The 71,548-nt window shown below is 47.9% G+C and overlaps 1 protein-coding gene across 4 annotated transcripts; it reads left to right on the top strand.

Annotated features, from left to right (window-relative positions):
- The first annotated feature begins 30,045 nt into the window (after positions 1 to 30,045).
- IL21R (interleukin 21 receptor) lies at positions 30,046 to 65,427 on the top strand. 4 transcript variants are annotated; one of them, XM_036066175.2, is made up of 9 exons: positions 30,046 to 30,665; positions 51,761 to 51,825; positions 54,237 to 54,339; positions 56,577 to 56,776; positions 59,600 to 59,745; positions 60,788 to 60,965; positions 61,245 to 61,344; positions 62,273 to 62,357; positions 64,056 to 65,427. In XM_036066175.2, exons 2-9 carry the CDS (start codon positions 51,777 to 51,779, stop codon positions 64,821 to 64,823), a joined length of 1,629 nt encoding a protein of 542 aa, XP_035922068.1. In that variant the 5' UTR covers positions 30,046 to 30,665; positions 51,761 to 51,776; the 3' UTR covers positions 64,824 to 65,427. The 4 variants fall into 4 exon arrangements, with proteins under 4 accessions (XP_035922068.1, XP_035922073.1, XP_077930792.1 ...); XM_036066180.2 differs by lacking the exon at positions 30,046 to 30,665 and adding an exon at positions 30,698 to 31,412; XM_078074666.1 differs by lacking the exon at positions 30,046 to 30,665 and adding an exon at positions 33,886 to 36,316.
- The last annotated feature ends 6,121 nt before the right edge of the window (positions 65,428 to 71,548 follow it).

Here is a 71,548-nt window from a genome sequence, read left to right as displayed (position 1 = left end):
GTACCCCCCAAAATTTCCCCTAGCTGCACCCACTTCAGATGCTCAGAGGTGGCCTATGGGGAGGGAGAGTGAACCAGTGACCGTGGGCATGTTGGCTTACCTCCTCTGGGTCTCAGTTGTCCCATATGTACAAGGAGGTTAAAAATAGCAAGTACCTCCTAGGGTCATCTGAGGATTAAATGAGTGAAGACCTGTACTGTACTTAGTGCTGGCTCATTTAAGAAGTCTGTTAAACAGGATGCTTTGGCTGGCTTAACCAAGAAGTGCGTGAGATCCCTAAAACCACTGCACATGCTATTTCCTTTGCTTGGAAAGAACTCCTTTCTACCCCTCACTCCCTCCATTACGTTTCCGCTGAGATGCTGCCTCCTCCAGGAAGTCCTCCAGCTCCCCAGACCTTGGTAAGGTGCCCTCTCCTCTGGGCTCCTCGGCATCTGTGCTTCCCCATCAGCACAGGAAGGGATGGCCTGAGACACCCCCGGGTGCCCCGGGTCCATCACAGGGCGGGTGCTGAGTTAATGAAAGGACAAAGCAGAACACCCATTAAAGGATGAGCAAGCAGTTTTGTTCTCGTCCTTGGCCCATCTAACTGGGACATCTGGCCTGCCCTGGGCGCCAGGGTTCTGGGTCCGTCCTCCATGTGTCCCTAGAAAGAGAAGGTTGTGGATCAGTGACGTGTGCCAAGGCCGGTTCACACCAGCTCCTGAGGGTAGATTGTGTGCATCTCCTCTCAGCTCTGCACTTGGTGGCATCAGGTTGGTAGCTTGAAATTGGCCGTTGTGGACGTATGCCCGCCCCAGAGAGCAGCAAACACCGCATACCAGGCTTTTGGTTTTTGCTTCTGGGTGCTTGGCTTAGCAGCCCACTGCCAGCTGGGATTTGGCAGGCCAAGAGCATGCTTGTTTTGATCTGCCCAGGACATGCTTCTCCTCCCTTCCCCCCTACCGCCCAGTTTTGTGCACGGAGCTCCTTCTGCCTGGGCCAATCTTCCCACGGCGAACCACAGCTCCCGCGTGGCCCTTGACCTTTTTGTAGGACAAACCCTGGGCTTACTCCTCTCCCTCTTTCCCTGCCTCACTGCACCCAGCCCAGCGTGCAAGCTACAGCTGTCAGTAAATGCTTGTTGATTGACTGATAGACTGTTTTGGGTAAACATTTCTGCGAGTTTGACCTTTCCTCCATGTCAACGCGGGGAAACCACAGCCGCCTGAACTTTCAGTAAAGAGGAGCCTCTTTGAGGAAGGGAGTCTTTGCAGAAACTCACTGAAGCTGCCTGGAAGCCTAGTCATTGCTGCCCTTCCTCCCTGTGTGTGCAGCCTCTTGGAAGACCTAGGTGGCTCTGGGGCATGGCTCCCTCGGCTGTAAGACCGGGAGGGGGGAGGAGGAGGTTCGGGACTTTGGGGCAGAGGCTCTTGATGGGGCAGGAGGCTCTGAGAGGCCTGGGGCAAGGGGGCGCTTGCATACGCATACCAGCACACGTGGGGTTGTGCATAGGTCTGCAAATGCACATGGCATTTGTCACTTGGGTCACGGTCTGGTTTCAGATGGAGGCTCGGGGATCCTCGGAACACAGAGGGTGCTGAAAACTGTCCCCTGCACTCCAGTCACCTCTTGCCAATATCCAGGTTGTGCTCACACGCGTGCAAGTGTGCATCGGGGGCCTCCTCAGGCATCAGACTCAGCTCTGCACCTGACCTACAGTGAACACTTGACTGCTAGGACCTATAGGATGTGACCGTTGTACGTGTCTTTCTATGCACCCATGTGCCCCCGCTTAACTACATGCACCGAGGGCGTAGCAGCTCTGCTTTCTTCCCTGCGATCTCCCCAGGACGGTGTCTGGCACATAGTAGGTGCTCAATAAGTGTTTGCTCAGATGCAAGTGTGCACAGGTACACATACATACGCTGGCGCTTGCACGACAATGTGCGTGCACTTGCACACGTGTGAACTTGGATGAACGGCGGTGTTGCACGCTTTCTATGCAGGTGTGCAAACGGGGACGTGCACGCTTGTGTGTGAACGTGTTTGGAGAGCGTGCGTGAGCCAGCAGGGGACATCCTCGCTGGCCCACGTGAGCACGCATGAGAAACCTCATGCTAGTGGGAATCTATGCTTCTGAGCACGCGTTGTGTGTGCACGTGAGTGAGTGAGCCAGGGTGTGCTTTCAGATGCACAGGCGCGGATGCGGGATATGTTCATACAGGGTCACGCACGGACGTTTGTAATAAAGATCACCGTGTGGTGGTTAACAGCTCCGGCTCCGGAACCCAACCAGCCAGGTGGGAATTCCGGTTTCATGTCCTCCTATCTGCACAACAACAGACACATAACTTAAATTCTTTGTGCCTCTGTTTCTTTATCTGTGAGGCGGGGGTACTAATAGCAGCTGCTTCCTAGAGCTGGTTTGGGGACTCAGTAAGGGACCAACACCTGGCACACAGCAGTGCTCAGTCATGCCCCCTGCTGTTGTTTTATTTGTGTGTTGCACACACCTGTATGTGCACATCCGTGTCCCCAACACGCCCCCTGCCCTGGCCCTAGAGAAAGAAGGACCCTCTCTGCCGGGCACCAAGAGTCACCTGTGAGTTACTGGGAAATAAGCAGGCTCACGGGCTCAGACGCCCGGAGGTGGGGGGCATTGCAGCCCCCATCCCCTCAACCGTCCTTCTTCCCCACTCACTAAGGAGGACCTGGGCTCTCCTTGGTCACCTGACTCCAGCTCCCCAGCCTGGGACAGGCCAGTCTTTGCCAGGCCTGCTCTCTGGGGTCTGGAGAGGCAGAAATGAGATGATGGGTGATGAGCTCACTTCAAAGAATAGGCAGTCCCAGGATGTGTCCACCGTCAGTCCCTTTGGCGGCCAAATTCCCATAAATACCTGTAGAACAGAAAGAGCCTCGTGCCTTTGAAGCGTCTAAAATGAGCTATAATGTGCACAAAGGCAACGTGGCTCCTAGGAAGGCGAGCGATTCAAGAGGATGGGGCTCCGGGAGGGGCTGGAGGACAGGGAGGACCCCGAGGTGAATTCCCTCGCATCGTGTTTCTTGAGTATCAGCACTGTTCGAGGCGCTGGGAGCTATGACACAGGTCCCTGCCCGTGTGGAGCGTGAGGTCAAGTATAGAAGCACCGATAACACACGACGAGGGAAGCAGGAGCCCGGAGGAGAGACAACTCACCCAGATTGGGGGCATCACAGAAAGCTTCCTGTAGGAGGTGGCCATCTCCATTGACATCTGAAGGACCAGGACAGACAGCCAAGAGGTGCACACGGTGTGACGTGGGGTGGCACTGGGTGGGGTGGGGAATGGAGGGGAAAGAGCTGTAGGGGGAGCTCAGGGAGGGCCTGGCCCAGGAGGGGACATTTTGAACACAGGCTGAATGAAGAAAGGGAGCCATGCAGGTACCTGGAAGGGTGAGGGGAAAGGGGCGTGTTCTAGGTGGAGGGAACCGTGCAACAGAAGAAAAAGGGGCAGGTCAGTGGGCTGCAGGGGAGAGCACGAGCGTGGGTTCTGAGGGGGTGGGGGCCGGGAGGGACTCGCTGGCCACAGTGAGGACTCCGGGTTTATTCTAGAATGATAGGGAGGTTTAGAGGTTTTGTTTTAAAACGCTCCACTGCAGCGAGGAGAACGGGATGCTTTCAGAGGCCCAGAGATGGAAGTGGGGAATTGTCAGCCTGCCGTAATCCTCCAGGTGAAGGATGCTGGGGGCCATGGCACCGTGGATTCTGAGCAAGCTTTGAAGGCAGAACGGGCAGGCTTCCTAAGGGTGGGAAGGATGAGCCAGCGCTGTGGCCGTGCTGGGGACCCAGCCTCTCTGGCCCGAACCCACAGGCTCATCACCGTGACCTCTGCTGTGTGCTGAGCCCCTGCTCTGCCAGGCACAGTGACCTCACTGCATCCCTTGTGCAGTGGGTCTCCCCAGCCGCATTCAGCAGGTGGGGGTGCAGAGACTCAGAGGGGAAGGGCCTCGCCCAGGGTCAGGCAGCCCTAAGGGTTGGAGTCGTGCACCCCTCCACCACAACACCAAACCAGGGTCCAGGGACCAACGGCCATCACAACTGGGAAGAGGTGCTGTTGGCATCTAATGCGTGGAGCCCCAGATGCTTATTCAACATCCTCCCACGCGCACAGGAAGGGAAATGACCTGTGCCAAGGAGACAGTGGGAGCAGGCAGAGGTGGTGGCCATTTTCCCCGTGACAGAGGCTGATTCCTGGAAAACTGAACATGACATCCTTGTGGCTTTTCTTCTCCTTTTCAATCAGCCCAAGCATCTGAGTCAAGACCCCTCCTCTGCAGAGGGTCTCCAAGGGCCAGACATGTCCCCAGCCCAGTAACCTGCCGAGAACCTTCCATGGCTTCCACCGCCCATGGGGTGGGGTCCTGGTCCTGCTCCTCTGCAAGGAAGCTCCTCCGAGCTCTGGACACCACTGGCCCCTCCAGGCTATAGCCTCACCACTTCCCTCTTGCTGCAGCCTCCTCTGCCCGGTCCACCCACACCAGGGGGTCACTCTTTCCCCGAATAGGCCGTAAGATCACACCCCCAAGTCTCTGGCTCACCAGCGGCGGACTTGAGGCTTTGTTGGTTCTCTCCAGGCTATGCTTCCTTCCTCTTTCAGTCTGTTTTTATCACGATGATTTCCTTTCTTTTACTTTCTTCTATGTTTATCTTGCTGCTCTTTTTTTTTTTTTTTTTTTATCTTGCTGCTCTTTTTCTCACTTCTTGAGAGGGGTGTTCAGAACATTCCTTTTTCGTTTTTCTTCTTTCCTAATTTATAGATTCTAAGGCTACAAATTTTCCTCTAAGTATTATTTTAGCTGCACCCATAAGTTTTGATATGTACTTTTAATGTCGTTCAGTTCAAAATTTTTTCTAACTTTTCCACTCTGGCTTCTCTCGTTGTCCCTTAGGTTATTTAAAAGTGTATTTCTTGGTCTCACCAGTCATGTTTGTTTTTTTTTTTACTTTTTTTTTTTTTAAGATTTTGTTTATTTATTTGAGGGAGAGAGACAGAGGGAAAGCACAGAGGGAGACAGCAGACTCCTCAGTGAGTGGAGAGCCCGACGTGGGGCTTGATCCCAGGACCCTGAGATCATGACCTGAGCTGAAGGAAGACGCTTAACCAACTGAACCACCCAGGTGCCCCAAACCCAGTGATGTTTTTGAAAAACTTTGGAATGGCCACTTCTGTCTTTCCAATGTGAAGAACTGCTCTTCATCCTTCCAAGTCCAGTTTGAGTGATCCCTCATCTGTGAAGCCTTCCCTGGACACTCCCTCCACACCACTTCAGACATATAATTAGTAGTTGCTTCCTGTCTGCTCCCATGGCTCTTTGTACAGACCATCATTGTCACACTGGCAGGCACACAGTGGTGTATCTGTCAAGACCTTTTTGGTTTCAAGTGAAAGAAAACTAATCCAAACAGGCTGAAACCAAAAGGGAACTTTTTCCTCATTTCACTAAAAAGTCTGGCTTTCAGGCACAACTGGATCAAGGGGTCCTGATGCCTGATGATTCAATTCATGTCATGAGTCACTTCCTGTATGTTGATTCTATTCCATCCTGAGGCAAGTTCTTCCACTGTGGCATGAGATATATAAAGTAGCTTCAGATGGCATATCCTCTCTGCTCCGAGTCCAGTCTTTGCCCCAATCATCCCATCCAAAGTTCTCATTGGTTCTGACTGGATTAATTCACGTGGCCTGCAGAATATAGTGGATTGGCTTCTGGCAGGGTCATGTGCTGCCCTGGGGAAGAAACTGAGCATGGAGGAGGGGTGACATCCCAGAAAAAAATCAGGATACAACTACCAGGATACAATTCTAGCATTTCCAATGTTGGAAAGCCCAAAATGAGGCAATGTTCCTATTCCTAACAACAACAACTAAAAGTCACTCTTACACTTGCCACATGCCATTATCCCAAGTGCCTTATTTTTAGTCCTGTGTATCCCTTCCCCACTGGACTTGGGACCTTCAACAGTAAAGAGAAGTTCTGTTCTATTTACTGAGAAAGATCGGAGGACACAGCGGAGAGAGGGGGGATGAGCAACTCCTCCTCGACCATCATCAGCCCAGCCTCTGGACCTCGGAGGCTGGCACCCCGAGGCCAGGCCTTCGGCCCCAGAATCCCCCCAGAGGGAGCTCAGCGGAGGCCCCCGATGTGTGCAGTCACTCTCTGTCTTAGTCAGCTCGGGCTGCTATAACAAAACACCACAGACATTGTGGCTTCAACAACAGACATTTCTTTCTCACAGTGCGGAAGGCAGGAAAGTCCAAGGCGAGGTGCTGGCTGATTCAGTTCCTGGTGAGAACCCGCTCCCTCACTTATAGACAGCCACTTTCTTGCTGTGTCTTCACACGTTATTTCCTCCAAGCTCCCCAGCGTCTCTTCTAATAAGGACACTAATCCAGTTCTCAATGACTTCCTTAGTGGCCCCATCTCCAAATACAGTTACACCTGGGTGAGGGCTTCAACGTAGGAATTTTCGGCGGGACACGAACGTTCAGTCCATAGGGCTCACCTTCCAGGGTAAACCCTCCCACATCTTTCCAGAAATCAGAGTCACACGGACACTCAGCATGAAAGGAGCCTTCATGGCCCTGTGGTCCAACCACACGCTCAATCAATCCAACCATATACCCACATCAACAGGTGGCCAAGCCTTGGTTTGCATACCACCAGAGACAGGAAGCTCACTATCCCTCAGTGAGACAACTCTGACTGCACTGGTCTGAACCTAAAGGTCGCTCTCAAGTCTCCCATCCTGGATCTTCTCTTCTTTACGCTAAATACCTCAGCTCGCTCATGGTTTGCAGTCCCTCTCCACGCTCCCTCCCCCTGTCTTCTTGGTTCCCTCTTCTGAATATATCCCAGTTTGCCAACATTCTTAAAATGAGGGCCCGGGGCACCTGGATGGCTCAGTTGGTTAAGCGTCCAAGCTCTTGGTTTGGGCTCAGGTCATGGTCTCAGGGTCATGGGATCGAGCCCCACGTTGGGCACCATGCTCAGCAGGGAGTCTGCTTGGGGTTCTTTCCCTCTCCCTCTGCCACTCCTCTTGCTTGAACGCTCTCTCTCTCTCTTTCTAAAATAAATAAATCTTTTTTAAAAAAAAATGAAGGCCCAGAACTGGACATAGGCTGCTGGTGTGGCCATTGCAGTGAGGATAACCTCCTTTGTTCTAGGCATCACACCTCTATGAAGGCAGCCCTAGGGAGCTTCAAGTTTCTTTGGGCCGTGACCACACTCTTGAGTCTGAGAAAAGCTCCCAAGCACATGTTACTTCAGTGATTTTAATCCTCATACCTGTGAAATTGACCATTTGACCTAAAGTAAAGCCACGACCCTCATCCTAGGTCAGTGTGTTTGGAAGGACCCCTACTCACAACTCCATAGATTTTTAATGCCTTCCCTCCTTGCTGTACCCTTCTCCCCAGCACACAGGTGCATTGTGACCTTCCTTTTGTTAATTTCCAAAATGGAATAGCTTTATTATTGTTCTCAGATTCCAGAAGTAATATATCACTTAAAAAATCAATACAGAAAAGTACAAAAAAATTAGAAATAAAAACACCCATGACCTAGAAGTAACCCCGTTAACACTTGGAGCCAGACTGTCCACGTTCCAATCCTGCCTCCAATTACTATGATCTACGCTCGTTGGCAAGTTGCTTAATCTCTTGCCCCTCTGTCTCCTCTGATCTAAAACGTGGATATTGAAACGTGGTCATGATAGCTTTACACAGTGCCTGTGAGATGGTAAGCTCCTTAAAAATGTAAACAATTCTGTTATCTTTGTTATGAATAATTGTATTCGCCAGGGCCCTGTTTCTCTGGAGAGTCCTGACTAATACAGATAAATCTGTCTTAGTCTGCTCAGGCTGCCACAACCAAATACCCTAGACTGGTGGCTCACACAGCAGAAATTTATGTCCTTGGAGTTCCAGAGGCTGGGCATCTCAGATCACAGACTCCCATGGTCAGTCTCCCGTGAAGGCCCTCTTCCTTCTTGCTGAGTCTGCACGTGGTGGAAAGAGAAAACCCTGGTGTCTCTTCTGGTTCTTAGAAGACCATGGTCTTATTGGATCAAGCCTCTAACTTTATGATTTTATTTAACTTTACCTCCGAAAGGCCCTGTCTCCAGATAGTATCACATTGGGAGTTAGGGCTTCAACACGTATTTTGGGGGATGGCGGTGGGGGACCCAGTTCTGTCTGTAGCAGTAATATTAGTTTATGTAGAGACTATTGGCTTTGCATGGAATGACCCTGCTCCGCACTGCCTTCTTTTTGTGACAGCCACAGAGGTGAGCTGGCATTTCCCCGAAGGCTCTCTCCCTCTGGCCACAGGGACTGGTCCAGGGATTGCCAGGTAACTCATGCTGAGCCACCATTGACCACAGATCCATGTGCAGACTGGCTCGAGAGGCAATCCAAGTCAACCCAATAATCCCCTGGGATTTTTCTGGCCGGAGTCCGTGGGAAGCACTGTTTTCCACTCCCACTGCCGAGCTGATGAGCTGGGAGTTCTGTTGAGCCCCTGTGGCAACCCAGAGCAGCTCCACCTTCTCTGCAGTAAATTCCCACTTTTGCTAAGCTTGCTTGATTTGGTTTTCTGGGACTGCAGCTGAAATAATCATGTTGGTCATGGGCACTGAGTAATAAAATGTGTTTACTTTATTTTCTGGGATATGACAGCGATTTTTAGTTGCCTGCCCAGGATCGGTTCTATCCTTCTTCCTTGGTAACAGACCCTGACGGCTGTCTAGCCATTGGTCAGGATTATATCTACATCGCTACCCACCTCTGTGTCTACACCCGCATGCGTATCTAATTCTGCGTCTGCAATTATGAGTTCAGATGTGGGTTCAGTTGCACATACAGAGTCTCAAGTTGGCAGTGACCTAAATAAGAGAGGTTCCTCTCCCATGTCACAGTGTAGAGGTAGGTGCCCAGGGCTGAGTCACCCAGGGACCTACGCTCGCTGCTCTGTCCTCCCTAGGATTTGCCTTTGTCTGCATTGTCCAACATGCCCACCACCATGCCTGTGTTCCGGGCAGCAGGAAAATGTACTTTACCTATTTGATTTATTTTATCTTATTATTTTATTTTACTATTATTTAGTGGCTTTAAACAACCATTTTTGCCACAGTCATCATGGATTCTATGGGTCAAGCATTTGGACAGGATGCAGCAAGGATGGTTTATCTCTGCTCTATGGTGTCCCGGACCTCAGCTGGGGAGATTGGAAGGCTGGGGGTGAGTTAACAGCTGGAGGCTGGAATCATCTGATGGTTCATTCACCTGCTTGCCTGGCACCTGGGTGGAGGCGACTGCAAGACCAGGACAGCTGAGCAGCGAACCTGCCATGACTTCTCTGAGTGGCTTGGGCTTCCTCACAATATGGCTGCCTCAGGGCATGGACATATTGCATGGCAGCTCAGGACACCCAGCAGGGGTTCTGGTGTGTTTGTTTGTTTGTTGTGAGAGGGGGAGAGGGTCCGAGAGAGAAGGAGAGAGAGAATCTTAAGCAGGCTCCACACCCAGCACGGGGCCAACGCAGAGCTGGATCTCACAACCCTGACATCATGACCTGAGCCAAAATCAAGAGTCAAACATTTAACCTACTGAGCCACCCAGGTACCCCTGTTTGTTTTTAAACTTAAAAATATTTTAAAGTATAAAGCACCTCCTTATAAAGGTATGACTCCGAAACTGTACACGGCACTTCTACTCCCATGCCCTGATTTTCTTACTTGATGTATTACACCTTTTGATTTTAAATAATAAGGGCTATCTATTTCTACTGTCACCAGTGTTTGTGGACAAATTATCCATTTTTAATATCTGCAGAGTATTCCATTTTATGGATGTTTTATAAATTATTAATTCAACCCTCTTTTCTGGTTCATTTCGACTTTGTCAGTATTTCTCATTGTATTTGGCATAACTTGCTTCACCAGTTTGGGTATACAAATAAACTGCTTTCTCTTTTTGAGAGTCATTCAAGCTCCTTGTGTGGTTGGAAGTCGCATTCAGATGCTGCCACAGAGGCCAGCTCTGGTGGCTGAAATCCTTCAGGGTTTATTTTCCTATGTAATGTGAAGCCTGGAGGCAAGAAGCTGCCGACATGGGTGCATGGCCTGTGATATTAGGGCCAAGTTCTCTGTGATTCTCTTGGTCTTTTCTTTTGGTCCCCAAACAGCTGCTTGAGCTCCAGCCATCACATCTACACTTTAGGCAAGAAAAAGGAAGAAAGGAAATAGGGGCAGGGCCAAAGGGTGCTCTCAGGAGTTCTGTCTGAACACTCCCATCACTAGCTGCAAGGGAGGCTGGGAAGTGGTCTGTTAGCTGGGTATGTCGATGTCCAGAATTATACCTCACTTCCGATCTGAGGACGAAGGGCAGGATGGAAGATTGGAGCCAACTGGTGGTCGCTGCCATTTGTTTTGTAGTAGGTATTGGAGCCTCACGCTTATCCTGTAAGCTCTACATACTGAGGCATTCCTCCTGCAAATACCATCAACCCTCTGCCCAAGGGTTTATTTTTGGCTGCGGGTGCACATGGCTGGCTATCTGGAAGTGCCAGAGTTATGCCCCTGGAAGTGGCCCTCTACTCATGACAGTTGGGGTCTGAGGTCTTAGTGAAGAAATACCCCCAGTTTCCTTGTTCCGTATGTGGGACAATTTGGAAGAATGTTCTACACTGTCTCCCAGAGTCCTTGGTGGGATTATTAGGCTCCAGTCGCCTACAGCAGTAATCTCCTCTTTAAAGCACCCTTATTGGCTTCCTTCCCTGTCCTGCCTCACTTCCCTCCTCCCCTACAAGTGTTACTGAGATCACCTTCCAAATCCACTACTTGCACTTAAATCCTTATCTTATAAATTGTTTCTGGGGAACCCAACCAAGACACCCCTCATCCTCAAACAGCAGTCAGTGTAATCAATGGCTGGGGGATCTGATCAGCTCATCAGGGAGCTTAATTTGGGGACTAGATTTACAAAATCCTAAGACATTCTTACTGTCTTTTTGAATAACACAGCTACTGGTCCAGAGCCTGATACAAACCAGAGTCTTTAAAGTAGGATGATCATATCCCTTCTGTGTTATTCATAACTGAGGATACTATTTATTCATTTTCCTTTATATTCAGCCATTGCTCTTGAAATGAACCCACTGTATCAAGATAACTGAGTGAAAAGGGGGTTCCCAATCTCAGCCACATGTGGTCCTGTCATGACGCTCTAGATGTTGCTTTCCTTTCAGGTGACTTCCTAGGGAAATACCTCCTGCCCTGCTTTGGCTGTGACCCTTAGCAGACCGTTTGATCCATCCGAGGAGCCCCAGTATGTTGGAGCTCAAAAGGGAATGGATGAGGAAGGAGGGGTCTGAAAGAAATTTTAAAAGACCTAAATCAGTGGAGAGCTAGTCCATGTGCATGAATTGGAAGACACGGTATTTTTAAAATAGCAAATCTCCCCAAATTGATCTGTAGATTCAGCACAATCCTTGTCAAATTCTTAGCAGGTATTTTCACAGAAATTAATAAGCTAATCCTAAAATTTTTATGGAAATGCAAAAGACCCAGAATAGCCAAAACAATTCTAGAAAAGCAGAACAAAGTTCGATGACTTTCATTTCCCGATTTCAAAACTTACTATGAAGCTATAATTAAGACAATGTGGTACTGGCTTATGGATAGAATTAAAGCAATGAAACAAAACAGAGAGTCCAGAAATAAACCCACATATTTAGAGTCAATTAATTTTCAAAATAAGTGCCAAGGTAATTCAGTGGGGGAGAGGATAATCTTTTCAACATATCACGCTGGGACAATTGGATAGCCACAAGCAAAAAGATAAGTTTAGATCATTATCTCACACCATACACAAAAATTAGCTCAAAATAAATCATATTCTGAACATAAGAACTAAAACAATAAAACTGATAGAAGAAAACATAAAAGAGATCTTTGATATCTCGAGTTAGGCATGGTGTTCTTAGATATGACACCAGAAGTGCAATTCACACACACACACACACACACACACACACGCACACACACACAGATTGGTAAATTAGACTTCAATAAACTTAAAATGTAGGGAACTCCAACAATTAGTCTTTCCACTGAAGCAACCATTAAGCTGGCAAAAGCAGTCAGAATCAACTTCTTTGGCACTCTGGAATCTGATCAAAGCCATACGGCAACCAGGGGAGTGCTTAATGAAGATGGAAACTACTAATCTTCAGTAAAAAAAAAAAAAAAAGTGTTGTAGCATTTTTGCTCATCTGTCTGCCATCTCTCATTCCCCAAATCAGTGGTGGATGTGGAACAGTAGCTACATTTTTGGTGCCACTTGCTGGTATCAGAAAGGGCAATGCAGATCTAGTTTTCAAAAAATTATAGTTGTGCATTTTGACCTGTCTGGTAGTTTCCTGAGGTATCAGCTCAGGCATTTGTTTTGTCCCCACTGAAATTCTCTCAGGACTGGAGCTGCTTCCTAGACGGTAGCTGTAGAAATAATTTAAAGACATATACTACCCAACTGGAGCATGGGATGATGGACAGAGCAAACAGCGGATTGACAAAAAACCTGGAAAGGAGGAGACTGAGGAGGAAAACACAAGGTCTTTGAAGGGCTTCCACATATATGAGGGAATCTGGAGTGTAATGCATATGCCCAGGGCTGAATGAATGAAAAGAAAAAAAAATCCAAGAAGACCCTAGGTTTATACCCCTGGCTGATCTTTGAGCTCTTCACAAACAGGTTAAAAGCTAAGACAGAGTTGTAGTCAGCTTGCCTAAATATTAAGAAACGTCCCGGCTCAGAGCCAATCTATAAAGATTGAGAAAATGTTTTTGTTCTGTTTTCATTTTGGCTCCAGGTATTTATGGACATCTCTATCAGATCACTGGCTGACTGCTGAGATAATGGAACAGAGACTTCAATGAACATACATGACAAGGAATACAGTATTTGCAAAAATAGATCAGAAAAGTCACTAAACAAATGGCTGGCTGTGTCTCACAGCAAGCAACAAAATCAGTCCCTGCTGGGGCAGAAGGGCAGGGGAAAATCTGATTTCCAGAGTAATCACATTATAATATTCAAAATGTCCAGTTTTCAACAAAAACATATAAGGCATACAAAGAAATAGGAATGCATGGTGCATTCACAAGGGAAGAAAAAAAATAAAGAAATTGACAGAACTGTCTCTAAGGAAGTCCATGCATTGGACTTACTAGACAAAGATTTTAAGCCAGTTGTCTTAAATATACTCAAAGAGCTAAAGAAAACCATGGATGAAGAACTAAGGAAAACCAGAATGATGCATGAACAAATAGAGAATATCAATAAAGAGACAGAAATTATATAAAAGAATCAGGGGGGCGGAGCAAGATGGCGGAGGAGTAGGAGACCTGGCTTTCCTCTCCTCTCAGGAATTCAGCTGGATAGGGATCAAACCATTCTGAACACCTACAAACTCAACAGGAGATCGAAGAAAAGAAGAGCAACAACTCTCTGAACAGAAAAGCGACCACTTTCTGGAAGGTAGGACGTGCGGAGAAGTGAATCCGAGGCGATATTCGGGAGGATAGACGGCGGGGGAGGGGCCTCCGTCGGCCGCTTCTGGCAAGTGACAGAGCCACAGAGCACAAAGTCGGAACTTTTAGAAGTCTGCTCCGCTGAGGGACGTCACTCTGGTGGCGAAGTGGGGGGTGGAACCCTCGCGGGACAGTGTGGTCTCAGGACCCTCGGGGTCACAGAAAGACCGGGGGTGCCTGAGTGCAGCAGAGCTCCCAGGTATCGGAGCGGGGAAGCCGGCTGCAGAGACGGAGCCCAGGCGCGGGCTCTCAGCTCGGGGTTGCTATAAACCGTGATCCGCGGCACAGTCGGGCCACTGCTCCTCCAGCAGGGACCCAACAAGCGGCAGATCCGGGGAGACTCACCTTCTTCCCCCGGGAGGAGAGGTGCGGGAGCGCACCGCGGGGATCTGCTGGGTTTGGAGACTCCACCCGGGGTCGGGTGCCAGATAGAAAGGCGCGGTCACAGGCCGGGTGAGCGCGGAGTGTGGCCGGAGACCGGGGAGACGGGAGTGACTGACGGCTTTTCTCTGGGGGCTCGCTGAGGAGCGGGACCCCGAGTTCTCGGCTCCGCCGGGACGGAGACTGGGAGGCCGCCATTTTCACTCTCCGCCTCCAAAGCTGTACGGAAAGCTTGCAGGGAACAAAAGCTCCGGAGAGCAAACCCGAGCGGATTACTTAGCCCGGACCGGCAAGGGCGGGGCAATTCCGCGTCCGGCAAAGACATTTGGGAACCACGGCAACAGGCCCCTCCCCCAGAAGATCAGCGAGAACAGCCGGCCAAGACCAAGTTTACCGATCAATGAGAACGGCAGAACTCCAGCGCTAGGGGAATACTGCACATAGAATTCATGGCTTTTTTACCATGATTCTTTAGTCTTTCAAAGTTAATTATTTTTTTTAACTGCCTTTTTTTTTTTCTTTTTTCTTTTTTTTTGAATTTTTCTTTTTCCCTTTTTCAACCAACATCTTATCAATCCCTTTTTTAAAAAAAAAAACATTTTTATTCTTCATTTTTAAAGTCATATTCTATCCCTTCATAGTAGTTACCCATATTTTTGGCATATATATATAAGTTGTTCTCTCTTTAAAATCTTGAGATAGTTTCTTCTAACAGATCAAAATATACTCTAAATCTCTAGTGTATGGTTTTTTTCTACTCCCCTGCCTGATCACATTCTCTCCCTTTTTTCTTTCTTTCTTTTTTTTTAATCCTCTTCTTTCTTTTTTCAAACAACTTATCAAATCCTTTTTTAAAATTTTTTATAATTTCCATCTTTACAGTCATATTCCATCCCTTCATCATATCAACCCTTATTTTTGTACATATATAAGTTTTTCCTTCTTTAAAATTTTGGGAGGGACTTTCTTTTAACAGACCAAAATACACACAAAATCTAATGTGTGGCACTGATCTATAAACCAGCCTGATCATATTTGATCACATTCTGTTTTTGTTTCGTTTTTTTTTTTGTTCTGCTTTTGTTTGTTTTTATCTTTATCTTTATCTTTTTCTTTTTTCTTTTTTTCTTTCTTTTTCTTTTTTCTCTCTTTCCCTTTCTTTTCCCACTGCTTCAGGTCTTTTCTGATTTGTTTAGAGTATATTTTCTGGGGACGTTGTTACCCTGCTAGCATTTTGTTCTCTCATTAATCTATTCTCCTCTGCACAAAATGACAAGACGGAAAAAATCACCTCAACAAAAAGAACAAGAGGTAGTACCGACTGCCAGGGACCTACTCAATAAGGACATTAGTACGGTGTCAGATCTAGAGTTCAGAATCATCACTTTAAAGATACTAGCTGGGCTTGAAAAAAGCATGGAAGTTATTAGAGAAACCCTTTCTGGAGAAGTAAAAGAACTAAAATCTAACCAAGTAGAAATCAAAAAGGCTATTAATGAGGTGCAATCAAATATGGGGGTGCTAACTGCTAGGATAAATGAAACAGAAGAAAGAATCAGTGAGATAGAAGACCAAATGATGGAAAATAAAGAAGCTGAGAAAAAGAGAGATAAACAACTACTGGATCACGAGGGCAGGATTCGAGAGATAAACGATACCATAAGACGAAACAACATTAGAATAATTGGGATCCCAGAAGAAGAAGAAAGAGAGAGAGGGGCAGAAGGTATAATGGAGCAAATTATAGCAGAGAACTTCCCTAATTTGGGGAAGGAAACAGGCATCAAAATCCAGGAAGCACAGAGAACCCCTCTCAAAATCAATAAAAATAGGTCAACACCCCGACATCTAATAGTAAAACTTACGAGTCTCAGAGACAAAGAGAAAATCCTGAAAGCAGCTCGGGAGAAGAGATATGTAACCTACAATGGTAGAAACATTAGATTGGCAACAGACTTATCCACAGAGACCTGGCAGGCCAGAAAGGACTGGCAGGACATATTCAGAGCACTAAATGAGAAAAATATGCAGCCAAGAATACTATATCCAGCTAGGCTGTCATTGAAAATTGAAGGAGAGATAAAAAGCTTCCAGGACAAACAAAAACTAAAGGAATTTGCAAACACGAAACCAGCCCTACAAGAAATCTTGAAAGGGGTCCTCTAAGCAAAGAGAGAGCCTAAAAGCAACATAGACCAGAAAGGAACACAGACAATATACAGTAACAGTCACTTTACAGGCAATACAATGGCACTAAATTCCTATCTTTCAATAGTTACCCTGAATGTAAATGGGCTAAATGCCCCAATCAAAAGACACAGGCTATCAGATTGGATTAAAAAACAAGACCCATTGATATGCTGTCTGCAAGAGACTCATTTTAGACCCAAAGACACCCCCAGATTTAAAGTGAGGGGGTGGAAAACCATTTACCATGCTAATGGACACCAAAAGAAAGCTGGGGTGGCAATCCTTATATCAGACAAATTAGATTTTAAACCGAAGACTGTAATAAGAGATGAGGAAGGACACTATATCATACTTAAAGGGTCTATCCAACAAGAAGATCTAACAATTGTAAATATCTATGCCCCTAACATGGGAGCAGCCAATTATATAAGGCAATTAATAACAAAAGCAAAGAAACACATTGACAACAATACAATAATAGTGCGGGACTTTAACACCCCCCTCACTGAAATGGACAGATCGTCTAAGCAAAAGATCAGCAAGGAAATAAAGACTTTAAATGACACACTGGACCAAATGGACTTCACAGACATATTCAGAACATTCCATCCCAAAGCAACGGAATACACATTCTTCTCTAGTGCCCATGGAACATTCTCCAGAATAGATCACATCCTAGGTCATAAATCAGGTCTCAACTGGTACCAGAAGATTGGGATCATCCCCTGCATATTTTCAGACCACAATGCTTTGAAACTAGAACTCCATCACAAGAGGAAAGTCGGAAAGAACTCAAATACATGGAGGCTAAAGAGCATCCTACTGAAGAATGAATGGGTCAACCAGGAAATTAAAGAAGAATTTAAAAAATTCATGGAAACCAATGAAAATGAAAACACAACTATTCAAAATCTTTGGGATACAGCAAAGGCAGTCCTAAGAGGAAAGTATATAGCAATACAAGCCTTTCTCAAGAAACAAGAAAGGTCTCAAGTACACAACCTAACCCTACACCTAAAGGAGCTGGAGAAAGAACAGCAAATAAAGCCTAAACCCAGCAGGAGAAGAGAAATAATAAAGATCAGAGCAGAAATCAATGAAATAGATACCAAAAGAACAGTAGAACAGATCAACGAAACTAGGAGCTGGTTCTTTGAAAGAATTAACAAGATTGATAAACCCCTGGCCAGACTTATCAAAAAGAAAAGAGAAATGACCCAAATCAACAAAATCCTGAATGAAAGAGGAGAAATCACAACCAACACCAAAGAAATACAAACAATTATAAGAACATATTATGAGCAACTCTATGCCAGCAAATTGGATAACCTGGAAGTAATGGATGCATTCCTAGAGATGTATCAACTACCAAAACTGAACCAGGAAGAAATAGAAAACCTGAACAGACCTATAACCACTGAGGAAATAGAAGCAGTCATCAAAAATCTCCCAAAACACAAAAGCCAGGGCCAGATGGCTTCCCAGGGGAATTCTACCAAACATTTCAAGAAGAATTAATACCTATCCTTCTGAAACTGTTCCAAAAAATAGAAATGGAAGGAAAACTTCCAAACTCATTTTATGAGGCCAGCATTACCTTGATCCCAAAACCAGACGAAGACCCCATCAAAAAGGAGAATTACAGACCAATATCCCTGATGAACATGGATGCAAAAATTCTCACCAAAATACTAGCCAATAGGATCCAACAGTACATTAAAAGGATTATTCACCACGGCCAAGTGGGATTTATCCCTGGGCTGCAAGGTTGGTTCAACATCCGCAAATCAATCAACGTGATACAATACATTAACAAAAGAAAGAACAAGAATCATATGATCCTCTCAACAGATGCAGAAAAAGCATTTGACAAAGTACAGCATCCTTTCTTGATCAAAACTCTTCAGAGTATAGGGATAGAGGGTACATACCTCAATATCATAAAAGCCATCTATGAAAAACCTACAGCGAATATCATTCTCAATGGGGAAAAACTGAGAGCTTTCCCCCTAAGGTCAGGAACGCGGCAGGGATGTCCACTATCACCACTGCTATTCAACATAGTATTGGAAGTCCTAGCCACAGCAATCAGACAACAAAAAGAAATCAAAGGCATCCAAATTGGCAAAGAAGAAGTCAAACTCTCACTCTTTGCAGATGATATGATACTTTATGTGGAAAATCCCAAAGACTCCACCCCAAAACTGCTAGAACTCATACAGGAATTCAGTCAAGTGGCAGGATATAAAATCAATGCACAGAAGTCAGTGGCATTCCTATACACCAACAACAAGTCAGAAGAAAGAGAAATTAAGGAGTCGATCCCATTTACAATTGCACCCAAAACCATAAGATACCTAGGAATAAATCTAACCAAAGAGGCAAAGGATCTGTACTCAGAAAACTATAAAATACTCATGAAAGAAATTGAGGAAGACACAAAGAAATGGAAAAACGTTCCATGCTCATGGATTGGAAGAACAAATATTGTGAAGATGTCAATCCTACCTAGAGCAATCTACACATTCAATGCAATCCCCATCAAAATACCATCCACTTTCTTCAAAGAAATGGAACAAATAATCCTAAAATTTGTATGGAACCAGAAAAGACCCCGCATAGCCAGAGGAATGTTGAAAAAGAAAAGCAAAGCTGGCGGCATCACAATTCCAGACTTCCAGCTCTACTACAAAGCTGTCATCATCAAGACAGTATGGTACTGGCACAAAAACAGACACATAGATCAATGGAACAGAAATGGACCCTCAACTATATGGTCAACTAATCTTTGACAAAGCAGGAAAGAATGTCCAATGGAAAAAAGACAGTCTCTTCAACAAATGGTGTTGGGAAAATTGGACAGCCACATGCAGAAGAATGAAACTGGACCATTTCCTTACACCACACACAAAAATAGACTCCAAATGGTTGAAAGACCTCAATGTGAGACAGGAGTCCATCAAAATCCTAAAGGAGAACACAGGCAGCAACCTCTTCGACCTCGGCCGCAGCAACTTCTTCCTAGAAACATCGCCAAAGGCAAGGGAAGCAAGGGCAAAAATGAACTATTGGGACTTCATCAAGATAAAAAGCTTTTGCAAAGCAAAGGAAACAGTCAACAAAACCAAAAGACAACTGACAGAATGGGAGAAGATATTTGCAAATGACATATCAGATAAAGGGCTAGTATCCAAAATCTATAAAGAACTCATCAAACTCAACACCAAAAGAACAAAGAATCCAATCAAAAAATGGGCAGAAGACATGAACAGACATTTTTCCAAAGAAGACATCCAAACGGCCAACAGACACATAAAAAAGTGTTCAATATCGCTCGGCATCAGGGAAATCCAAATCAAAACCTCAATGAGATACCACCTCACACCAGTCAGAATGGCTAAAATTAACAAGTCAGGAAATGACAGATGTTGGCGGGGATGTGGAGAAAGGGGAACCCTCCTACACTGTTGGTGGGAATGCAAGCTGGTGCAGCCACTCTGGAAAACAGTATGGAGGTTCCTCAAAAAGTTGAAAATAGAGCTACCATATGATCCAGCAATTGCACTACTGGGTATTTACCCCAAAGATACAAAAGTAGGGACCCGAAAGGGTACGTGCACCCCGATGTTTATAGCAGCAATGTCCACAATAGCCAAACTGTGGAAAGAGCCAAGATGTCCATCAACAGATGAATGGATAAAGAAGAGGTGGTATATATATACAATGGAATATTATGCAGCCATCAAAAGGAATGAGATCTTGCCATTTGCAACGACGTGGATGGAACTGGAGGGTATTATGCTGAGCGAAATAAGTCAAACAGAGAAAGACATGTATCATATGACCTCACTGATATGAGGAATTCTTAATCTCAGGAAACAAACTGAGGGTTGCTGGAGTGGGGGGTGGGGTGGGAGGGATGGGGTGACTGGGTGATGGACACTGGGGAGGGTATGTGTTCTGGTAAGCGCTGTGAATTGTGCAAGACTGTTGAATCTCAGATCTGTACCTCTGAAACAAATAATGCAATATATGTTAAGAAAGAAAAAAAGAAGAAGAAGAAGGTAGCAGGAGGGGAAGAATGAAGGGGGGGAAATCGGAGGGGGAGAAGAACCATGAGAGACGATGGACTCTGAAAAACAAACTGAGGGTTCTAGAGGGGAGGGGGGTGGGAGGATGGGTTAGCCTGGTGATGGGTATTGAGGAGAGCACATTCTGCATGGAGCACTGGGTGTTATGCACAAACAATGAATCATGGAACACTATATCTAAAATTAATGATGTAATGTATGGGGATTAACATAACAATAAAAAAATTAAAAAAAAAAGAAATTATAGAAAAGAATCAAATAGAAATTCTGCAGCTGAAAAGTAAATATTGAAATAAAAAATTTACCATAGGAGTTCAACATCGGATTTAATGCAGGCAGTTGAAAGAATCAATGACTGGAAGATAATAAATGGAAATTACCCAATTGGAAGTGCATAAAGCAAAAAGAGTGGAGAAAAATTAACAGAACCTAAGGGACTTGTGGGATCCTATTAAGTATGTCAACATATGCATTATGAGAGTCTCAGAAGCAGAGAAGGGGCCAGAAAAAAAATATTTGAAGAAATAATGGCCAAAAACTTCCCAAATGTGATGAAAAACATGAATCTACACATCTACATAGCTAAGCAAACTTCAACTGGGATGAACGCAAGAAAGTATACATCAAAACACATACAATCAAACTCTTGAAAGACAAAGAGAATCTTGAAAGCAGAAGAGAAAAGTGACTCATCCCATATAAGGGATCCTCAAAAAGATTAATAGCCAATTTCTCATGAGAAACCATAGAAGCCAGGAAACAGCGGGATGCCATAATTAAAGAGCTGAAAGAAAAACTGTCAACCAAGAATTCTATATCTGGCAAAACTATCTTTCCAAAATGAAGAAGAAATTAAAACATTCCAAGATAAGCAAGAGTTGAGGGAGTTTATTGCTAGTAGATCTGTCCTATGATAAATGCTAATGGAGTGTTTCAGGCTGAAACAAAAGAATGCTAGAAAGTAACTCAAAGCCATATGAATAAGTAAAGAATACCAGTAAAGGTAAATCACAAATAAGTGTAAAATCCAGTATTATTATATTTTTGGTTTGTAACTCTCCTTTTTGTTTCCCACGAGACTTAAAAGATACATGCATATGTAATAATTTTAAATCAATGTTAATGGGCACATAATATATAACAATGTAATTTGTGACAACATAAAAGGGTGGGAGATAGAGCTGTATAGGAGCAGAGTTTTTGTATTCTATTGAATAGATTAGTATCTATTCAAAGTAGATTATTGGTATCAATTCAAAGTAGATTATTATAAATTTTGTATTATAATTGTAATCCCCCAGAGAAACCACTGAGAAAATAGCTAAAATATATACAGAAAGGAAATGAGGAGGGACTCAAAATGGCATATTAGGGAAAAAAATCAAACACACACACAAAAAAACAGTAATAGAAGAACTGAGAAATAAAAAAAGATATGACATATAAAACAATAACAAAATGGCAGAAGTAAGTCTTTCCTTATCAGTAACTACTTTAAATGTAAGTGAATTAAATGCATAGATCAAAACACAGAGACTGACAGAATGGATAAAAAACATGGTCCAACTTTATGTCCTCTACAGGAGACTCACTTTATATCCAAAGACACAAATAGGATGATAGTGAAGGGATGAAAGAAGATATTCCATGCAAATAGTAACCAGAAGAAAGCTGGAATGAACATAATAATATCAGTAAAATAGGCTTTAAGTCAAATTTTTATGAGAGACAAGGACATTATATGTTGATAAAAGTGTCAATTTATCAAGAAGATATAATAATTATAAATATATATGCACTAACCAACAGTCCCAAAATAAATAAAGCAAATGTTCACAGAACTGAATGGGAAAATACAGTTTACAGTAATACTTGAAGACTTCAGTACCCCACTTTCAATACTAGATAGAACATCTAGACAGAAAGATAATAAGGAAACAGAGGATTTGAACAACACTACACACCAACTAGACCACACATTTATAGAACATGCCATCCAACCACAGTGCACATGAAACATCCTCCGTGATAGACCATATGTTAGGCCACAAAACATGTCTCAATAAATTTTAAAAGATTGCATTTATACTAAGTATCTTCTCCAACCACAATGGAATGAAGCTTGATATCAATAACGGAAGGAAAACTGGGAATTTCACAAATACGTGAAAATTAGACAACACGCTCTTAAACAACCAATGAACAAAAGAAGAAATAATAAGGGAAATTAGAAAATATTTAAGGATGAATGAAAATGAAAACACAACATATAGGGGCGCCTGGGTGGCTCAGTCGGTTAAGTGGCTGCCTTCAGCTCAGGTCATGATCCCAGGGTCCTGGGATCGAGTCCCACATCGGGCTCCCTGCTCAGTGGGGGGTCTGTTTCTCCCTCTCCGTCTGCCTGCCTCTCTGCTTACTTGTGCTCTCTCTCTATCTCTCTGTCAAATAAATAAATAAAATCTTAAAAAAAAAAAATGAAAATGAAAACACAACATACCAAAATGTATGGGATGCTGTGAAAACAGAGCTAAGAGGAAATTTGTAACTGTACATGCCTTCATTAAAAAATAAGAAAGACTACAAATCAGTAACCTAACTGTACACCTTAAGGAACTAGAAAAAGAAGAGCAAATTAAACCCAATGCTAGCTGAAGGAAGGAAATAACAAAGATTAGGGTGAGACAAATGAAATTAAAAATAGAAGAACAATAGAGAGAATCAACACACCAAGAGTTATTTCTTGAAAAAAATCAAAATTGGCAATCCTTTGGCTGGACTAAGCAAAATCAAAAGAAAGAGAGAGAAGAAAGAAATTCAACTCAGTGAAATGGAAGTAATGGGGATATTACTACCAATCTTACAGAAATAAAAAGGATTATAAGAGAATACTATAAACAATTGTATGCCAACAAATTAGATAACCTAGATGAAATAGACAAACACCTAGAAAGACAAAATTACCAAAACTGACTCAAGAAGAAATAGAAAAATCTAAACAGATATATAAGAAGTAGAGAATTGAATCAGTAGTCAAAAGCTTCCTAATGACAATGACAAAAGTCTAGAGTCAGATGGCTTCACTGGTAAGTTCTACCCAACATTTAAAGGAGAATTAACTCCAATCCTTCTCAAACTCTTACCCAAAATAGATGAGGAGGGAACATTTCTTAAATCATTCTGTGATACCAGAACTAGATAAAGACACTGGAAGAAAAGAAAACTATGGATCATACCAAAAAATGAAACAAATAAAATTAATTTAAATAGGAAAGAAAGGAAGGAAGAAAGAAAGAAGAAAAAAGAAAGAAAGAAAGAAAAAGAAAGAAAGAAAGAAGTGAAAGAGGAAGAAGGCAGGCAGGCAGGAAGGAAGGAAGGGAGGAAGGGAGGGAGGAAGGGAGGAAGGGAGGAAGGGAGGGAGGGAGGGGGGATGAACAAACACTATGGACAAATATTCTTTATGAATATAAATGCAGATTTCTCAACAAAATATTAGCAAACTGAATCCTACTGCATGTTAAAAGGATTATATACCATGACCAAACAGGATTTATCCCAGGTATGCAAGGGAGGTTCAACATAAGAAAATGAACCAATGTATCACACCACACTAAAAAAATTAAGGGAAAAAAACGCATGATCATCTCAACTGATGCAGAAAAAGCACTTGACAAAATTCAACACCTTTTGTGATAAAAACACTCTGCAAACTAGGAATAAAAGAGACATCCCTCAACATGATTGTTGTTATATATGAAAAAACCAGAGCTAACATCACACTCAATAGATGAAAGACTGAAATCTTTCCTCCTAAGATCAGAGCAAGGATGCCCACTTGTACCACTGCTATTTAACATTGTACTGAAGGTTTTAGTCAGAGCAATTCAGCAAGAAAAAGAAATTGGAAAGGAGGAAGTAAAACTACCTCTATTTATGAACAACATAATACTATATCTAGAAAATACTTAAGGATCCACAAAGAAATTATTAGGGCTAATAAACTAATGAAGCAAAAGTCCAGGGTGCAAGATCAACTACAAAAATTAGCTGTGTTTCTTTACACTAGAGCAATATGAAAAGGAAATTAAGAAAACAATTCCATATGCAATGCCATAAAAAAGAATAAGATAGTTGGGAATAGATTTAACCAAGGAGGTGAAACACGTACACACTGGAAACTATGAAACGTTGCTGAAAGAAATTAAGGATCTAAATAAATGAAAGAACATCCCATGTTCATGGAAGAATTAACATTGTTAAGATGGCAATATTCCTCAAAGCGACTTATGGATTCAATGACATCCCTATCAAAATCCCAAAAGCCTTTGGTTTGCTCAGAAATGGAAAAGTTGATCCTAAAATTCATATGGAATTATAAAGGACCCAGAACACCTGAAACGGTCTTTTAAAAGAACAACAAAGTTGGAGGACTCAAACTCCCGATTTCAAAACTTAGTGCAAATCTACAGTAATCAAAACAGTGTGATACTGACATAGGGTAGAAATAGAGATAAGGGCGCCTGGATGGCTCAGTTGGTTAAGCAGCCAACTCTTAATTTCAGCTCAGGTCATGATCTCAGGGTCCTGGGATTGAGCCCCATGTCAGGCTCTGTGCTCAGAGGGGAGTCGGCTTAAGGATTCTCCCTCTCTCTCTCTCCCTCTGCCCCTCCCCCCCACTGACGCACCTGCACTCTCTCTCTCTCAAATAAATAATCTTAAAAAAAAAAAAAAAGAAATATCAATGGAATTGAATTGAGAGTCCAGAAATAAATCTATGCATAGATGGTCAATGATTTTTGACAAAGATGCCAAGACAATTCAATGGCGGAAAGAACAGTCTCATCGGCAAATGATATTGGGACAACAGACTATCTACACACAAAAGAATTAATTTGGACCCTTATCTCACATCATATACAAAAATTAATATAAAATGTATCATAGACCTAAATATAAGAGCTAACACAATAAAACTCTTTGAAAAAGACACAGGGGTAAATCTTCATGACCTTAGATTTAGTGATGGATTCTAGTATGATGCTGAAGCATGAGCAGCAAAAGAAAAAGGACATAAATTGTACTTCATAAAAATTAAAAACTTTTGTGCACCAAAGGACATTATCAGGAAAGTGAAAAGGTAAACCACAGAATGAGAGAAAATATTTGCAAATTATGTATCTGATAAGGGTCAGTATCTAGAATATATAAAGAGCTCTTATAACTCAACAACAAAATGACAACCAACCTGTCTTTGTCCATTCAGGGTGCTATAACACAATACAGTTGATTAGGGGGCATATAAACAAAAAAACAATTGATTTCACATAGTTCTGAAGACTGAGAAGACCAAGATCAGCAGATTGATGTCTGGTGAGAGCCCGCTTCCTGGTTCATAGACCACCTCGTCCTCACATGGTCAAAGAGTTCAGTTATCTCTCTGGGGTCTCTTTTAAGAGTACTAATCCCATTCGTGAGGGCTCTGCTCTTATGACCTAATCATCTCTCAGAGTCCCCACCTCCATTACCATCACGTTAAAGTTTAGAATTTCAACATATGATGGGGTGTGTGTGACCCAAATATTCAGCCTATAGCACAACACAATTTAAAAATGGGCAAAGGACAGGGTGCATGGGTGGCTCAGTGGGTTGATTCTTGATTTCAGCTCAGGTCGTGATCTCAGGGTCATGAGATGGAGCCCTGCATCTGGCTCTGTGCTGAGTGTGGGAGCCTGCTTAAGATTCTCTCTCCCTCTCCTTCTGCCCCTCCCCCCCCACTCACATGTGCTCTTTCTCTGTCTCTAAAAAAAATAAAAATTAAAAAAATGGGCAAATAACTTGAATAGACATTTCCCCAAAAGAATATACAAATGACTACCAAGTAGATGAACAGATGTTCAGCATAATTAGCTATTAAGGAAATGCAAAGCAAAACCACAATGAGATACCACCTCATACCCACTAGGATGTCTATAGTAAAAAAAAAAAAAAAAAAAAAAAGGAAAAAAGTGTTACCAAGGATGTAGAAAAATTTAAATTTTCATACACTGCTGGTGACAATATAAAATGGTGCAGCTGCTTTGGAAAACAGACCATCAGCTCTCAATGAATTACACATAGAATTATCAGAAGACCCAGCAATCCAATCCTGGTTATATACCCCAAAGATCTGAAAATGCATGTCTGCACAAAGATTTGCATGGAGATGTCCAATGCAGTATTACTTATGATAAAGACAAAGTGAACATAATCCAAATATCCATCAGCTGATGAATGGATAAACCAAATGTGGCATATCAATCGGATACATTGTTGCAATATTATTACATTACATTACATTACATTACAATAATATTATTGCAGTGGAATGTTATTCAGCAACACATATGAATGAAGTGCACACTACAACATGGGTGAATCTCAAATACGTTACACTAAATAAAAGACACCAGACACAAAAGGCCACACACACGATTCAATTTATATGAAATACCCAGAAAAGGAAAAGGAAATCAGTACCGACAGAAAGATTAGTTGGGCCAGGAGGGGGAATGGGATTGATTACAAATGGACACAAGGGATCTGTCTGGAAATGTTCTAAAACTGGGTCGTGGCAAGGGTGGTGGAACAACTCACTAAAAACCATTGACTTGTGCACGTTCAGCGGCTGCCATTTATGCTATGCAAATTACACCTTTAATAACGCCGTTAAAATAAAAATAAAAAAGAGGAAATGAGTTGAAGGAGGGGTTCTTTCAATTATTTTTTTCCCAGTAGGTCTTTGGCTGAAATGCAAATTTAACCACTTCCTCCCCATTGACCAGCTCTGAATACTAGTGGGGGCTGGGGGGTGCCGAGAGATCTTATCACACCCTCCTTCCGGGACCTTGGGGGCCACGCCTGCGAGCCATGCCCAGACCCAAAGAGCCCCCTGAAGGGACCCTTCTCTCAACACAGATCTGTTTCTGAGGGGACTCATGGTCACCCCCATGGACATGGCAGCTCTTTAGTTTCTACCTCCAAAAGCATTTACTTTTTGGCTCCTGCTGTCCCCCAACCACTCCCCAAGTTAGGGCCTGAGCACTCTCTTGAAAATGTACATTGGATTAAGCCACTCCTCTGATGAAAACCTCAGATGATTTCCAATATCCCTGGGAACCAAATCTAGCTTCCTTGCTGTCCTGTGGGGTCCCACACGGTGTGTGTGCACGCGCCTCCTTGTATTCCTTTGCTTGGTCGCTCTGTTCCACCGTACCACGTCCAGGGTCCTGGACCCAGCCCCCTTCCTTCCTGCCTCGGTGCCTTTGTACTTACACTGCTTTCTGCCTAAAATGTTTCCACGATGGCTAGGTCCTTTCTGTCATCCAGCGTGCCCTACATGTTCCTGCCTTGACCTCTCATCGGTTTTCTAGGACACTTAGTACCCTTTGCAATTCGTTTGTCCATTACTTCTTTTTGTCTGTCTCTCTCCATCAGAATACAGGCCGCCCGAGGGCTGTCACTTGTGTATATTTCTGTGGGGTACCCCCAGTACATAGCCAAGGGCTTGCTCAGTATTGGTGGGCAGAAGGCAGGGAGGGGAGAGTGGCTGGCCTGCTGGGCGGGTGGATAGAAGGGTGGATGAGTGGATAGGTAGGGGAATGGGTGGGTGGAGGGAATGGTAAGGAGGCAGGCAGGCACGTGGGAGGGAGGCAGGAGGGATCGAATATCCTCAGGTTAACATACATCCAAAAGCAGTGTGGTGAGCGATCAAGAATATGTGCTCGGGAGCTCAAAGTCTGAGTTCAAATCCCAACTCTGCCACTCACCAGCTGTGTGACCTTGGACAAGTCATTTGCCCTCTCTGAGCCTTACTTTCCTTCTCCGTAAAATAGGGATGAGGACGATGATGAGGTTTTTTAAAAAGATTTATTTATTTAGCTAGGCAGAGGGAGAGGGCAAGAGAATCTCAAGCAGACTCCGTGCTTAGCACCCAATGTGGGACTCCATCCTATGACCCTGAGATCATGACCTGAGCCAAAACCAAAAGTCAGATGCTTAACCGACTGCGCCACCCAGGAGCTCCCAGTGATGAGTTTTAAGCAAGATGATGTATCTTTAAAGGCCTTAAAAACCCTGGGACAGGGGCGCCCAGCTGGCTTAGTTGGTGGAGCATGAGGCTCTTGATCTCAGGGTTGCGGGTTTGAGCCCCATGTTGGGTGTAGAGATTACTTAAAAAATAAAATAAAATTTTTTAAAAAAGAAAACAATCCTGACACAGAGTAATCTCTCGGCAAATATTAGCTCCATCGTACTTTTCCTTTTCTTGATCGTTTAGCCACTCAGATTCCTCTGCACGGTATCATAAAACTTACCCTGAAGATCAAGAGAAAGAAAAGACAAACAAAAGCTGGCTTCCTCCCAACATTGGTTCTCCAGAGAACATGAGATATTTCAGCAGTGGGGAAGAGAATTTCTATAGGGCAAACATCCTTCAAACCAGCCACAGGGGAATTTGTACCCAGTTCCTCAAAAACAGCTAGAAAAAAGAAAAAAATAGAAGAAATAAGTAGCAAGATGCTTTCTCTTTTTCTTTGGAGCGGTCATGTGGGTTAGCTGCAAATTGCTTCCCAAAAATGAGTCAGCTGGGGAGAGATGGCATGTGCATTTGAGCCAGCCTGTGTCATCCCAACAGCACAAAGTAGCCGCCAGGCCCCTTGGTAACATTTTGTCCTGGTTTGGACCCATTTTCACAGCCTGGTGCAGGCTTAGGAATGAGATACACCCAGGATCAAATCTCCACATGTCACTTCTTAGCTTGAAGTCACTTCTTAGCCTCTTAGTGATATTTCACTTCTCTGAGCCTTGTTTTCTCCATCTGTAAAATGGGAATAGTCTTGTTTGCCTCACAGGGTTTGTGGGATAAAATGAGATCTGTAGGTGCCTAAAAAATGCAAGATCATAACAGTAGTGATGGTAGTTAACTTCTCTTACTCTCTCTCTGAGCCTGCTGGGCATGAGTTCGCTGAATTTTCTCTCCTGATTTCTTAAACATCTGCTGGAGAGAGACATCTGACCCTTTCATGGGCCCCTCTGGCTTGTGAGCAAGATGAAAACTCTCTTGAGAGTGTCTTTTCTCATGTGCTCATAATGGCTGCCCTCTCCCCTTGGCTAGGCATCCCCGCTTGACAGATGGGCAAAAAGAGGCATTCAGAGAGCTGACGGGAGGTGCCGGAGGGACTGTCTTCTCAAGGGCATGGACACAGGGTCTTGCTCCCTGCAGTCCTGGAGCAGGAAGCTAGATTCAAAGGAAATGAGGTCAGAGGAGTCTGGGAGGGGGTTCCGAACTCAGACCCCTCCTGGGGCAGGCAGGCAGTGTGCCTGCGTGAAGCGTGGGACCTTGGCGGGCCTCTGCCCTGGGCCCTCCGTCTTCTCTCTGAGCTGAGAGTTGGACCCTGAGGACTGCCGGGGCCCCCCTGGGTCCACTTACACTACCCCTGCACCCCTCTGAGCCTTGGCATGCACATCTGCGGGAAGCGGTGGCTCGCAGGCCCTGCCTGCCTCTCTCTCCTTGGTCATGACCTTGAGGCCTGGGGGGATGATGTCAGCCATCCGCAAGAGGCCATATCACCCAGATGGCCCCAAATGTCTTCCTAGCGGGTGACCTTTAGTGATCGGAGGGCTCTGCCCTGGGGCCCGGCCCCCTCCCACAGCTTTCTCACTCGGACGGGGAGGGGCCAGCGGCTGTGTGGGCGGGGCCTGCGGGGAGCTGCTCACCACATCCTCCTCTTCCTCCATACCCTGCACACGCGGCCGCGGGGCAGCCACACTCTGACAGACCCACTGGTGCCTCTCTGCCGAGTGACCCACGGGCTCGGGGTCCGACTGTTTGCCGGCTCCTCCCCGAGCGTGACTGACAGCCACACGGCCGTCTGTCTGCCTGCCTGCCTGTCTGTCTCTCTGGGTGTCTGCCTGGCTGGCCACCTGCTGGTTGGCTTGACTTCCCCTGTCTGTCTGTCTGTCTGTCTGCCTGCCTGCCTGCCTGCCTGACCAGCCCTTGTGGCCGTGTGTCCCCTCCCTGGCGCAGCCGAATGGTCCCTTACCCCAGCCTCTGCCTTCTGTCCGTGCGTGGCCTCGCTGGGATGTGACCAACCGTTGCCATCCCACCCCCCACCCCCCCAGCTGGCTCCCTCTGTGTGGCCCGCCTGCCTGGAGCCCGGCTGCCATCCATTGGGGTGACAGGTCGTATGCTTGTCTGGCGGGTGACTGGGGCAGGCTGTGGGTCCCCACCCCCTAGCCCTGCTGGTTCCTTCTCTCATCCCCCACCCCCACGCTGAGCCTAGCTGCTGCCCCCTGGTAGCCCACTGGATTGCCCCGAGCACACAGAAGGGATTTCTGAGGGAGAAGCTGGAACAGCAGGTAACTCGGCTCCAGCCACTGTTCTCCGCGGGGGCCTGGCCCCTTCTCTGCCCGAGGTGGGAGGACACGGAGGGGTTTCGCGCCCTTAGCATAGCTGGGACAGTGAGACGAGCAGAGCTGGGGCTGGGGTCTCCTGTTCAGCCCAGCGCAGGATGACCGCAGGATCCTTCTGTGGGTCTGCACGGGGCCTGGAGGCAGGGCCATGGCTGAGAGACCCCCTGAGCTGTCTGTGGAAACCAGCCTCCAAAAGGCAGGGGGTGGGGAAAGAAAGCTGGTCCCAGACCAGACCCAATGCCTCAGTCACCGTGGTTCTGGGCAGCTGAGCAGGGCAGAGTGGGCAGGGGTGAGACGATGAGATGGTGTGGCACTTCTAGGGGGCCCAGTTTTAGGGGGAGGGGCAGAGATTTTGTGCCCGGTCCCATGTGTTAGCTTCTTTATGTCATCTAACTCCTCAAAACGGGTTGGTGTACCCATTTCACGGAGGAAAGAATGGGGGCCGGCTCTGAGAGGTAGAGTGATTTTCCCAAGGTGACTCACCAGTGCGTAGCAGGGTGGGCAGGCGACTCGGAGGCTGGCCCTGTCCTCCACACTGTCTCTTCCTCACAAAAGCCCAGGGGATGGGCCCACGGAGGAGAGGGGAGCAAGGGGTCAGGGGGAGGCTGAGCCTGGAAGCATGGGTTGAATTTTGACGTGTGGAAAGGAGGGGAAGGAAGGAGCCGGCAGACACTTTCCTGGCAGAGCAGCTGGGTGAGTAAAGGCCTCCGGTGGGAACATTGGACCCGTGGAAGGAATGGCCAGTGCTGCCCAGTGGGAGCAGCGGACCCAGGGCAGGGGGCATTACAAAGTCAGGGGCTGCTCCTGGGAAGACATCTGCATTCCCCTGGGGGAAAGCGTGGGGGTTTTAGAAGCACATGGTGGAGTGGGGAAAACCTGGCGGGTTCAAAAGTCAGCCATGCGACTCCCTAGCTGGGGGACATGGGCAAGTCTCTGGGCTTCATCCAGCCTCGTGGAGGCTCAGTTTTCTCATCTCTAAAATGGGGATGAAGGCAGTTCCATCCTCATGGGGCTAGTTGTGACGATTGGAAGGCATAAAAATATGAAAGTTGGAGGCCTCCCACGAAGGCAGCTTGTAACCACAAGGAACCTGGAGCCCATGGCGAGAAGGGCCAGTCTCCAAGAGCGGAAGAGGGTGCACGGACACATTCGAGAATCTGCAGTCCTCCCTCCTGCAGCCTCCATGGTTCTGGTCCTCCCCGCACCAGGGCTCAGCATGCTGCTGACACCTGAGGGTCTCCCACCATCCTTACAACATCAGCTGAGGCTGGGGGCCTCATTCAGCCCATTTCACAGATGAGGAGATTGAGGATCCCAGATCACCTGTGGCCACGACATGCAGAGCTGGGTTTGGACCCCCAGTCAGCTTGATGGCAGGGCCATACCCGCTGGGCAGGGTAGCATAAAAGCAAGACTCACCGTCTTGAGGGCCATTACCTGCTTCCCGTGGTGGCCTCAGCAGAGTTCTACCCACTCCACACCTGGCAGGGTGTCTGGATCCTCACCACCCCACAGGGGAGGGAACTAAGAGCGCTCATGTTAGGAGAACCAAATCCAGGGCCAGGAGAGGTGGGGTGAACAAGACAAAGGCTGAGCCCTGGACTCCCACCTGCCCAGTGAGGGGTGGGGGTGAGGGTTGGAGACCATAGGCTTGTGGGCAGTGGGTGGGGGCAGATGGAGGACGTGGAAGGGGGGAAGACCACTTCTCTCTCCCTGGCGCCTGATAAATGAATGAATGAAAGGAAGGAGGCATCCGTGATTCCAGGGAGGAGAGCCTGTGCCTTGGGAATCCCCACAGGCAGGAACGATGGCTGGGAGGTCTCTGTGGTCGGGTGTGGGGCGTGGGACCCGGCGTACCAACACACGGCCGATGGCGATTTGGGGCTTTGGAGTCAGCCAGGACGGGATGGAGACCCAGCTCCACCCCATGGTACCTGTGTGACCTTGAGTAAGCCACGCAAGCTCCCTGAGCCTCGCTTTCCCCGTCTGTAACATCCATTTCGGGTGTGTTGGGAGGTTTTATTCTACCCGTGTTTTGGGGGGAACCTGCTGTGCAGCAGGTGCTGTCCCAGGTCCTGGGGATTCAGTGGCGCAGACAGACAGGGCCAGCGCCATGAGGAGGGGAAGCAGGCTTAGCCCTGGCTCACAATTACGGTTTACATGAAGTGTTGTTGGTAACGGTTGTCTTGTTATTTGCTAGAACACAGGGCATGGTGTCTGGGTCACCCTAAGCCCTCAGAAAATGATAGCCCATATGGTGATTCTGTTCTCTCTTTCACAGCTGGGGAAACTGAGGCTCAGAGAAGGGTAGGGTTTTCAGGGTCACCCAGGGAGTCTGTCACAAGCAGAGGGAAAGCAGCTGTGAAGACAGGAGGAAAAAACACTTCAAAGGAGGAGGGTCTTCTGCCCCCCCAGCCCCTTCCTCCCCTGTCTTTGCCCTCTAGTACACCCTGAAATGTGGGGGTGGGGCCGGGGGGAGCAGAGAGGGGCCCCACCCCCACCCATGGCTCACAGGTGTGACCGCCCCCACCCTTGCCCTGGCGCCTGGCCAAAGGGACTTTTTACGACAGCTCATATGCAAGATCTGAGTAAACCTGGAACTTCTGAAACATCCTGAGAATATTCCCCAGGGTGCAGGCAGGGGCCCCGCTGATGCCCCCCAGTGGCTGGGACACTTGCAGCCTGCTGGTCCCCCTCACCCAGCCCCCAGGAGGGGTCCGGCCACCCGAATGGTCCCCAGGGCAAGCACACCAACCTGGCTCCCTGCTCAGGCCCTGGAGCTTCCTCACTGTGTGACCGTAGGCAAGGCGCTGGGCCCCTCTGGGCTTCTCCTTTCCTCATCTGCCAAGAGGGCTTCAGCATGTAGATTGGGACCAGGGCCTGCAGAGCTTCTCCAGTATGAATCCATAACACTCCACCCACTTTGGCCAGGCTGGTGGGGTCCTGCTGGGTGGGGGAGGGGGAATAGAGGGCAGGCCGCCAGCCCTGTCCCAACCCCCCACCTCGGGGCCAGGGCCGCAAGCATCCCTTCTTTCTCTGCCTTCCAACCAGCCCGTCCTGGTCTGGGGGAGAGGGGGCTGGAGGGAGGGGTGGCTAGAGGAGCTGAGAGGGGGTGCACAGTCTGGGCGAGGTTGCCCAGCACGGTGGAGATTGCAGGACGGGTAAAGAATGCACAGGCAGGGGGCAGTTGCTGGGAGCAGGGCATGCTTCTTGGCTAGGGGAGGTTGCACAGGCTGGGAGAAATCCCAGTAGGGAAGGCTTGTTTGGGCCAGGAGAGGCTTCGTGGACAAGGATCCCAGCCCGCCTGGGAGGGAGCGACAGATAGACAGGGGTCACAGGCTGAGGTTGGGCTAGGACCTTCCCCTCATGTTCAGCTCCTACTGACTAAGCTATGACCCCAGGGTCCTGGCACACCTGACCTCAGACACCCACAACCCAGTCCTTGCCACTGGCAAAATAAAAAACACATGTAAGAAGCAAGTAATGTTCCCCACACACCTGCAGTGTGCCTGCCTCTCACCCCCTCGGCCAGGCCAGGGCACTGCCCCATTCTATAGGCAACGAAAACTGAGACCCAAACAAAAGGAGAGGTATGCCTAAGGGTCCACTATGGGTTAGTGAGAGAGCCTCCTTTCTGGTCGAGGGCTACCAATCTGATTCTTCCTCAGCCTGAGCGCTCTGCTTGGCTAAGTTTCTGTGCGACCCTGGGGAACCCACTGTCCCTCTCTGAAAGTTCCTTGTTACTAATCTGTTAATAGTAGGCACGATTGCTCAGACCCTGGGAGCTGAAGGTGTTGCTTGGGGTGGAGGGAAGTTCCTGGGCACTGTGTGTGATGGAGCTGATGGGGAAACTGAGGTCTCTCGGGGCCGCCTGCGGGCCTGCTCCGTGTATGACTGGACACAGCAATTTTTTTTTAAGATTTTATTTATTTATTTATTTATTTATTTATTTATTTAGAGAACAAGCAGTGGGGAGGGGTAGAGGGGGAGAGAGAGAGAGAGAGAAGCAAACTCCCTGCTGAGCAGGGAGCCCGATGTGGAGCTCGATCCCAGGACCCTGGGACCATGACCTGAGCCGAAGGCAGACGCTTAACCGACTGAGCCACCCAGGTGACCCAGGACACAGCAATTCTTAGCCTTGTTTGTTCATTCACCACTCCCCCAGCTACTTGTTGAGGACCTACAGTGCTCCAGGGCCCACTCCACACACTAGGGACACTTTCTTTTGTGAACGAAACTGACAAATTTCCCAGCCTCTGGGAGCTTATGCTCCATGATGGAGACAGGTCATAAACAAAAACAGAAACGCTTACTAAACTAATTCTAATGTCACAACTGCGAGAAAGGAAACAAAGAGATGTGTGGCCCAGAGAATCGCAGGGGACACGTGGTGATTGCCTCTTTGAGGAGGCGACGTAAACGTTGAAACCAGGGGATGAGAAAGCAAAGAAGCATGAGGAAAAATGTTCTAGACCGAGGGAATGGCATGTGTAAAGGCCCTGCGGTGGAGGGGGAAAGATGGAGCCCTGGAACTTTTATCCTTATCAAGTAGGTCAAGATCCTCAGTGCACCAAATTTAAGAGAGAGGAGTCAAAAAGAGTAACATCGACTTTTGGAGTGTATAGTCTGCATGGGTTTTAACGTTGAGGGTAGACTTCAAAATCCATTATGATCGAAAGCATTCCCTTTCATTTAGTCACTCATGTAACAGGAGCTTTGAGCATCTACTGGGTGTCAGGTGCTGGTTAGTCACTGGCGATTCAGCAGTAACCAAGAGACACACAGTCCCCGCTGGGCCGTTGCTCAGAATGTCACTGAAAACACCCTGAGCAGTGTGCTCTGGTGGAAGGCTGGACCCGAGGAAAGAGTGACTCATACTCTTTGGAGAGGTTGAAGACTGACAGAGGAGACGTCATTCGAACTGGATTTTGAAGACTGAGTGGGAGGCTGGCAGTCCACCGCAGACCGTAGAGAGTTCTGGTGGCTGAAAGAGCACGTGCTAAGGTGTGGAAGCGGGGTGAATGGGGATGTTGGGGAAGCTGTCAGGCAACTGGTATACCCGGAGTCCAGGATGGATACTGGGGGTCAGAGGGAATTTTGGGGGGCAGATCCTGAAATGTCTTGAATGCCAGGCTAAGGAATTTGGGGTCTTCTCTGAAGGGCAATGGGGAGCCACAGAATGACCCGGCTGCAATGAGGACTGGGTTGGAGGTGCCCCAGCTGGATGCTGGAGAGATCAGGAAAGAGAACAGCAGGAGGGCAGGTGGGCAGAAGTCCCTGAAGACCAGGGATAAACGGAGCCCTTTCTTCTGGGTTCCCTTTCGGGAAGTCCCTCAGTCTTGACAGTTCCCCTTCTGGCGACCTATTGGCTCCTGTTTCTGGCATGGCTGGGGAGTCCCTCTTCACCCACCTCATTTCTTCTTGGTCCCTGTGGGAAACGGGTCATTTTGCTTTTACTGCACTCCAGCCTTACCTTTCACTTTCAAGCCCCAATCCCCGCCCAAGCCCCAGTGGAGATGATGATTGACCTGAGACACTCAGCAATCCTGTTCCTGAATCATGCGTGAGGGAAAGAAGACACGGGGGGTAACCAAAGCGTGAGTTCTTTCCAGTTTGGGGTGGTTGTAAATAATGCTGTTCTGAACGCCTCTGCACACATCTGCTTGTGTACAGATGTACATGTTTCTCTTCGATCCATAGCCTGGAAGTGGGATTCTGTTCAGCAGAAGTGTTTCAAAGTGGTCATATCAAATTGCATGCACACCAGAACACTGAGTAGAGATTGAGAGTTTGGGTTACTCTGCATCCTTTACCAGCACTGAATTGTCTGTCTTTTTCATTTTAGCCTTTCTGAGTTGATGTATCGTGGTATCACACAGAGAGTAAATTTGCATTTTCTTGATGAGTCATGTTTTAAGCACCTCTTACTATGCTTATTGGCCATTTGGATATCTTCTTTGGTGAAATGTCTCTTTAAGGTTTTGGTCCATTTTTTCTTTTTTTTTTTTTAATATGTTATTTATTTATTTGACAGAGAGAGACAAAGGGAGAGAAGGAACACAAGCAGGGGGAGTGGGAGAGAGAGAAGCAGGCTCCCCCTTGAGCAGGGAGCCCGATGCGGGGCTCGATCCCCGGACCCTGAGATCATGACCTGAGCCGAAAGCAGATGCTTAACGACTGAGCCACCCAGGCTCCCCTGGTCCATTTTTTCAAAATTGAGTTTTGTGTTGTTTATTGTTGTTTTGTAGGAGCTCCTTATATATGCTGGATACAGATATATATATATATATATATATGTTATATATATTACAGATATGTATCTATTATATGTATAACATATATTTTATAATTTTATATATATTACATATATTATATACAACTATATAAAATATAAGGATTATATATAGTTATATAAAAGAAACATACAGATATAGATTTATAGAAACAGATATAATCTCTTCCCATTTCAGTTTCTTTTCCATCCTCTTTTTTTTTTTTTTTTAAGATTTTATTTATTTATTTGAGAGAGAGAGAGTGAGAGAGAGAAAGAGCACAAGAGGGGGGAGCGGGAGAGGGAGAAGCAGACTCCCTGCTGAGCAGGGAGCCCGATGCGGGACTCGATCCCGGGACTCCAGGATCATGACCTGAGCCGAAGGCAGTCGCTTAACCAACTGAGCCACCCAGGCGCCCAGTTTCTTTTCCATCCTCTTAATGAAATCTTCTGGTGGACAAAAATTCTTATTTTTAATGAGGTTCAATCTATCAGTCTTTTTCTTTACAGCTCAAGCTTTCTATGTGCTATTTAGGAAGTGTTGTCTGCCCTAAGGTCATGAAAATATTATTATCTGTTTTCTTCTAGAAGCTTTATTGTCTTACCCCTGACATTAGGTCTACAAAATATCTGGTTTGTTTGTATGCATGATGTGAAGTGGCAGGTCAAGATTTATTTTTTCCCATATAAATATCCAATTAATCTACCATCATTTTTTTTAAATCATGCTTTCCCCATGACTTTGCAGTAGTGCCTTTGTTGAAAATCAAGTGACGATAAATGTGAGTCTATTTCTGACCTCAGTTCTTTTCCATTGGTCAGTTTATTTTTCCTTGCAACAATGCCATATTATTTGTCTAAACTCTTCTTAGTTCTTTGCATTTCTATACAAATTTTCACACTAGCTTGTCAATTTCCACCAAAGGAAATCTTGCTGGGGTTTTTCTTGAAACTTGAGATTTCGTTGAAACTTTAGTTCTATTTGGGGAGAACAGACATCTTTAAAATATGAAATTTTCTGATTCATGAACATGTATGTCCCTCTATTTATCTGTCTCTTTAAAAATTTATCTTACTAATATCTTGTAGCTTTCTGTGTAGAGGTCCCGAGTAGAATTCATTAGAGTATTTGATTTTTTTATGCTAATGCAAATTGTATAATTTTTAAGTTTTCATGTTTGTTCTTGGTATATAGAAATACAATAGATTTTCTTCACACTTCACTAACTTTGTTAACACACTTTTTCAAGCTGGAGTTCCAGATATAGGAAGAAATAGCTGCCAAACCCAGTTCACTTCAACTGACCACCAGTTGGGGACTTCCTACCTTTGCTTTTATAATGTTTGCCGACCGCTTCATCTGCTAATCTCATGAGTGCAAGGCAGAGCATCCCAGCCGGGGACTTCATAAACTAGTACATATTTTTTCCCCTTTTAACAAGTTTTGCAGGGACAATACAGAATAGTACAGTATTGTTAAGTGTATGCACATTGTTGTACAGCCAATCTCTGAAACTTTTTCACGACTGAAATTGCATACCCATTGAACAACTCCCCATTACCCCCCTCCCTCCATCCCCCGAAAACCACCATTCTACTTTCTGTTTCTATGAGTTTGATGACTTCAGATATGTCATGTAAGTGGAATTGTACAGTATTTGTCTTTTAGTGATTGGCTTATTTCACTTAGCATAAAGTCCTCAAAGTTCATTCATGTTGTAGCCTTCTTTCTTTTTAAGGCTAAATAATCTTCCACTGTATGTATGTACCACATTTTCTTCATTCATTGGATGGTGAATTTAGGTTGCTTACACATCTCGACTGATGTGACTAAAGCTGCAATGAACATTGGTGTGCAAATACCTTTGAGATGCTGTTTTCAATTCTTTTGGATATCCACCCAGAAGTGTTATCCAGAAACTGCTGGATAACATGGTAGTTCATTCATGTTGTAGCCTTCTTTCTTTTTAAGGCTAAATAATCTTCCACTGTATGTATGTACCACATTTTCTTCATTCATTGGATGGTGAATTTAGGTTGCTTACACATCTCGACTGATGTGACTAAAGCTGCAATGAACATTGGTGTGCAAATACCTTTGAGATGCTGTTTTCAATTCTTTTGGATATCCACCCAGAAGTGTTATCCAGAAACTGCTGGATAACATGGTAGTTCTCTTTAAATTTTTGAGGCACCTCCATACTGTCTCCCGTCGTGTTTGCACCATTTAATAATTCCACAAACAGTGCATAAGGGATACAGTTTTCCCACATTCTCACCAATACAATATCCACCCTCATAGGTGTGAAGTAACAAATTGTGGTTTTGATTTGCATTTCCCTGATGATTAGTGATGTAGAGCATCTTTTCATACACCTGTTGGCCATTTTCTCAATCTTCTTTGGAGAAATATCTATTCAAGACTTTTACCTATTTTTCTTTTTATTTATTTATTTTTAATTTAAATTTAATTATTAACATATAGTATATTACTAGTTTCAGGGGTAGAGTTCAGTGATTCATCAGTTGCATATAACACCCAGTGCTCATTACATCAAGTGCCCTCCTTAATGCCCATCACCCAGTTACCTCATCTCCCCCACCCACCTTCCCTCCATCAACCCTCAGTTTGTTTCCTATAGTTAAGAGCCTCTTGTGGTTTGTCTTCCTCTCTGATTTCATCTTATTTTACTCTTTCCTCCCTTCCTCTATGTTCATCTGTTTTGTTTCTTAAATTCCACATGGGTGAGATCATATGATAATTGTCTTTCTCTGATTGACTTATTTTGCTTAGCATAATACCCTCTAGTTCCATCCACACCATTGCAAATGGTAAGCTTTCCTTCTTTTTGCTGGCTGAGTAATATTCCATTGTGTGTGTGTGTGTGTGTGTGTGTGTGTGTGTGTACCACATTTTCTTTATCCACTCATCTGTCAGTGGACATCTGGGCCCTCCTTTACCCATTTTTCAATCAGGCTATTTGTTTTGTTACTGGATTGAAGGAGTTCTTCATATCTTCCGAATATATTCAATATATGATTTTCAAAGATTTTCTATTATTCTGTAGGTTGTCCTTTCACCCTATTGATTGTTTCCTGTGCTGTGCAGAGGATCTTAACGTAGCCCTGTTTGTCTACGTTTGCTTTATTGTCTGTGCTTTTGATGTCATATCCAAGAAAGAATTGCCAAGCCCAATGTTCTGAAGTTTTCCCTTATGTTTTCTTCTGGAAATTTTATAGTTTCAAGTCTTACATTTAGGTCTTTAATCCATTTTAAGTTAATTTTTGTGTGTGATGTAAGAGGCCATGCTCATTCTTCTGCATGTGCATATCCAGGTTTCCCAACATCATCTGAAGAGACTGGCCTTCCTTCACGGATGATGTCTACAAAGATTTATTTCTGGGCTCTCTATTTTGCTCCATTGGTCTCTATGCCTGTTTTCATGTCAATACCTACTTTGTCTGTCTTTACACCAAGATCTATATGTCTGTCTTTATGTCAACGCCTACCGTGATTACTGTAGCTTGGTAATATGTTTTGAGATCAGGAAGTGTAAGGCCTGTAGCTTTGTTTCTCATTGTCAAAGATTGTTTTTGTTATTCAGAGTCCTTTGAGATTCCATATGAATTTTAGGATTTTTTTTCCTATTTCTGCAAAAAATGTCATTGGGATCCTGACAGAAACTGCCTGAATCTGTAGATTGCTTTGGACATTTTAATAATATTAAGTCTTCCAATCCATCTTTCCATTTACTTGTGCCTTCTTTAATTTCTTTTAGCAATGTTTTGTAGTTTTCAGAGTACATGTCTTTCACTTCAAGTATTTTTTATTCTTTTTTGATTCTATTATAAATATTATTTTAATTCCCTTTTGAATTGTTCATTGTTAATGTATAGAAATGCAACTGATTTTTGAGTGTTGATTTTATATCATTCTACTTTGCTGAATTTGTTTATTAGCCAAACGGCTGTGTGTGTGTGTGTGTGTGTGTGTGTGTGTGTGTGTGTGTAATCTTTAGGGTTTTCTCTATATAAGGTCATGTCAGCTATGAACAGAAATAATTTTATGTCTTCCTTTCCAATTTGACTACCTTTTACTTATTTTTTGTATTGCCTAATTGCTTTGACTAGGAGTTGTAGTACCATGTTAGATGGAAGTGGTGGGAGTGGGCATTTTTGCTTTGTTCCTGACCTTAAAGAAAAAGATCAGTTTTTTACCTTTAAGTAAGGGGTTAGCTGTGGGCTTCTATATATGACCTTTATGGGGTTAAGGTAATTTCTTTCTATTTCTAGTTTGCTAAATGTCTTTATCATGAAAAGATGGTTAATTTGGTCAAATGCCTTTTCTGCATCAATTGAAATGATCATGTGATTTTTGTCCTTTGCTTGTTAATGTGGTGTATTTTTGGATACTGAATCATCCTTGCATCCCAGGGACAAATCCCACTTGATCATGGTGTATAATCATTTTAATGTGCTGTTCAATTCAGTTTGTTAGTATCTTGTCAAGGATTTTTGCATCAGTATTCATCAGGGATATTGGTTTGGAGTTTTCTTTGTCCGGTTTTGGTATCAGGATAATCCTGCCCTCATAACATGAGTTTGGAAATGTTCTCTTATCTTCAATTTTTTTGGAAGAGTTTGAGAAGGATTGGCATTAATTCTTCTTTAAATGTTTGGTAGAATTCACCAGTGAAGTCATCTGGTCCTGGGCTTTTCTTTGTTGGGAGACTTGATTACCGAATCAATCTGCTCACTATTTATAGGTCTGTTCAGATTTTTCTATTTTTCATAATTCAGTGTTGGTAGGTTGTATGTTTCTAGGCATTTATCCATTTCTTCTACATTATTGAGTTTGTTGGGGTATAATTATTCAGAGTAGTCTCTTATAATCATTTTTTTTTTCCTGTGGCATCAGTTGTAATGTCTTCTCTTCCTTTTCTGACTTTAGTTATTTGAGTCTTCTCTTATTTTTTTTAAGTCTAGCTAAGGGTTTGTCAATTTTGTTGATCCTCAGAAGCACAATAGATTTTTATATTGGTCTCATATTCAGTGTCCTTGCTTAACAATTATTATTCTAATAGTTTGTTAAGTATCTGGACTGTTCTAGGTGCTCAATCCTTATATCATTCCAATCCTTATAAATTTTCTAATCTTCATAAATTTATTTATTTTTCTTGCCTTATTGCATTGACTAAGACCTCCAGTACAAGACACTCTTGTCTTTTTCCTGCCCTCAGGGATATAGTTTTCAGTATTTGACCATTATGGATAATGTTAGTTGTGCATTTTGTGTGCACCTGTGTGCGTGTGTGCTCTTCATCAGATCAAAGAAGATTCTCTCTATTCCTGTTTTTCTGAGAGTGTTTTAAAAAATCATGAATGGGTGTTGTAATTCATTAAATGTGTTTTCTGGATCTATTAAATTATCATATAAATTTTCCTTTTTAATTTGTTTATGTGATGAAATAGATTACTGATTTTCAAATGCCAAGCTCACCCAGTATTCCTGAAATAAACCTCATGTGATAATGATGTCTATCTACTTTTGTATATATCATTACATTTGATTTGTTATTATTTCGTTTAGTATTTTTGTATGTATATTAAGAGAAAGATTGACCTATAATCTTACTTTCTTTTAATGTCAAGTTTTGATGCAAAGTTACGTCTTTCATTCCAGTGTTTAGTTCACTTACATTTGATAAAAGTACTGATGTGTTTGGGATTAAGTCTACCATCTTGCTATTTGTTTTCCTTTTGTCTATTCTTTATTCCTTTTTTCTTATTTGTTTCATTTTTTAGAAAAACGAAGTTTAAAAAATTATTATTCTGTTTCCTATTATATTTTCTTTTATAATTCTTTTAGTGCTTATCTTGAAATTACAATGTGCATATTGATCTTTTTTTGAGTCTACCTTATATTGGTACTCTTATAACTTCCCAGACAATACAGTGACCTTTAACTTTATTTATTCCTTCTTACCTTTGGGGTATCATGGTAATGTATTTTAATTTTGCATACAGTTTAAACTTCATAAGACATTATCATTATTATTTCAAGCAATTATTATTCATTTATATTTATAATATTCTCTATTGCTTTTTATTCCTTCTTACATTACCTTGCTTCCCATCTGGTGTTATTTTTCTTTTGCCCAAAAAACTCACTTTAATGTATCTTTTGATGTAGTCTGCTAGTGACAAATTCTCTCAGCTTTTTTTTTTTTTTTTTTTTGGTCTGAAAAATATCTTTATTTTGCCTTTATTTTAAAAATTGTAATTAAGATCTAATTCACATACCATACAATTCACTTTTTAAAAGTGGTTTTTAGTATATTCACAAAGTTGTGCAACCATCACCACCGTTAACTGCAGAACATTTTCATCACTCTAAAAACAAACAAACAAAAAACCCTACCCACCATTCCCCTTCCTTGCAAAGCTCCAGCCCCTGACAACCACTAATCTACTTCCTGTCTCTATGGATCTGCCAATTCTAGAAATTTCTTATAAATGGAGTCATACAATATGTAGATTTTGTGTTTGGCTTCTTTACCTTAGCATAAATTTTCAAGATGCATCTATGTTGAAGCATATATCAGTATGCTTCACTCATCTGTATGGCTGAATAATATTCTGTTCTATGGATATTCTATATTTTGTCCATTCAATTGGTGGACATTGGGGCTGCTTCCAGTTTGGAACTATTATGAATAATGTTGCTATGAATATTCATGAACAGAGGTTTTTTTTGTTTTTTGTTTTTTTAATGGACATATGTTTTCAGTTATTTTCACTATATACCTAGGAGTCAAATTGCTTTGTCATGTGGTAACACTTTATTAACTTTCTGAGAAACTGCAAAACTATTTCCCTTAGCAAACACATCATTTTACATTCCCATCAGCAATGTATAAGGATTCCAGAACTCTACACGTTCACCCACTTTTTATTTTTATGTTTTTAAAATAGCCATCTAGTGGGTTTGATGTGATCTTTATCTGCATTTCCCTAATCAATATGATGATGAGCATCTTCCCATGTGTTTATTGGTCATTTGTATATCTTCTTTGGAGAAATTTTTATTCAAATATTTTGCACATTTAAAAATCAGGTTGACTTTAAATCTTGAGTTGTAAGAGTTCTTTATATATTCTAATACTAGACCTCTTACAAATATACAATTTAAAATATTTTTTCTAATTCTGTATATTGCCTTTTTACTTTCTTGGTAGTGTCTTTTGATGCACGAAAGTTTTAAATTTTGAAATAGTCCAATGTATTTATTTTTTCTTTGGTACTTGTGCTTTTGGTGTCATTTCTAAGAAACTACTGTGTGATACAAGGTCACAAGGAGTTATATCTGTATTTTATTTTTAAAGTTTAATATTTCTACCATTTACAGCTGGGTCTTTGATCCATTTTGAGTTAACTTTTGTATATGGTGCAAGATAGGAGTCCAATTCCATTCTATTGCATGTGGATATCCACCAATCCAAATGGTGTCCCAGCACCATTTGTTTTCAAGACTATTTTCCCCCCATCAAATTATCCTGGCACCATTTTCAAATTTCAGTTTAACATAAATGTATAAATTTTGACTTTGAATTTGATTTCATTGATCTATATATAGGTTAGTATCACACTGTGTTGATTAGTATAGCTTTGTAGTAAAGCTTTGAAATGGAGAAGTCTGAGTCCTTCAACTTTGTTCTTCTTTTTCAAGATTATTTTGTCTATTCTGGCCCCTTATATCTCCATATGAGTTTTAGGATCAGCTTTTTAACTTCTGCAAAAGAGCCAGCTGGGCTTTTGATAGGGATCACTTTGAATCTGTAGATCATTTGGGGAAGACATCTTAACAATACTGAGTCTTCCAATCCATGAACATGGGATAGGCTTCCATTTATTTGGGCCTTCTGTCATTCTTCAACAATGTTTAGTAGTTTTCAGTGTACACATCTTACCCTTTGTTAAGTTTCTATTTTATTCTTTTTGATATTATTGTAAATGAAATTACTTTCTTTTTTTAAAGCTGTTTTTAAAGATTTTATTTATTTATTTGACAGAGAGAGAGAGAGAGCACAAGCAGGGGGAGCGGCAGGCAGAGCAGGTAGAGGAGAAGCAGGCTCCCTGCTGAGCAAGGAGCTGGATGTGGGACTTGATCCCAGGGCCCTGAGATCATGACCTGACCTGAAGGCAGACACTTAACCTACTGAGCCACCCCAGCAGCCTGAAATTACTTTCTTAAATACATGTTCAGATTGTTCATTACTGTTGTACAGATATAATTGATTTTACATATTGATCATGTATCCTGCAACCTTGCTAAACTCACTTATTAGGCCTAATAGTTTTTGTTTGTTTGTTTGTTTTGTTTCATTTTGGCTTTTTGGTGTGGATTCTTTAGAATGTATATACAAGATCATATCATCTGCAAACAGAAATGCTTTACTTCTTCCTTTCCATTCAGGATGACTTTTATTTATTTTTCTTGCCGAATTGTCTTGGCTAGAACCTCCAGTACAGTGTTTAATAGAAATTATGAGAGTGGACATCCTTGTCTTGTTTATGATCTTAGAGGAAAAGATTTTTGTTTTTCACCATTAAATATAATGTTAACTGTGGAATTTTAGTAGATCTGTTGAGCTTGCCTTATTTTTTTTGAGGGATATTTTTTCTGGATATAAAATTCTAAGTTGGCTTTTAAGTATATACATTTCTTTAATTTTTAAAATAGTTTTTCTATGTGTGTAGGTGTGTGGGTTGTTTGTTTGTTGTTGTTGTTGTTGTATTTGTCCTACTCAAGGTTTGTAGGACTTCTTGAATCTGTGGATTAATGTCCTTTCCTAGTTTTGAAAAATTCTTAACCAATATTTCTATTATTGCTTCTGAGTTTTTCTCTCTCCTCTTTCTATGTTCCAAATACATATATGTTGGACCTTTTCACAATGTATATCTCTTTTGCTCTTTTCTGTATTTTAAACACTTTTTCCTTTGCATGCTTCAGTCTGAGTATTTTCTATCCCAGCTCAGCAATCCTCTCTTCTAATGTTACTAATCTGTTGCTAAATCCATTCATTTCTTGTAAATTTCAATTATTGAATTTTTTAGTACTAGGGTTTCTACTTTTAAATAAATTCCATATTTCTGGCAAAATTTTTCAACATACCCGTCTGAGTATTTTTAAATCATGTTAGATAATGCCACTTTCTGAATCACCCATGTGTCTGTTTTCCTCTTGGTTTTTGGTCATTTGGTACTGTTTCCAGGTTTGGCTTGTCAATTTGATTGAATGCTGGACATTGTGCATGAAAAATATAGAGGCTTTTGGTGAAGCTGACTTTTTCCAGATATGTTCAAATTTTCTTTTAGCAGATATATTGCATATAGGCGGATCATCTTGCTGCAGTTATGGCTAAACTGGTTCTGAGTTTTCCTTATTCCCAAGGTATATCCTTTCTTGAATAACTGGGTATTTACCAGGTCCCCTCTTCTTTGCCAGGGCTTGAACTCAATTCTTCCCTCACTGTTGTAAAACTACAAAATTCTTTCTTAGTTTTTAAGCCCATTGCCAGATTCTTTCTGCTAGGTTTCTTGGTATGAGACACATTTGCAATGACTTGACACATGATTTGAGGGGAAATTGCATGCAGAATTTCAGTACATTTTCTTCTCTCTGGAACCCTGGCCTCTCAAGTACCATCTAACTTCATTGCTCTCTCATGTCCTCTTTTTTTTTTTTCCTGCTTCATAGTTGTTCTCAACTACTAGTTGGGGGTTCAGTCTGATACCAGCTACTCCACCATAGCCAGAAGTGGAAGTCCCCCTTACATTTTATTTTAGAAACATAAGATTAACTGACATTTAAAATTTTATGAAATAGTTTGGACATACAAAAAGGTATATTAAATAATATAATCAACACCCACGGTAGCTTTGCTCAGTTTCACCAAACTGTTGAGAACCCTGACTACTCCCCCAATCACATCCCCTCCTCTTCTACTCTATTCAAAATTTTGATTTTTTTTTAATTGTCCCCTTAAATTTCTCTATACTTCCAGGACACGTGTATGTTCACCTAAACAATATAGAGAACTATTTTACACAGTGTTAAGTGTGACATAGATGATATTACTATGTATGTGTTCTTATTTTATTTTATTTTCACTCTGCATTTTGTTTGTGAGAGTCATTTGCTTTGCTGTGTGAAACTATGATTCATTTTCACATTGAGTGATTACACAACAATTGATCTTTCCATTCTCTTGTTGATGGATATTTAGGTTGTTTCCAATTCTCACTATTAAAATCAATGCTGCTATAAACATTTGAGGGTATGCTTCTTGTACATACATGCCAGGGTTTCATCAGTGGTGTACAGAGGAGTAAAATGGCTGGGTCTTAATGCAAACACCTGCTCAAGTTTATTAGACCATGCCAAACTATTTTCCAGACCACTAATTTACATTTCCACTAGCCATGAATCAGAGTTCCCATTACACCATGTCCTCAGCAACATATGATGTTGCCAGACTTTTAGTTTTGCCAATCGAGTAAAATTAAAATGGCATGTCATTGTGGTTTTAATTTGCATTTCTTTGTTGGCTGTGAATTAAGCACTTTGTGCTCTCCGGAGCACCTACTTCAATCTGGCTCCCTACCTCCAAGCTTCTTCACTTCCCTAGAATCTCCTGAAATTTGGCTTTTAGTCTGAACTACCACAACCCCTGCTGCAGGTTTCTTGGCACTGGAGCCTGGCAGATAAACACCTCTCCCCAGCCCCATTCCATCCAGGACTGTGCTGGAGTGCTTCATGTGCAGTGATGTATTTAGTGCTTCCAACAAACCTGCAGCAAGGAGTCATGACCCCCACTGATTAGATGAGAACACAGAGAATCGGAGGGGTTAGGAACTTGCCCAAGGACACACAGCTGGGAGCTGACAGACTCTAAGCCGGGTGCTCTTCACTCCTTATAGGAGACTGCAGAGGTAGGTGGTGCCACAGGGGGTCCCATAGCAGGAAGGCCCTTAGGATACCCTCTGCCCTTCACTCAGAAAGCACACCTGGTGGTTTGGTGTGCACCTGGGAAGAAAGTACTGTTGCCCTCTGGAGTCAGCCTGAGTGTGAAGACCGACAAAGGGACAGATTCGGGGCAGGGAGAACAATGGGACGGGGAGGAGTTCCGACTTGGTGCCTTTACCATTCAAGCCTGCTGTTCCCCGAATTGAGTGGCTGATTTTAGACAATGTTCAATATCTCTGCAACCCATAATGAAAGAGTTAGACCTTTTTAAATCTTTTTTCAGTCCTGTGATGCCAAGTGAAAATCTCAGTTTGGTGCTAGTTTGCCTTAAACAACCTGATACTCTTTAATCCCCCTTTTAAATGAAGGCAATCTGGATTTCCCAAATTCTCAGTTTTAAGCGGGAGTTAGCATCTCACTCACATTCGATTACTGTCTTCTGTTTGCCTCCTATTTAGTTTTACGGTTAATCGATCGTTTTGTTTAAGAAACACATAACATCTACAATTATGTTGGACACTGTTCCCGATGTTTTACAAATACTAATTTACTTCTCCCAAGGACCCCCCGAGGTGGGCACTGTTACTAGTATGTCCATTTTACAGATGAGGACTCTGAGGCCCAGGAAGGTTAAGTAAACTTCCCCGAGGTCCCACAGCCTGTAAACGGCAGTGCTGGGATTTGAGCTGAAGCAGGCTGGCCCGGAGTCTGCATTTTAACGACCGTAGTACACACAGTCTCTCCATTTCATACTAGTTCCCTGTTGATTGTAAGGATATATATATTTTTTGAGACATGTTTATTGGAGTAAACTTGGGAGGAAAGGTAAAGATAAATAGCAAGTAGATAATAGCACCGGTGAAAACCTTGAAAGCCGTAAGTGGCAGGAGTTCTGGAACATTCCAACATGGCTTCATGGATGCAAGGGCAGAGCAAGGGGGCCGTGAAGACTGAGTTTAGAGGGATGGGAGGGGGGGAGGTGTTCAAGGAGAAGACTCAGCACAGGAATTTGCCTCATGCAAAGGCAGAGAGGCATGACAGGGCCTCAGGTGCTAAGGGGAGGCTGAGTAATTCAGAGTAGCTGGCCAGTAACTGCAAGAACCCAGCACCCTTGTATAGCACTTTCCGGTTCACAGAGCACTGTCACATCTGCTTTCCACTGACCCCTCTTAACTGCCAGGTGCAGTGAGCATGATTGTCCCCATTTTAGAGATGATAACCAGGGTCAGAGAAATACCAGAAAAAAATTTTTGTTATTTTTTGCTCCAAGTTACTCTGGCTTCCAGTTCTGGGCCCTTTGCTCTATTCCACTCTATCAGGTATCTTTGGTAGCAAGCAACAGAAACATAATTCACATGGTTGAGCAAAATAGGGTGGGTGGTTGGGGGGGGCGGGGTTTATGTAAAGGAAAAGTCCAAGTGTGGACATCAGATACGGCTGGATCCAGGTCCTCAAATAATGCCGTGGGGACTCTGGGTCCGTATTTCTCAGCTTTTGAGAAAATTTCAGGCAGGCTCTCCCTAAGAAGTGACAAAGATGGCTGCCGGCTTCCAGCAGGGAGCCTAAAAAGTACCTCTTTACTAGAGTTCTCGGAAAATCCCCAGGCTGCTCTCATTCTCCTTGCTTGGGTTGGTGTCCATCCCTGATCCATTCAATGCGGCCAGGCAGGTGGGATGCTGTCTTGGCCAGGTCTGGGTCAGGTGCATCCCCTCTATCCCCAGGCCCCTGTGTGTCATATGTGCAGAGTTGAGGAATTTGGAGGGATGGAGGGATGGAGAGCCTTGGATCTGGGCAAGGGAGTTGGTGATTTATCCTGTGGTCCAGATGGAGCCTCTGGGGAGCCTCTTGGGAGTGACATAGACGGAGCTATGCCAGGCCTGGTACTGGGGTCAGAGGTGTGGACCTGCCAGTGAGGGGCAGATAGGAACCCCACCTCCCATGATGGGTAAGTGTGATAAGAGGGCTCCCGCAGGCCTCGGGCCAAGCAAGATCAGTGTTCCTTAAAGCAGATTTAAAAGGTTGTTGCCCCAACATTATTTTAATAGCGATGTTATTCATTTTAAGATGTACTGGAGAAAAAATATACAACTATGAATATTATTGCTTAGGATGAGGCTGGAGTTGGATTTTTTAAATAAGTTTATTTATAGAAAACATTAAATAAATGATAGCACACACGATCTACAAATATGGCCAACATTTTGAAAGTGAGAAATTTAGGGACCTCTTGGCTAGATCATTCTGGGGCCCCTCTACTTCTGATGCTCTAAATTCTTTATCCGTCACAGCTGTTTGTTGAGTATTTATGTGTCCAGGGCCATGCCCAGGGTTTTCTGCAAAATGCCTCCTTGAGTTCTTACAGGAATCTGGGAAGCAAGCTTTACTTTCTCTACAGGGCTCAGACAGGGGGAGTGACCAGCCCAGAGCAACACAGCTGGTGACCTGACCTCTCAGGGTGCGTTGCCACTGTTTGCTGGGTGACTTGTTAGGGAACTCAGAAGGAGTTCTCAGTGGGGCCAGAGTAGGGTCTGGGGGAACCCAGGGATGGGGGGGGTCTTCCCATTGTGGGCTCAGGGATGGTGTCTGGAAGAAGTCATGCCTGCAACTTTGTTCCTGCATGGGGCATCCCTCTAGGCTCCAGTTCCTGTTACAATCCTGTAACCGGGGGCCAGTCTGGGTGGGGCTCTTGGGCCTGGGCAGGTGGATGCCCCCTTACCCACCCAGCCTCTGGCTGGCACCTCCCCAAGCAGACATAGAGCTGGGGTGCTGTGGGCATTGCCAGCCTGGTGGGTCACTCCTTTGCCAAAGGCACCAGCGTCTGCTCCCCTTGGGGAGGTCCATGCTGTTCTCCAAAGAGGCATCTCGTGCATGTCATCCAGATCAGGGAGTCAGGCTCACCTCCATGGGGTCCGGCCTGGGTTCTCCGGATGCTTTCCAGTGCACTCGCCAACCTGGGCTCTGTGACTGAGTAAGGAGCCTTGTTATCGGGCTAACCTTATCTTAGGTATCCAGTAGGGGTCTTCTTTGTGGGCTAACTTTGGATCTGTTATTCAGTAAGAAGCCAATCTATTGGGCTAACGTCAACAAGGGTGTTTTATGGAAAGAAGGACTCAAGATTTCTGCTTGTCAAATACCGCTTTCCAACCAACTTCCCCTCCCCGCCTCCCTGCCTCCCTGCCTCTCTCTTTTTCAGGTGGATAAATGCCCACGTTTACTCTCATGCATAGCGCTACATCCTTAGGCTTCCAGGGGCAGAAGAGCAGCTAGCTAGGAGCCTCCCTCTTTAAATTCACCTCTCAGGGGCATCTGGGTGGCTCAATCATTAAGCGTCTGCCTTCGGCTCAGGTCATGATCCCAGGGTCCTGGGATCGAGCCCCGCATCGGGCTCCCTGCTTTGTGGGAAGCCTGTTTCTCCCTCTCCCACTCCCCCTGCTTGTGTTCCTGCTCTCACTGTGTCTCTCTCTGTCAAATAAATAAATAAAATCTTTAAAAAAATAAAATAAATCACCTCTCATTTGGGACTGTGTTAGGGGACAGGAAGAAGGTGGGAGAAATGGGGTCCAAGGGGCGAGTCAGCCACTTCTAAGGGGCAGGAATTCTTGGGACCCTCCACGGGCTCCTCCAACTCTTATTTTTCTGAGAATCTGAAGCAAGTCTTCCAAGGGAGGACCAGAGGGATGCTGTTCAGTGTCCTTTGGTCCCCAGGCCCAGGTGCACCCTCTCACTCTAAGTCTCTTCCAGGATCCTGAGAGTCAGCATGCCGTGTGGCTCAGCGGTTGCTCTGTTCCTGCTGATGCTCCAGGGTGGTGAGTATCTGCCCCAAGGTCTGCGGGTGGAGAGGGCCAAGCTTGTCCATAGGCTCCAGGGCACGGCTAGAGGCTACAGGCCGGGGTCTGTGGCATCTGCTCACTTGGGCTGGCCTAGCCAGCTCTCCGTCAACTAGAACCTGTCCCTCCAGAGAGCCCTATGGCTCATGTGAATCCCACGGGAACCAGACCACCAGCTGAGGTCTTCATATCTCACTGCAGGGACGAGAAACTTGATTCTCCGTCCACAGCTCTCTGCCTTGGCTGGCTCCCAACCCTCAGAGGGAGGAAGTCCTGCCTTTGGTCTAACCTCAATTTCTATTTGTGCAATGACTCTCCTAGGAGATGTTTATCAACAATCACAGAATCCTCAGCAGACACTGATGGTCCCCAGCCGGGGGTGGGCAGGAGTAAAGGAGGTGGAGAAAGGGAGGGGGAAGAGAGGTAGTCAAACCTTGGAAGGCACCCCCAGGGGGCCAGAGGATGTTGCAGTCAGAGGGAGAGAAGTTAGTGACTGGAGCTGGGAAAGGCCAAGAGTTAGACTTGGGCTCAGAGATCAGGGAGGCCTTCCCAGAGGAGGCGGGGATGCAGCATACAGGCTCAAATGGGGGTTGGACTGGAGGCAAGGGTCCCTCAGCCTCTGCTCTGCTGATTCTGCATTTCTCTCTGGTTTTTACCGAAAGACTCGGAACCTCAAATAGCTTCTTCAGGAAACAGATGTCTGGCTCTTTTATTTTCCCCTTCTGAGTGACCAGCACTCCGTCTTGGGTCACCCGCCAGGGCGCCACGCACATCCCATGAGCACAAATAACAAGTCCCTGATGCACCCACATATCTCCCCTGCCCTCCAAGGGGCCAGTGTCCCCAGCTTACAATGAGGGACTCGGAGCAGTCGTGAGTCACGTGTCCACCGTTCCGGCCTCTCACGGCCTCTTGCATGTTCTGATAACCCTGGACGAGGGAGGCCCCGGGGCTGTCTGCCCAGGGGTTGGGCTACAGACCAGGGGACTGGGTCCTTCGTGCCACATCCACGCTAGCTCAGGGGCTGCTGTCCCCTCCGCAGTGTTCCAGTTCAAGATTGGGACTAACCTTGTCAAGCCCTTGGTGACCTTGAGCCTAGCTAGGAACGGTAGCTCCTCCCCCAAGTTCTAGAACCCTGAGCTAGAACAACCAGGGTATAAACTGGGAGAATACATAGCCACATGGTGGCTCCCGCAGTGCCAGGCTTAGTCCCCACCAAAATCAGTCCTCTTTTCTCCACCAAGTGCCTTCACTGGCCTCCTATGCCCACCGGCAGACCCCGTGCTCCTCCCCAGGGGAAGGCTCCTCCTAGCGCAGGACTCACTGCCACAGCTCAGATCCCTTGGTGGTGGCTGCTGGGACACCTGTGTTGAGGGGGATTCTGAGGGTCACCCGAGGGAGAGAATGCTGTGATCGATTAGTGATGTCTGCTCCGTGTGCAACAATAGCACAGATGAGATTTTTCTTTCCCGGGTGAGAATCTCAGCAGCCTAGACCCAGAGAGACAGGAGGTGTGGTCCAGTCTCAGAGCCTCTGGGTCCTTGTCTATAAAATGGCAATGGCAGCCAGCTAAGGGTGCTTCCAACAACAGTCTTCTTGGCTCCGAATCCAGCTTCTGACCTAAAGTGAGGGCCAGGAAGGGAACATACCACCACCCCTTGGGTCTTCATTAGTTGAGGAAAAATAGGAAAGAGCCACTAAGAATGAATCCATTTAAAAAGGGGAACGAATTTCTGGTAAATAGTTGGAGGGTAGGCGGGGTAGAAATAGCAGTGTTGGTACTTAATCTTACAGAACAAAACTCAGCTCAAACTTACTATATTTATTTTGTTGCAAATTTAGATTATGGTTGCATGGAAATTTCGATTATGGTTGCACCTATAATTTTAGAACAAAGGGGAGCAATTGACGTTGGGGGTGGGAGAGCATGAGGTCTCCCGACAAAACAGCCTGAGTGAGCAGTCCTTGTGTCACTTGGCGGCCGTGGTCGTGGTGGCGGTTTGGCCGGTAGGCTAATACGGACATTCTGGCAAAAGTTTTCGAGGACTTCTTGGTTTGGGTTGTTTTCCTCCTCCCTTGACGTACTTCCGGCCTCCCTGAGGTCTGTGTCCCAGCTGCTGTGAATCATTACAATTCACATTTGGAGCATCCTGTCTCAATAGCCAGCCTTGAAACTCAGGGGTCACACAAAGAATAGTCAGGTGGCAGGGACCCCCCTTCCCCAAGCCCACATCTTAGTGGCCCTGTGCGTTGCCATATTTGTCCTGGCCCTGGGGACCCGTGCCTCCAGTCAGCCTCCAGCCCTTGAGGGGGCAAAGAGGGGAGGCACCACGCAACCTCCGGCCAGCCTCCCCCACCCATGACAGCCTCTGTCTCCCCTAATCTTCCAGCCTGGGGTTGCCTAGACCTCGTCTGCTACACCGATTACTTACAAACAGTCACCTGCACCCTAGAGACAAGGACCCTCCAGCCCGGCACGCTCACCCTCACCTGGTAAGTGGCCGGACCTCAGCAGCCCTGGGGATACTACTCAGGGTAGCCACGGGAGGGCTGGGGTGAAGCAGGGCTGCTGGGGACCACAGACCGAGGGGGACCTACTATGTGCCCTGCAGATAGTTTAACAATCAATATAATAGGTCCACTTCCTGAGGGTTCTCTCAACAAGGTCACCAATAGCATTTGGTTTTGCCCCAAGAAAGATGGTTCGTTAGCGGGGAATCGCCCGGCCACCTTACAGACGGCCACACGGGGCTCACGGGGCTCGTCCAGAGCGTGCAGCAGAGAGGCTACGGGGCGGTTCCGTCCGCCTCCAAAGGCCATACTCTCTTGCCCACACAGCCCTAACTGTGTGGTTTTTTTTTTTTAAGGATTTATTTATTCATTTTAGAGAGGAGGGGAGAGAGGGGCAGAGGGAGAGAACCCGAAGCAGACTCCGTGCTGAGCACGGAGCCCAAACCGGGGCTCCATCCCACGACCCCGAGATCATGGCCTGAGCCGAAACCAAGAGTCGGTGAATGGTGGAGCTGGGATTCAAACAGGCAGCCTGATTCCAAAATCCACAGGCCCCTATTAGTCCACATTGTTAAAGAACGGTGAGGGGAGGCTTGGCTCAAGACCACTGCCAGAGGCGCAGGGACCCTGCATATGGGGCTTTGCAGTCGGGGGAGAGATCGGGCTCAACCCCAAATACAAGGAAAAGGGGAGATTTAGAGCCAAGGAGCAGGGTGGGGTCAGTGGATGGAAAATTACCAAGAGGCCACATCAAGGGGAAAGGGGGTGGGTTCTGGCTACATGACGTCACAAGGTTCTTGCTGACAGCCCAGGCTGGTCAGACGTCACCCGGGGGGATGAGGTGGAGGACAGGAGAGATGACATGGAAGCCCAAAGGTCAGGGCCTCGTCGAGGGAAGTGCTCAGAGGAGCCTGAACAGAGCTTGCTCAAGGAGAGAATCTTTGTTCATAAGCTGCTCAGGATTAAGAAAATCTGTCATCCTCAATTCATTCATACATTCATTCATCCAGAACACATTTATTGACCTCCTGCTATTGACCTTGCAGGCACTGGGGGTTCAGCAGAGCCCAAGACTGAGGAGGTCCCAGAAGTTCTGCAGCAGGGTGTGTCTGGGGAAATAGACAATAAACACATAAGCAGCCATCAGGAAGCTTTCTGATGACAGTGAGTGCTATAAAGAACAGGAACCAGGGCCACGGCGTCCAGAGAGAGTGACATGGGGGTGGGCAGTCAGGGCAGGCCTCTCTGTTTGAGAAGGAGGCAGCCAGTGAGCTGGGGATGGAGTATTCCAGGTAGAGGGCACTGCCCGTGCAAAGGCCCTGAGGTGGGGAAGAGCTGGTGAGTTTGAGGAATAGCGAGGAAGTCAGTGTGGCCAGAGTGGAGTGAGTCAGTGTGAGGGAGAATACAAGCAGGGGTGAGCGGGAGGCCGAGGCCAGATTGCCCTGTATGGGTGGTGAAAAGTCACTGGAAGATTTTAGGCATGGGAGCGACACGGGGTTTTTAAAGGCCCCCTGGCTCCTGTGCAAGAGACTTGCATTGACTGAGCAGAAGTTTCTATTCTAACAAACATTTAGCAGAGAACAGAGTCTACACATCCATACTGGCCTTGAAGGGTAGTCATGTTCAGAGCCTGAAGGTGTAGGTAGGGAAATAAATATCTGTTGAACTCCTATACATACTTAAAAACCCATCACTTAATGCCTAGTGGGAGGAAAAAGACCAGAGCAGTGCTCCCAACCCTATACCAAAAGCCTCCCTGGAATTTCAGCCAGAGCAGGGAATGAGGTTCATTTGGTTCTTACCTTGGCCTTCAGCCCAGGTATTCACTGGGTATTCCGTGGATGTTGGGTGGAAGGAGGGCAGGAAGGAGACCTGAGGTGCTTAGCATCCTTCCTATAGGATCGTGATCCAGCTGATGGGATTGGCAGGGACAGACTTAGACTCAGTCTAGGCAAGAATGGCCCAAATTTCCAAAGTTGCAAGTTGTTGCCCTATGTGAGGTGGTGAGTTCCTCGTTCCTTGGAAGCACACAAGCCAAGCCCGGACGCAACCCATCAGGGATGCTTTGGGGGAGGGAACACCTTCCCTGGGAAAGTGTTGGTGGACCAGGTGACCCCCGCCCCAGCCTCACCTCAAATCCCCCCCCAGCCCCGAGCTTCTGGCCGTGTGCACGGAGCCCCACCGGCCTCCAGGCATGACTGGCTGCTCTGTCCTTGAAGGCAAGACCCATATGGAGAGCTGGAGGACGAGGTCACCTCCTGCAGCCTCCACCGATCCTCCTACAATGCCACGCACGCAGAGTACACGTGCCACATGGATGTGTTTCAATTCATGGCCGACGACATTTTCAGTGTCAACGTCACAGACCAGTCCGGCAGGTCCTCCCAGGAGTGCGGCTTCTTCATCCTGGCTAAAAGCAGTGAGTATTCCCGGGGACCCCAGAGCAGAGGAGAACCCAGGCCGGGGCTGAGCCCCATGCACCGCGGGCCGGCTTGCCGCCATCATCAAAACTGACCTGTCCTAGGAGCTCATTTCTCCTTCGAGTTTGTTCCGTAGAAGCGCAACCAAGGTGTGATGGGTTGATACCTAGGTTTGGGCCTTAACCAAAGAGAGGCAGCTGAGGCCTGAAACGGAGCTGGACCGGGGCCCAGGACCTGCCCCTCTGTGACCCCGGACTGGCTCAGTTTGTCGAGTGATGGCCCTTCTGGGCTTCTGCCCCCATTTTGAGGCAAGTGGGGGAGGCCATGTCACAGGAGAAAGGCTTCCCTGAGATTTCTCCTGTTTATTAGCTCCGAGGCCCAGAGTTTCCCAACACCCTAGAGGAAGGGAGGAGGCCTGGCTGGGGAAATCAGTTGTTTCTATGGGTCCAGAGCCAGGGCAGGGCAGGGAAGGGCACAGGAGGTAACTGTGAGTGTGTGTGTGCCCCCAAAGGGGAGCGTCCAGGGAGCGGGTGAGAGGCCCGTGCCCAGAGGCATGTAAGCGGACCTCGAAGAGAGACCTGCCCTTGGGGAGGCTCAGCCCCTGTGGCCTGGGAGCGTATCCCCAGATTCCCACAGTGGGGCAAGAAGATAAGAGGACGTCTGTCATTCACACTCTGGGGGTCCAGGTTTGTGCCACTTTGCAAACAGAGGGCGTGCACAGAGCTTCACGTATACCCAGACACACCCAGACTCATACACATGCACCCACACACTCTAAATACCCCCTCAGATGCACAGATGTCTTACCAACAACTCCTGGCTTGGACAGCTTGGACAGATGATGCTCACGCTGTCTCTCAGACACATGCTGATGCGTGCACACGCATGCACATGCATGCACACACATGCTCACTTGGTCATCTGGACCCAGGCGTGGCAAGCTTATGGAGCAGGGCCACCTTCGTGCCTCTGGGGGAGCTGGGGCGGGCAGCATCCCCACCCCTCCCCTGCAGAGCAGAGTGCAGGGCAGAGAAGGAGCTGCTTTGCCTTGCAGGGGCCTCCAAGTCACGGTTCCCTCCGACCCCTCCCTCCTGCCCTCCCTGCCAGGGTCTGAGGCCCACCTGTGCCCAGATGTGGCAGAAGGTGGCATTCGGCTCCCCGCCCACTCCGGCCCTTTCCTCCTCCTGGGCACCAGGCTCCGCAAACATCCGAATCCCTCCCTGAATCAGTCCACGCCACCCAGCCCATGCCACACAGGGAAGTGGAGAGCTCCACCCGGCCTGGGGAAGACGGAAGAGGGTTTAAGAACGAGTCCAGTCCAAATGGACCCATGGCTCAAAGACAGAAAAGCCCTTGATGGGGCCCCGGGAATGTGCACCTTCTCCCAACTCGAGCAGAGAAGTAAGCAGCTTTAGAGTTCCTTTTTGCAACCCCTGAAAGCTTCATTTGTTGATTTAATAAGTATTTCTCCAGGGTCTCTGGTGCACCTGCTCTGTCCTGGGAGCCGTGGGCACAGCGTTGACCCAAGAGAACAAAACCCCGGCCCCAAGCAGCTCAGATCCCAGAGAAGGGGCGGATGGTGAACAGGATCACACAGGGAAATGCAGAAAATGTTAGATGTTGGCAAATAAGGTGGAAGAAGAAGAGAAGAAGGGAGCCGGGGGATAGGAGCTTCTGGCTTCTGTCTCCCGGAAGGGACCTCCTTCTGCTACTGAGTTTGGTCCCCGAGAATTGTCACCCCATGAAAGAGGAGCTGGGGAGCTGGTACCCTTTTACAAGAGAAGAAATGAAGGCATCTAACCGTGTTGTATCCCGCTCACTTTCATGAAACAAATTTGGGATGGAGCAGAATGGGAGGCCCGGCTTTGACCTTTGCCTGGGAAGCACCCAGGAGGGTGTGGTGCTGACTCAGGCCTCTGCCCTTGCACTTTCCAGAAGTCTCGGAACGCAGGGCCACTGAGGAGGGTCAGACTGCTCTGCAGACAGCCCTGCAGGAGCTCAGTACTGTTCGCTTTTGCCATTAGCATTAATGAATATTAATGATATCTCATTAGCATTAATGCTAATCAGAGTCTTTGGCTTCTCTGGGAAGCTGCAGCTAAAAGAAAATGATGTCATCGTTTAGAACAGAAACGCAGAACCGGTGCCTCTGGCCCACACGTCGCTTAGCAAGTTTTTGGATTAAGAGCTAACTTTATTCTTTTTTTAAGATTTTTAATTTATATATTTGAGAGAGCATGTGCATGCACGAGAGAGATTGAGAGAGAGAGAGAGGCATGGGTGGGGGCGGGGGGGATGGGGGGGCAGAGGCTGGGGAAAGGGGAGAAGCAGACTCCCCGCTGAGCAGAGAGCCAGACAGGGGGCTCGATCCCAGGACCCCGGGATCATGACCTGAGCCAAAGGCAGACACTTAACCGACTGAGCCACCCAGGCGCCCGGATTAGTAACAAACTTTAATGTTGGAGAGAGCTTTCCCCCATGTGGGATTCCAGGCTGTTCTCTGGCCACCCTGGTCTGCAGTCCTGCCCAGCCTGAGTGTGGCATCCTGCTTACATGTCCTCAGACCCCAAACCTGCTTCGCCCACTTCTGTTACCCTCCCACCCCTGCGGCTGCAACTCCAATGTGGTCTGAACTTCTCATTTCTCAGATGCACAAACTGAGGCCCAGAGACAGGGGTTGCCTCGCCCAGAGTCACACGGGGGTACGAATCCCGACCCACCACCAACACCGGGTCGGGCGTAGAGAACTTCTTGCCACCACATCCTTCTCAGCTGCAGCCCAACCTCACCCCTTTCTTATCTTTCTGGCTTTTCCCTTCAAGTCAAGCCGTCTCCCCCTTTCAACGTGACCGTGACCTTCTCGGGGCATTATAACATCTCCTGGAGCTCCAATTACGATTTCTTCACACTGAAGGGCAAGCTGCAGTATGAGCTGCGATACAGGAAGTGGGGAGTCCCCTGGGCTCTGGTGAGGCTCGCAGAGACTTGGGGGAAGGAGGGAGGGGAGGCGCCGTGCTGAGCATCTGGGGCGCACTGGTGGTGGGGAGGGGGTTCTGAGCGACAGGTGAGCTGGTGACTCACAGCCAAGAATGGAACCAAGGACCCACTGCGGCTGGAAGCTCTCCCCTCCGCCCTCCCACCCCGTGCTGCCCCCCTTCATTTCTCCCTGGGGTGGGAGGCCCCTCAAAATTCTTTCCTTCATGCCCCTGGTTCCTCGATCAGCATGCCAGAGAGGAAGAGGGTAGCAAATCCTCAGGTTTCCTCCCGGAGTCTAGTATAGTCACAGCAGAGGAAGTTTCAGAAATGGCGCCAGCTGGAGCCTTTCCCCTTGGCTTAGAATGGCCACAGGTGAAGAGCTCCAGAAGTTCAATAACCAAGAAAGTCCAGTGTTAGAGGGACCATTGTTTCCAAGGTGAAGACTTCTAGAAGTATCCTTGTTTAGAGCGTTGGAGAGTTCCCAAAGGGCCCACTATTCAGAACAGTCACAGCTGAAGCCTTCTAGAATGATCCATCCTTCAGAGAGGTCCCAGTTGAAGAATTTCATACATGTGGTTGTTTGGAATGTCCCCCGTGGAAGGCTTCCAGAGATATCCGTTGCTGAGAGGCCTGTGGTCCAAGACTTGCAGAAATGCCCGCTGTTGAGAAGGCCCACTATGGAACAATTCCAAAAGTGACCACTGTCTGGAAGGCTGCTGGTTAAAGATTCTGGTTAAAGAGGGGCCACTGCTACTCCTGGGCCGGTCCCAGGCCTCGCCGGGAGGGTCCCCTGCCAGGACTGTGAGGGGAGAGCTGGGGTCAGAGAGAAACAAGGTCTAAGCAGTGCCCGTGGCTCTGTGCCGCCCCCACCGGAGTGGACGGGATGCAAGCTGAGCCTGGTCTTGTGGAGGGAGCGGGGCCTTTGCAGGAGACCCTCAGCCCCTCTCGGGGCGGCTGGGAAAGGGTGCTTCTGCTGGAGGCCGGGGCTGGCCTGGCTGAGCCTGACCCGGTGCATCCTCCCTGTGTGCTGGCAGAGTCCAGAGAGAAAGCTGATCTCGGTGGACTCGAGGAACGTGTCTCTCCTTCCCTTGGAGTTCCAGAGTAACTCGAGGTATGAGCTGCAGATCCGCGCAGGGCCCCAGCCCGGCTCCTCCTTCCAGGGGACCTGGAGTGAGTGGAGTGACCCGGTCACCTTTCACACCCAGACGGAAGGTAGGTGTGGCTCCTGGCAGGGCGCTCGGTGCTCTTCATAACTCCTTGCAGTGGGAATTATTATCCCCATTTTGCAGAAGGGAACACAGAGGCCCAGCGAGATGAAGTGGCTTGCCTGGGGTGTGGGTGGGAGCAGGATCCCAGACCGCCCCACTTCCAGGCCCCCGCGGCCTTCCCATGCCCTCCACACCAGCCCAGACCCATTGCTCCCCACACCCGCCCCACGTGGCCTCTGGGAGAGGTGGGCTCCACTTTATCCAGTGTCTGCTTCCTTCCCAGAGATAAAGGGAGGCTCTCACACTTACCTGCTCTATCTCCTGCTTGTCATCATACTCCCCATCCTCGTCTTCTTAGGCCTGAAGATCCACCTGCCTTGGAGGTGAGGCCAGGGATTCAGGGAGGCAGGGGGAGGGGGTCGGCCTGGGCCACAGCCCCTCTATAACCACCCAGGGTTGGGGGACACAGCCTGTCATCGCAATAGTGGTCATGACAATGACGGTGATGAGAAACAGCTCCTGTTCACTGGGCACTGGGCAGCGCACCCACCTCACCTTCACCTTCAAGCCTTAGGAGCTTGCCATTCGGGACTTACCTCCCCTGGACAAATGGGGCAAGAGCAGGGAAGCACAGAGCTGGCAAAGAACTTGCCCAAAGCCGCACAGCTCTGAGGTGGAGTCTGCCCCAGTGCTCATGACAGTGACCTAGGCTATGATCTTGTCCGGTGACGTTTATGCTTTGCGTCCCGGGGGGGCACGCAGGGCCGCCAGGTCATGGGGGATAATCCACCCCACCCTCTTCCCTTCTGCTCCAACCAGGGTTTGCTGAGCCCTGGGCAAGGGTGGGGGGGATCCGTACACCCGGCTCGATGTGTTCATCTGCATCCAGAGGCTTTGACAGAGATGGAGGCAGTGAAGCTGGAGGGGGAGAGAGCACGATGCGAATAATAATGAAGATCACGGAGCGCTCTCTGGGTGCTGGGGTGCTGGGGCTCCCCACACCCCTGTGGAACCAGCCCTTTGCTCATCCCTGGTGGTGGAGGAGGAAATCGAGGCTCAGAAGGGGCAGCATTTGCCAGGCACAGAATAGGCAGCCAAGCGCTTAAACTCCGGGCACCTGCGTGAGACTTGCTGCCCCCATTTTACAGATGTGGAAGTTGAGGCCCGGGGTAGAGAGGTGGAAGGGAGGTGCGTGCGTGTGCTTTGGGAGGGGCTGAGTGTCCTGCAGGACAAAGTTGGGGAGCCCCTGAGTGGGAGGCCAGGCTGTCCTCTGGGGAATGGTGAGGGCTCACCTCATCTCTGCCCTCCCAGGCTATGGAAGAAGGTGTGGGGGCAGGTGCCCAACCCACAGAAGTTCTTCCATCCCCTCTATGTGGGCCACAATGGAGACTTCAAGGTGAGTGCCCTTCCTCCCGTGACAAACCCCGCGGAGCCTCTTACCGTCTGGGAGCTTACCTCCATCTGCGCCCAGGACCCCAGCCCCACCCTGCAGGCCCAGAGCGCCCGGGCCCCAGCCAGGCCCCGGTCTCCGCATCTGCAGAGTGCAGGAAATAATTAGGGTGGGGCGGAACTGGTATAAGAATGACACAAAATCGGGCAGCATCTCCCAACCCAGGAGCCAGGCTGGGGGAGGGGGTGAGCCCGGTGGTTCCTTGAGTCACAAACTGGTCTCCCGCTTCTTTGTCAGAAGCCCCCGAGACGGAGCAGGTTCTGGGAAGGGTCTGGCCCCACCTGCCAAATACACCAACCCCCCCCCAAACCCCAACCACCCGTCACCTGCCGGCGCCCACGGTTGTCTGTGCCCATTTACCGCTCAACACCCACCCCGCGTGGGAGGGCCCGCCGCAGAGAGGATGTGGTGACTTGGGGGGGGCAGCCGCCCACTCCCGCTGAGCTTGGATGTCAGGAAACGTGGACCAGAGCATTGGCTGAGCTCCTGCTGTCTGCCTGGCGCTGCACTGAGCACCCTCTGACCCCTGCCCCTTCCATCCTGATCACAGCCCCTGGGTGGCAGGGGGGTGCTCCATCATCCACAGGGCACCCCTGGGGAGACCGAGGCTCCGAGTGGGGAAGCGGCGTTCGTGAGGCAGGGGAGCAGCCTGGACTCCCACCCCCACCCCCGGGGGGAGAGAGACCTTCCTCCTTCCTCTGCACCTTCCCTGAAGCTCAGATACCACACCTATTCGGTGTTTACTCCCCCTATACTCACATGTGCCCGGCCCTCTGCAAGGAGCTTCCGAGATGTGAATGCAATGACTCCTCACCACAGCTCTGTGCAGTCGGTGCTACTGGCAGATGGGGGGGGGCCTCACCCGGGGCCTGAGATGTTTTCTGAGGCAGCAGCCTCAAAACTGGGAGATTCTGGTTCTCGGGGTTTTCACTGCCACTCGGATGGAGACCCTGTGTCATGAGTGGGACCCCAGGCCAGTGAAGGCAGGGTGGGGGATGCTCAGAGCTTGGGGGCGCTGCCTCGGTCCGTCATCGTTCCACATCCCTTACTCACCAAGCACACAGAGGCCTTTCCCAGGGGCTTGTCACCGATTCCCTCCACGTGTTCATTTAGTTAATACACATTTATTGGGCACCGATTGTATGCAAGGCAGTGTGTGAGCCTCCAGGAACACGGCTGGGACCAGAAGAATCGAGGCGTCTGCCCCGGCCAAGTGTCCACTCCAGTGGGGACACCAGAGAATGTTCGTTTTCAAGAAGTGTCCCGGAGGAAATGAAACAGGGGACCGGGTGGTGGCTCTGTCACCCAGACCTCAGGCCCTCCCGCCCCCATGTCCCTACAACTCAGCAATCTTGGCCCCTGCTACCCAGGCCCTGTGCAGACCCCAGGCCCCTGAGCACTGATTATCTGGCAGGCTACTGAGGGCAGCGGCTCCCTCCTGCAGGTGGGGAAACTGAGGCCCAGGGAGGAAGGGACAGTGGTGAGGAGGGTCCCCGGATAGGGGCGCACCATGGCTCTGACCCCTGGTGCTCTCTTTATCCTCTCATGTCTCTGTCTCTTGCTGTCTCTGTCTGGCTCTGTCTGTCTGTCCATGCCTTCCTTGCCCCCGTTCTGTCATGACCGTCTCCCTTTTCTCACTCACAGAAATGGGTGGGTGCACCCTTCACTGCCTCCAGCCTGGAGCTGGGACCCCAGAGCCCCGAGGTGCTTTCATCCCTGGAGATGTTCAACTTTTGCCCACCGCAGAGCGCCGCCAAAGGGCCGCAGCCCATGCCTCTGCCGGAGTCCTCCGACCTGGTGGAAGCCGATGAGGGGCCTGAGCCGGACTCCTGGGGCCCAGCGCCTGCCACCACCGGCGGCTTGGGTGGCTCGGCTTATAGCCAGGAGAAGGACCAAGTGTACAGCGTACTGTCCATCAACACGGTGACCGTAGCAGACATGGAGGGGCTGTGTGCCTGGTCCTGCACCTGTGGGGATGACGGCTACCCAGCCCTGAACTTGGACGCCAGCCTGGAGCCTGGCTCAGGCACTGAGGACCCGCTCTTGGACACCGGGACCACAGTCCTCTCCTGTGGCTGCGTCTCGACTGGTGGCCTTGCCGGGCCGGGAGGCCCTCCTGGCAGCCTCCTTGACCAGCTAAAGCTGCCCCTTGAAGATGAGGCAGGTTGGACCCCAGGCCCGCCGTGGAGTGGCGGGCCCCCCAGAGGGGCGTCTGACAGCGAAGCGGGCTCGCCTCCCGCCGGCCTGGACATGGACACTTTCGACAGTGGCTTCGCGGGCTCTGACTGCGGCAGCCCCGTGGAATGTGACTTCACCAGCCCCCGGGACGAGGGGCCCCCCAGGAGCTACCTCCGCCAGTGGGTGGTCATGGCCCCGCCGCCCGAGGGACCCGGGCCCCAGGCCAGCCAGTGAGGCTGACCGGCCGTCCAGAGCCATTCGGCCAGAGCCAGAGCTGGGCTCGCCTGGGCCGTGGGGTAAAGAGGCCTGCGACCTTTGGGCCCCCAGAGGGGGCTCCTGAGCCTGGTTGACGCCTGGTGCGCACGCGTGGCCCCGGGAGCGCACGGGTGTGTCCGTGTGTGGGAGCAGGTGCCCGTGGGCACGGAGGCGAGACGCACATGTGTCTGGAACTGTGTGCACACGATGACAGCCTCCCTCCTTTCTGGACGTGGGGCGGCCCCCCACGGACCCTGCCCTGCGGGGCCTGCCTCCAGGAGCCGTGAGAAGTCCCTGCTGTTCCTTTTCACGTCTCAGGGAGACGGGAAGGGGATGGAGTGAGCCCATGGGGACCCTGGCTGTGGGAAGGTTTGTGGGGGCCTGTGGACAGAGGTCTGAATCCCAACTGTGATGCCCCTGGGCTGTGCCACCTTGGGCCAGCCGCTTCCCCTCTCTGGGCTGGCTACTGGGGGGGCCCGCAGGTGGCATGACCCCCCTTGGGGAGAAATCGGTGAGGTCACCCACTGTATATAGGGCTGCAGCAGAGCAGACCCTCAATAAATTCAGCTTCCTTCCTTCTGGGGCCCAGACCAAGCTTGTGCTGGTGGTGGGCGGGGGTGAGAAAGCAGCCACAGTTTGGGGCTCTCCTGCCCGCAGAGGGGCACTTGGCGGGGCGGGGATGGTTCCAGGCTTCAAGTCAGCCTGTCCCTTAGAAACAGCCCCCACCGGCCAAGATTTGCTGGCTTCGGCTGCCCACTCAGTTATTCCCCTTATGCTCCCAAGAAATATTTATCGGTCACGAGTACGTGTGCCGGGTTCTGGGGTACACCGTGCGGGGGGGCTCCTTTGGCACTCGTGGTGGAGGAGGGGCAGACAGGCGGTGATGACGCAGCCCTCCACTCCTCTGGCATGTTGTTTGCTCATCCCCGGGAATCAGGGGGAAGTCAAGGTCTTGTTGACGATTTCTCAGAGAGTCCGTTCAAAATGCGAATTGAGACGCTAAGAAAATCCCTCTTGGCCACGTTTGAAGGCACCTTACCGAACATCAGCGCCACACACTGCATGCAGCTCATGCTTTAACAAACCAAACCAAAACCAAAAACAGCAAACAAGACCGTAGGTTGTTTTCCCAGTCGGGGTGCTCACCTTTAGAGGCGTCTTTTTCGAGTCCGCCAAGCAGGGTTAGGGAGGCCGAGAGTCTGATTCAGCAGGCCGGCCGGCTCCCAGAGCCCGGGGACATCCCTGCCCCAGCCTGGAACTGCCCGGGGCCCTCGTTGTCCCAGGAGGCCGGGCTGCTGGGCGGAACCCAAAGGGGAAAAGCTCCGGTTTGTCTGTCCTCTTGGATGAGCCTGAGCTACCTGTTGGTGAGAGTCAGTCCTGCAGAAAGCCTCACCGTGACTCATCTGTAACATCGGGTGGTTGGTGGGGGTGTCTCCGAGAGAGTCCTGGGTGCTGAAAGTTCTAGAACATTGATGGTTTCAACCGTGGGGCTGTTGACCTGGGATCAAAGTGAGGCTCAGCTGGGAGCTCGAGTCTGACACGGGAGCACAGTCTGACACAAGCGAGCAGCCCTCACCATCCCCCACTGTCACCCCCCGGGGACACTTGGGCCAAGGTATGCTGTGGTTTTCACATCCTCCTGGGGCCAGTGGGTTCCAGGGGCCACCTGAGCCACCGGCTCCCCAGGGGAGGCAGCGCAGCTCTCCCGCGCACAGAGCTCTGGGCCGGGGGCCAGGGGCCAGGGGGCCAGGAGGCCAGGGGGCCAGGGCTGGGGCTTGGTCAGGGGCTCTGGCTTGGGCCAGGCGTGGCTCCTCACCGACTCTGTCTCTGAAGGGGACTCAGCTGGTAAGCGGGCTGCAAAGAGGAGGCAGGAGCTGGTCCTCCTGGGAGGGTGGGTTAGCAGGAGGTGGGTGGGTGGGTGATGAGGGACCGGTGGCTACGTGGGCAGGTGGACGGACAGACGGATGAAGGGATGGTGAAAGGCTAGAAGGAAGAACGCGGATGGACAGGTGGAAACAGATGCTAGAGACCAGGATTTTAAGTTGAATATAAGCCCCGCGAGGAAAACAACTTCCTCTGTTTTGTTCCCTGCCCTACCTACAGCCTGGCACATAGGCACTCAGAAAAGCCCGATTTGTAGGGTGTCGTGTGTGCTTTATTCCCATGGTGTAGACGCTTCCACCATGGCCAATTTCAAGCTACCAACCTGACAACCCCAAGTGGGATTGGGAAGAGATGTGTGTCATCAACCCTCCTAGGTGGTCCGACCCAGCCCCAGCACCCCACTGATGGGAACCCCGAGGGGCATCGGGAGGGGCTGGAGGGCTTCAAGGAGGAGGTGGTGGTTGTTGGACTTTGACAAATGGATAGGACTTGTTAGATGAACCGGCTTTTCTGGCAGAAGGAAGAGCTTGAGCAAGGGCCTGGAGGTGTGACGGAGCCCTGAGCACCTGGAGGTGGGAAAGGTGGCTCCTCGTCACCCAGAGTCCAGGCCACAATTGCCAATGACTCTCTTGGGAGAGTCAGGAGGATTGATAACAACACCCCGTGCACGGAAGCCACGCTCTCCTCCTGGGGCAGCCCTTTTCCATCTGTGGGGTCGGTGAGGGCAGGGCTATCCATGTGACGAATGAAGTGAAGGTGCACAACGGGCCAGAGGCTTGCTGGCCTGAGGTCACACACTGAATTAAAGATCACAGCCAGAACTCGAACTCTGGTCTCCTGACCCCAAATGCAGCTCTTCTTCCCCTTGCTCAGCTGGGAGGGACCTAGGTCAAGAGGGAACACTTGTGGGGTGCCTTTTGCTTCTGTCCATGCAGTGTCCTTGTGGGGCAGCTGACCCCAGCTCTGGGAGTGGCCGACAGAGCATTCCATGCCACCCCAACCCCCACCACACCACTGGTTTTGGGACATACACGAGACTCAAACTGGTCCATGTGCTCTTTCTGCTAGGACTGCCGAGCGGTAGGGATGGACTGAAGCCCGGGGCTGTGGGGTGGGGCCAACACACAGGAAAGTAGAGCTGGAAACAGAGATTGATTCCTGGTAATATCTCTTGAGCTCCTGGATCCAGCCATGCCTGAAACCACATCCCCATGGACTTTTGAGGTACCCAAGTGTGGAAGTCATTATGCTCTTCATCTTCTGGCCCCCCTGGTATGGTACCACATGACCAGGACTGGCCAGGGAGTTGTAAGCAGAAGTGGTAAGTCTCACTTCTGGACCAGAGCACGTACCTGACCATTGTGATGTTCTCCCGAGTGTTGTTCCTCTCTGCCACCGGGAGCTGTGACAAATAAGCTGGCGGCTGCTCCATCAGCCTGAGTCCCCGCGGGAGGAGACACGGAGAGCAGAGCCTCCAGTTTACCCGAGATGGACATGTATCATGAGCAAGAAATCAATCCCTGTTGTAACCCACCGAGATTTGGGGGCTCTGTGTTAGCACCGCATAACTCAGCCTGTCCCGACTGGGCTGATGAGCTGCGAGTTTCCCTTTTTTGCTTAAGTGGGTCTGACATGGGTTTGTGTCACTTGCAGTGGGAAGTGTCCTAGCATAATGAGGACTCTCCTCCCAACCTGAGGAAGGACTAACTACATTCAATGGGGCCAGGGGGCCAGGCTCCATCCCTTCTCATGGATGACCTTGGGCAGTCGCCTGCTGTCTCTGAGCCTCAGTTTCCTCTTCGTAAAGTGGGGGGCAGCCATCAGCCTCTCGGCTTGCTGGGAGGACCTCCACATCTGGGAGGAACGGCTTGGCTGGGATGAGACCCACACACAAGAAAGCGGAGCTGGTGTGTTCCTTTAGGCTCCCTGTTGGAGGGGAAGGCTCTTCTCCCTCCCCTGCTTGGGACTTGGTCTGGGGACGGGCCACGTGGGGCACATCCCACCCGCAGCCGCCCGGACGCACCATCAGAAAACCAGGGACGGGAAAGACGGAGCAGCGAGCACATACATGCACTTGCCTCCCGGGAGCCCCCCGCACCTAGAGAACAGGAGGAAGAAGTACACGTTCTCGACAGGGAGGAGATGCGAGAGGGGTCACCCGTAGTCAAGAAGCATCAAGCCACGAAAGGAAAACAAGAGGAGTCGGGTCTCCGCTCAGACGTCACCTTCTCAGCAGGACCTCCCCTGGGCCCCTCACTCAAAACTGCAGCACCCCACTGACTTAGTTGTCCCCCGTAACATGTATTAAGCTCTAACCTGTGTCTTTTACTGATTCGTCGTGTTTACTGTCAGTCCCGCTAGCACGGGGGCTTCGTCTGTTTTACTCGCCCTGCGTCGCAGAGCCTGGAATGGTGCCTGGCACATGGCAGGTGCTCAGCAGATGCTGGACGGATGAGCATGTGAAGCAATCAGTTAACGGCAGAGCAGCGGCTGACGAGGCAGTGGGCAGAGAGGACGGAGGGGACTGAGCCCAGGGGGGAGCCGCCTGCCCTGGACCTGGAGATACCACAGAACGGGGCAGAGAGACGAAGACGGGGGCCTCCTGGGAAGTCCTTAAACGGAGCAAGAGACCCTCTCCCGTTGCTCACCCCGGGGGGCAGCAAGGGGTCTTTCCCCCGTCCCTGGGGGGCCACAGATCTGAGGGGTTTTAACATTGGTGGCCCCAGAGAAGAAACCTTCTCATTCTGCAATTTAAGGGGTCTCCTAGAATAGAGCTGGCTGCTCACCCCAAAGCAGCGCCCGCCTCTGGCAAGCAGCTTGCGGGGGGCGTTGGGGGCCGCACGGGTGAGCTGGCAACACCAGCAGATCAACCCACTAGCTGCCAGTCTGCAGAAGCTATTTTCTCTCTCTGTGCCTCAGTTTCTTCAGACACGAAATGGGCGTACTGAGCAGACGTGCTTTGAGGCTGCCGGGAGGCCAGGAGTTGGTCTGCGTCAAGTGCCAAGGACGGTGCTCAGGAAGTGTTGTTGCTTGATCATCATTTCTGTGGGCAAGTCAACCCCCTCCCCGCACTACTCCAGCAAGCTTTTCCCGTTCTCAACCCTGGGACCCGGGAATCCTCGCTGCAGACACCTGGAGAGCGAAACGAACCAGCCGCGAACCGAGCCGCTGCCGCCACCTGCTGGTGACCACAGGAACTTGGCTGAAGTGGGAGGGGCGGCGCCAGAGTCCTGTCAGGTGGCTTAGATGGGCGCCCCTACACCATGGTCGCGGCCACACTCTTGCCGTGGAGTATGGTGATGACCCAAGGTGAACGGACGGGGTTTTTTAATTCCACCAGGGCTGACTTCTGGTTGGGTGGCTGGAGGTGCACAGGGCACTGGATGCTGGGGGTGGTGAGGTGTCACCAAGCAGGGAGATCACACGTGTGCACGCACACCCACACATACACACACAGACGTGTCAATACGCGGATCCACACCCATGCACAACTGGGAAATCCCTGGCACAAGCGGGTCAGGGGTCCAAGGGAAGGCTGGGTGGTCAGGGGAAGTCAGAGGGCGGAGATCACGCTCAGCCCAGGTCAGAAACGGGGCAGGAGGGGAGCAGGGCCAGCAGCCGGCAGGACATGGTCTGAGAGGACCCCAGACAGGAGGGAGGCGCAGTCTGAGAAGGCAGAGGAGGAGGCTCAATAGGGGGAAACCAGGAAGAGTGGTGCTTACCTTTAGGGAAAGGAGGGAGTAAGTCCAGGGACACGGCTGGGGGAGCCCAGCGAGCTTTATCAGTGAGACATTTTATGTAAAAATGGCATCAAAGACCCATGTTTTCTAGTGGTGCAGAAAATGTATGTAAATGCAAAGAAAAAGGTCCTAAGGGGAAAGGAGCCTGGAGGCTTGAGTCTTACTGTACTGTTTTAATTCAAGAGAATACATTACCATGTTGCTGATGTAAGTTAAAAGGAGTAAGAACCAAAAGTTGGGGGTGGGGTGGGGACACGAAGGACAGAGCCACGGATGTCCAGGCCCTATAGTTCTGGCCTCCTGTGAGCGGCAGGCCAGGGTGAATGGGACGTGTGCCCTCTGGGCTCAGTGTCCCTCCTCACCCTCCCTGCCTTGTTTGGGAGTCCCTTCACTTACACTTTAGTTTTCCACAGTCTCTACCACTCCCTAGTATTTATATTTAACACAAGGCTCTCCTTCCTCTCATTTATGGGACCTGCTTGACCCCTGAAGGCATCTGTGCTCAGATCTTCTGGTCTATACTGTGGTTCCTGAAGCCCTTTGTGCAGAGGTTGGAAGGGGAGAGCTACCTTGGATGGGTGGGTGGGTGGATAGGTGGACAGATGGGGAGGTGGGTAGATGGATGGATGGTGGGTAGATGGGTGGATGGATGGTGGGTAGATGGGTGGATGGATGGGTAGATGGATGGATGGTGGGTAGATGGGTGGATGGATGGTGGGTAGATGGATGGATGGATGGGTAGTGGGTGGATGGATGGGTAGATGGATGGATGGATGGGTAGTGGGTGGATGGATGGGTAGATGGATGGATGGATGGGTAGTGGGTGGATGGATGGGTAGATGGGTGGATGGATGGACGGGTAGATGGATGGATGGTGGGTAGATGGGTGGATGGATGGTGGGTAGATGGATGGATGGATGGGTAGTGGGTGGATGGATGGGTGATGGGTGTGTGGGTGGGGGGTGGATGGGTGTGTGGGTGGGGGGTGGATGGGTGTGTGGGTGGGGGGTGGATGGACAGACAGACATGGACAGATGCACAGGTGGGCAGAAGGAGGGAGAGAACAGGTCATCCTTGCAC

Source organism: Halichoerus grypus, chromosome 6 (genome assembly GCF_964656455.1).
Source record: "Halichoerus grypus chromosome 6, mHalGry1.hap1.1, whole genome shotgun sequence".
In the NCBI taxonomy this organism is placed as follows: Eukaryota; Metazoa; Chordata; class Mammalia; order Carnivora; family Phocidae; genus Halichoerus; species Halichoerus grypus.
The sequence above is the reverse complement of the archived record's forward strand: the minus strand, read 5'-3'. Positions and strand labels throughout refer to the sequence as shown.

Coding starts and splice junctions, on each gene's coding strand:
- IL21R (XM_078074666.1), top strand. CDS start 36,279: ATGCGTGAGGGAAAGAAGACACGGGGGGTAACCAAAGC. Junction 56,777..59,599: donor CTTCATCCTGGCTAAAAGCA/GTGAGTATTCCC, acceptor TTTCCCTTCAAG/TCAAGCCGTCTCCCCCTTTC. Junction 59,746..60,787: donor GGGGAGTCCCCTGGGCTCTG/GTGAGGCTCGCA, acceptor GTGTGCTGGCAG/AGTCCAGAGAGAAAGCTGAT.